The 72,089-nt window shown below is 39.2% G+C and overlaps 1 pseudogene; it reads left to right on the forward strand.

The window, feature by feature from the left end:
* The first annotated feature begins 32,428 nt into the window (after nucleotides 1-32,428).
* LOC111538975 lies at nucleotides 32,429-33,284 on the forward strand (annotated as a pseudogene).
* The last annotated feature ends 38,805 nt before the right edge of the window (nucleotides 33,285-72,089 follow it).

A 72,089-nucleotide genomic window follows, 5' to 3' on the forward strand; every position in this document is an offset into this window, starting at 1 on the left:
ACATGGCAGTAAAATTTATGTACAAAAGATGAAAAAAGCAGATTCAAAACTTTTGCTGTGAGACTGAGATTAAACTGCTTTGCAGTTTTTATTAGTTTGGGACTGCCATTGCTCTGAGTGCAACTCTGTGCAGCCTGGCCGTGGTTTGGTGGGTGGACAGGACCATAGTTCCCACTGGGAGCAGAATACCATCAGGCTCATGCTCCAGGCTAATAAACATCTCACATCTACCTTTGCTCAGGGCTGACTGTTCGGCACCAAACCAAAGGGATAAATCAATCCTAACTCTGAATGAAGGCTGGAAATGAAATTGTCTCTAGAAAGAGATGGCCTATTCATCTGACCACTCATAAATTTTGCCTTCATTTGAAATTGGAAGAAATCTTACAGATCCTTCTTCCTGATTAAGAATGTCATAAATCCCAGGGATCAGAGGGATACACAGACTTCCTCTGGCTTCTGAAGTCTAATACCTTCTGAAGCAGAATAGTATCTATCCCACTCAGAGAAGTTCCCTAATATTTTGTTCTGTGAACTCAGAAACTCATTGCAGAAAATCACAATTTGCTAACTCAGAAATATTTTCCAATTATTTCTGAAAACACATCTTTAACTTGAGACTCTACTTTCTGTATGTTCATTATCAGTGTGAATGGATATTCATAGAGACTCAAAACACTATGCATTGGTTGTCTAGCATTAAGAAAAAACATTTTCAATGATACTTGTGAAACATGGTGAGGAAGACTTTATTCAAGACCATCACAAATAGGCACAGCGACCATGGTAATGGGATTTTGCAGTACAGAGAGGTTGCACACAACTCCAAATACAGCCTGGGCAAGTGCGAATCTATAGCTAAGGAGCCCTGGGGAGAAGTGGGAGGGGAGCCAGTGGATGAAAAATTACTAAGAGGAGACATCAGGGGAAAGAAGGATTCTGGTTCAACTTTGACCTAAGAGGATTCTTGCTGAAGATGGGACAGGGTGATCAGACATCACAGGGGACACAACAGAGGATGAAGACTCTGATCAAATATCAAGCCTGATCAGGTATCGAGGATGGGGAATTCTTGCCAAAGTGACTCAGCAGTTATTTGCTAAAAGTGGGTTTTACTAGAAAGTGCATAGATGAGCCTAGGAGAAGGTTCAGGAGCCTGACTAAAGTTTGGCCAAGAAACACATCTTTTTCACCAGTTTCATAAGGAAAATGCCATTTCAGGAGTCTGTTACCCATATCAATGACTGAAGAACAAGTTAATGATTTAATGAATTAGCAGTTGTTATCTTAGCACTTACCCCCTGAAGATTTCTAAGCATAGTGGAAAAAGAATGGACCGAGGACATGCAGTTGCTTGAAGATAATGCCCTTTTTGCGTGGCAGCCAGCAGCAAACAGAAAGTAGAGTCATGTGGGATCAAAGTCCAAGACTTGGAAAGCTGCTCTGGTCCCCTGAAATCTCAAAAGCTGAGGGCTGCCCTTATAAGTAAGATCACATCAAACTTCTTAAAATCCTTCAATGGTTTCCTGAGTCTTTAGGGAAAAGTTCCACTCTTAGGGGCCAAGAAGGATGCTTATGCTCAGGTCCCTGTCCACCCCCACCCCAGCATCACCTCCATCCAGCTGCCCCATCCACTGCCCCCCACGTACATGGGAAATCTCAGACTAGTCAGTAAGGTCTAGTGAATAAAAAACAGTCCAGAAGCCACTCCTGGTACCATGTACGCTGCAAAACTTCCCCAGCTGATGTGTCTTTGTACATTTCATTCTACTGCTTGGAAGCCTCTCTCTGCAGCTCCAGATATTGAAGAAAATCCTCTCAAGTCCTCCCCTGGAAGACTTTCTTGACCACTCTAGGCAGCCATAAGCTCCCTCCACTACAAACCTCTGGAGCCATGCACACTCTTTGTCCATAGCACCTACTTCATTGCCCTAAAACTGTGTGTTTGTTGTCTTGTCTGTTAAGCAGAAAGGAATTTTCCAAATATCCACCAGGGATCACTAATATAAAGACAATCAGCACAGTGCAAATTGGTCCAAGTATTTGCATTAGCTCCTCTTGGTCATATGAGAGGTTACCAAGTACATGTGATAGACCTGGGATCCTCAGCAGGTAATCTGTATCTCTTCAGAGTTGAGGCCAGGTTGATTAATTCATTTATTCATCTATACGTATTTGTTGAGTAGTAGCTACCTGCCACCATATCAATTATCTGTTGCTCTATGCCAAATGACTTCAAAACTTAGACGCTTGAAGCATCCATAACCATTGTTTGGTCACCATTCTGCAATTCTGGCAAATCTTAGTGGGAACAGTGTGTGTTTTCTCCATGTGGTATTGGTGGGACCGCCCAACCCGAATTAGGGGACACAAGATCACGTCACAGCTACATGTGCCTAGTGCCCCAGCTCCAGTGACCAGAAAGCCCTCTGTGTGGCTGTGGATCTCTTCCCTCATGCTCTCTCGCCCTCCAGGCTTTGTCTCCCTATGTGGTCTCTACAGCAGGATAGCCTGGGCAGGGTATTTCCCTTTTTCAAGAGGAAAAAGGCAGAAATTGCAAGGCCTCTTGTGACTTAGGCTCTAAAACATGCACCCTCTCATTTCTGCCACATTCTATTGGTCAAAACAAGTCACAAAGCCAGCCCATATTCAAGGAGTGAAGAAGATGTTCTACAATCTTCTGAAGGGAGGTGCCAAGGGGTGAAGTCTAGGGGCCATCCTGAAAGGCCCAAGACGTCCAGGCAGTGTTTACAGTACTGGACATACCCAGTATCTATTTGGTACATTGCTTTTGCTGGTGAATGAGACACAGTTTCTGTCCTCCAGACAGGAAATGGATTAGTAGATAATTCGGTGCCACCGGCATCCACAGGTTGGGTAACATTTTCAGCCTTGGGAGTCAAGACAATGATTGCAAAGAATACTATAAATCTCTCTGCTAAAGAAGGTGTGATCATGATGGGGCAAAAAGAATACTTACATTGTCTTCCCAAAATACTTGCAGACTCCTCAGGAGCCTTAAGGCATATCCTCTCCATTCAGACTTCTCTCTCCACAGGAGATTGATGATTGATATTTGATATTTGGTCCTCTTGTTGTTTCCCAGAAGATTTGCATTCACCTTTCCATTCTCAGGCATCAGGTAAACATTTTTTAAAATGCCATCATAAACACCCCAGAGAAATTGTTGCTGCTGCTTGTGTCCAGCTGCTGTGAGATTTGGTCATCTTTGGCCCCCTTTGGCATTTCAGATGTTCACCTGCGCATCCCACTACCTCCCCACTGCGCTCTGATTGAATTAATAGATTGTATATTTTACCACAAGAGCCTTTATTTCCCAAGAACTAGCAGCTTCTAAACTTCTGAGAATCTGACCAGAGCAATACATCTTTTCTCTGGAAAAGCAGACACTTGGATTTCACTTGCCCTATCAGAGGATCCACAGACAGCTAAATCCCAACTAAGAATCCACTGTCCTGATTTTGCTATTGTGTCTCTGCACCTCGACTGCTTGGAACAATGCCTGACACATGAATGAATGAATCAGTGACTCAATGAACAAATCAATTAAAGGACTGATATTTGAGATTGCCAATATCACTTTCAGTTTTCTCTGGTTGAAGCAGAATCAGAGCCACCTCTCCCTCAAATCTACACTGTCATCTCAATGGTTAATCAAGAACAAGGAGGGGAGGATTCCAGAAGTATTCAAAGTCAAATCCTTCCAGTCTGCAGAGAGTCTGAGCATTTAGAAGAGGCTTCTCTAAGGTAACTCACCAATCCTTGTCTCAGCCTGGATCACCGCCTAAGCCTGTGTCAAGGATGGGAGCTTAGCTGTTGGTCACATTATCCCACCTCCTCTACCTCCACTTTTTCCTTCTGACAGAGGATTTCTTTTGAGTTTTGTGTAAAGATAAAATATAAGGGCTGCCAGAAAGAAGACACAGCTGTCAGCCACTTCCAAACTCTTTCCTGATGCAGAGAAAGAAGGGGGAGGCTCTGGACCCTTTTGTAACTAAGTGAACCGAAGCCTCAAACGCAACAGGCTGGATTCATGTTGCCCCAGTGTGGCCAGGCCTGATAATTCAATTTGATGATATCTTTTCACTTCTCTTTCCCTCATCCCCCTGTTCCCCAAAGAGCAAAGAAGGCTTTGTAGACTTGATTTCATTCGTCTTCAGGAAATCCTGGGGCAAGATGCTGCATCCTCGTGTGCCTGAAGAAACTATCTGCAGGGAGAAGAGGCTTGCCAAGGTCACAGGATGCTCATGCTCCAAATGCAGAGAGCTGCGCTCTACCTCTGATTCTACCACTTGGGGACAAAAGTGGAAAACAAGTGAGTGCCTTGGTAGAGGGAGCCCTAATCCACTTATGTTCTACATCAGTTATCCCAGACACAAGGATCTCCAAATAACCTATCATCTAACAAAAAACTCTATCTGACCTATATCGAATAAAACCTACATAATACCCTATATCTAACGAAAGCCTATAGTAACAATAATCTGTAATCTATAACATAATATGAATTATATGTAATATAATATAACCTATAATAAGAATAAGCTGTATCTAACAAAAGCCTAAATAATTTATATCTAATAAAACTTTGGCATTTAATTAGAGTTTGAGATCAGGCCCCTGGACCCTCTGCAACCAGATAAATGGCCCTAATCTCCTTTTGCGAAGACACCCTGGAGCTACCACTCTAAAAGGCAAGGAGAGGCTGAAGAAAAGGGGGGCCAAGGACCCTTCTCGAGTGGCTTCTCTCTTAGACATCTGTGCATTGCTTCATTTGAAGACAAGGTTCAAGTCCTGTTTTTTCAAAAATGTAGAAAACCTCTGCTTTCGACCTGACTGCCCAAAGAAGACCAAATTAGGCTATGAAGAGAATTTGGCCAGAATGACAAAATTCTTAAATCACAGTACCACTGAGAAAGAAAAATTTTTGATGATTCATAAATTGACTGGCAGGAGGTTTGGTAGCTCTTGCTTAAAGTCACCATTTTGGCATTGCCATTAGTTTTTAAGTTTGCAGATTGAAGAAGTATAAAATTTCCTTGCTTAAGTGTACAGCCTGTGTCAAGTATCTTGTATTTTTCTCTCAAATTTAATTTCACAGCATGAATGACCCTGGAAATGTTTACTGTCTCCAAGTCTCAGATTCTGCATTTGCAGAATGGAGATAGTGATACCTACTGAATAAATGCCCAAGGAATGGAGGAAAGCTGAGTGTACTACTTTGCATGCAGGAGGCTCACACTTGTTAAAATTTCTGTTAGGGAAGTGAAATTGGTTTTGTTCCATTCTCTGTTTTTCTGAATTAACACGGTATGCTCCTAATGTTTGTAGAAAGAATGAATATACTCTAAGATTATATAAAAATGACTTAAACACGGCACAGTGTTTTGAACAAATGTCAACCTTATGATTCAGTGATACCACATCAACAATCAAAACCAGTTATATTTTCAGTAGGCAAAATGTCACCAGAATGACAGAAGGTGCCAATTAAGTAATTTATTATGAAAACATGTTGAAAGCTTCTAAAACTATGTGCAAAGGGACCATTCTATTACTTAGATCTACATTTTACTGGTAAATTTATGTCAATAAAATAACACAAATTAATTCTCATTAGGCATAATGAGTTCATTCAACTCAACTAATAATGTGGAACATCTGGCAGGGTGGCCTTCCAACATGCTCTTTCCAGTGATGTCACAGAGCTTGTTGATTTGTGTCCCCTTAAGGGCACCAAGGGGTGAAGGTCAGCTGGCTGGTCACTGCACAATGGCTATGAGACCCACCTCTCATTTTCTACTTTGGGCTGAGTCATGTCACTAAAGCCATATTACCCAAAGTATACTCTAAATAAGTCTAGTCCTTTGAGATCTTAAGAAGTAGAAAGGAAGGAAGGAAGGAAGGAAGGAAGGAAGGAAGGAAGGAAGGAAGGAGGGAGGGAGGGAGGGAGGGAGGGAGGGAGGGAGGGGAAGGGAAGAGAAGGGTGGGGAAAGGAGGGGAGGGGAGGGGAGGGGAGGGGAAAGAAGGAAGGAAAGAGGGAGGGAGGGGTTGGGAGGGTGAGAAAAGAGAAATTCCCACCATCTTTTATGTTAGGCCAACATAGAATTATGATATTTATTAAAGGACTTCTCAGAACCTTTACAAATAACTCTGCATTATGACTTTCTAAGTGGAGGACTAGAAAGCCTGTGTTTAGTTCTCTACTTGCATGGCTTATTAAAAGGACTTAGGGTCCATGAAAATCACTCAGAAAGACACTGGGAAAAATATTGTAGCCCTGGTTCTTCTTTTTTCTGAGTAGGACTCAAGTCAATGTTCTTTGCGGAGGCTCCTGCAAAGCCCTCAACAGTTGTCTTAGTCTGTTTGGGCTGCTATAAAAAAGTCCCATAAACTGAATGGCTTATAAATGACATAAATTTACTTCTGTCAGTTCTGGAGACTGGTAAGTCTAAGAGCAAAGTACCAGCAGATTCAGTGTCTCGTGAATGCCCGTTTCCTTTTTTTTTTTTCTCCAAATTTTTTATTTGCCTAAAACCTTTTTTTTCCCCTCTCAAAAGCAATCTTATCAGATAACTAAGTAAGTATGAGAAAGAAGATCTGGATAGTGAGGGTAGAATTCTCAAGAACTTTACTTAGGCTTTCCCTTTCTCTGCCAAGCCCCTGACTTGGAATTCCCCCTTACTCCCAAAGCTCTGTAACCCATATGGTTTTTTTTCCTCTGTAACACTGATTTTTTTTTTTTTTTTTTTTTTTTTTTTTTTTTTGAGATGGAGTCTTGCTCTGTCACCCAGGCTAGAGTGCAGTGGCGCAATCTCGGCTAACTGCAACCTCCATCTCCGGGGTTCAAGCAATTCTCCTACATCAGTCTCCTGAACAGCTGGGATTACAGGTGCCTGCCACTACAGCCAGTTAATTTTGGCATTTTTATTTATTTATTTATTTTTTATTATACTTTAAGTTCTAGGGTACATGTGCACAGCGTGCTGGTTTGTTAATATGTATACATGTGCCGTGATGGTGTGCTGCACCCATTAACTCAGCATTTACATTAGGTATATCTCCTAATGCTATCCCTCCCCCTTCCCCCCACCCCACGACAGGCCCTGGTGTGTGATGTTCCCCTTCCTGTGTCCAAGTGTTCTCATTGTTCAATTCCCATCTATGAGTAAGAACATGCGGCGTTTGGTTTTCTGTCCTTGTGATAGTTGGCTGAGAATGATGGTTTCCAGCTGCATCCATGTCCCTACAAAGGACATGAACTCATCCTTCTTTATGGCTGCATAGTATTCCATGGTGTATATGTGCCACATTTTCTTAATCCAGTCTGTCATTGATGGATATTTGGGATGGTTCCAAGTTTTTGCTATTGTGAATAGTGCCACAATAAACATATGTGTGCATGTGTCTTTATAGCAGCATGATTTATAATCCTTTGGGTATACATCCGGTAATGGAAGGGCTAGGTCAAATGGTATTTCTAGTTCTAGATCCTTGAGGAATCGCCACACTGTCTTCCACAATGCTTGAACTAGTTTACAGTCCCACCAACAGTGTAAAAGTGTTCCTGTTTCTCCACATCCTCTCCAGCACCTGTTGTTTCCTGACTTTTTAATGATCGCCATTCTAATTGGTGTGAGATGGTATCTCATTGTGGTTTCAATTTGCATTTCCTTGTTCTGAGATGCCATGTCTTCGCCGTGTCCTCACATGACAAACGGGGCAAGGCAGCTCTCTGGGGCCTCTGTTATAAGGATGCCCTGCACTTGTGGCCTAAACACTTTCCAAAGGCCTCGTCTCCAAATGCCATCATCACATCAGGGATTAGGTTTCAATACATAAACTTTAGGTGGACACAAACATTCAGTCCATAGCAACTATCCTCACAGCAGTTACTCCAGGCATTGTAAGAAGAATGCTACTCTGTGTGGGTGTGTCGCCAACCTTTGACTTCCTCAGTGACCTTCAAAGCCAGCATGAAGTGACCCTTTAAGCACTGCAGTAGGTTGATGACGGCCTTTCCCAGGTGGAGCTCCCAGGCGGAAGAAGAACTGGAGTGAGACATTACCTAAGTCTCATCTTTAGGCAGGGCCAAGCTTAATAGGGTGTCTTACTCAGACATCAGATATGGAGTTCAAGGAACAGAAACAGTAGAAAATGCAAAGGCTCTAAGCCCATATATCCACTAAAGATGAGCAAAGATGAGCAAGGGGCAAGAACAAAAGGAATTCTGGAAACAAAAAATAAGATGGGTTCGTGGCATGGCTAAGACTGGGGAGATGCAGTGACTGAGGGGGTCAGTCTGATTTAAAAGCCCAGGGTGCATGCTGACAGTCAAGGTCCTAAACAAGTTCTAAAGAAGACAGACTGTCTGTTGGGAAACCCAGGCTCACAGGCTGGTGGTATCTGGAATTGCTTTTACTATAGACAAAGATTTTTTGCTTGGCTAAACTTTAGTTTTGCTCCTGAAAACTTCCCAGGCCCATCTGTGTACCTCCCTGTAAAATCCAGTTTTGACAAATAACTTTCCTGAGTCAATCTGTCAGGAAGTTCCTGACATCAATGACTGATCAATAGCTGATTAGGCTCCTCATCCTCCATCATCCTCTGGTGATATCTGATCACCCTAGCCTGTCTTCCGCAAGAGTCCTATTAGGTCAGTTTAGACAGAATCCTCCTTGCCCCTGCTGTTTCCTTTTAGACATTTTCTATCCACTGACCCCCACAATGCTCCCTGGCTATATGTTCCCATCTATCTATGCTGTCTACATTCAGCATTGAGCCCAATCTCTTTCCTTTAATGCAAAATCTCATTACAGCAGTCTCTATACCTCTCATGATGGTCTTGAGTAAACTCTTATCACCACACTTTAACAAGAATCACTGACTCACTTTTTCTTCAACACTATCATAGTCATGGAATTCAACAAGTCTGGGGTGAGCCTTTTGCCCCTACAAGACCTCTAGCCCCCTAATCACCACTGCATCTGCATCAGTTTCCAGTTTGGCTCCTGATAAGCACATTCGTTTCTCATTGAGATTGGAGGCTGACAACCTGCCTTCTCCCTGCCAGACTCTTTCTCTAACCATGATTTGCTTCTGAGCCCCAGCTGCCATAAAGAATCTGGTATCAAAACAGAAAGACCATGCAGAGCAAGTATATTGCTGCCATCATGGCTTCTGCTTCCACATGATTTGGAGACTCTTGAGGAGAGGAAGAGAACACCCATCAAGAAAGCACAGAACCACAATGCGCTGGGTCCTTGTGTTGAACTTTCAGCTGCCTTTCACTTATCTCACTTTTTATTTTATCCCTTGACACTAGTATTTCATCTTGGATTGAGACACTCTGGGTTTCTTTTCTTCTGAAAACAATCGTAAAATAGTCATATTAAAGAATAGCATCTATCTATATAGACATATGTATTGATGTTGTTACATTAGGTAACTAGTCAGACATGAGCAAGGCAGGAGAGGGCTCCCCACTACCAGGAATGTCAGGCAACCATTAGGAGATGGTCAGGCAGTTGTTAACTGTCTCTCTAAAATAATAATTGATCACAGCCAGCACCACAGAAAGGCAACCTCCCTATAGATAGAAAAAACCTGAAGCTGGTGATCAGCAGCTTCCCAGCACTGTCTCCGGAATTGAGTGAGTGGGCTCGAGCATGCAAACTAAGAGGCAAAATGGTGGAGTTTAACTGATAGATGATTTTCCAGGAACATTCCAACACTAAGGGAAGAACACCTCAAGTGAGCATGCGTACAACTACAGTAAACACACTGCGCATGCTCCCTTCCCAAATGCTAGCCGGTCACCATGCATAAAGTGCTCTAAAGCTTTTTAATAAACTTTCACTTCTCCTCTAAAACTTGCCTCAGTGTCTCCTTCTGCCTTAGGCCCTTCAGTCTAATTCTTTCCTCTGAGGAAGCAAGAACTGAGGTTGCCGCAGAATCACATGGATCCACCACCAATAAATACTTTGGTGCCGTGACTCGGATAACTTCTACCGCTGACATACTTTGGTGGTATGTGACTCTGATACATCCCCTAGTGTTAAGAGACCTCTATGCCTCGCCTTCTTTGGCTGGAGGCATTCAATTCCTGTATACGGTTTTCTTCTCCCCTTTCTCTCTGCTGCTTACTAACCAACCCCCAGAGCAATTTCTCTTGGCCATAAGTGACTCTGCTCCCCTCAGCTGATTTCTCAGCTCACCCTGATGGGTGGCTCATGGGGGTGGGAAGGACCTTAGGGTCTGCACTGAGTATAACTAAGGCACTAATGGCCCTCCTGGACAGGAGGCTTGCAAGAGTAGTAGGGCTAAAGCCTAAAACCATGCAATGTCTGGGGTTTCCTACACTTTTTCAACTACAGTTGACTCTTTTACAAAAACCTGCACTGCCCAATCTCCTGTTTTCTGTGTGTGTGTTCCGAAATGGCCTTAAGCACCCTGCCTCCTCATTGCTTTCACTTCGCATGCCACATAACTTCTTAAACACACACGCCCTGTTATTCATGCACCTGTGGCTTTTGCTGCATTTGTGTGGGAGCAAAGACACAGGCTCCCTTGTAACAAGTATAAATCTCTGGGGAGATTTATACTTCTTTTTACCCTAAGTCTCAGATGACCTTCAACCCTTCCGCTGTCTGCTGGCACATTGCCGGGACAGACACTAATTGGAATTCCAGTTCTGCCAGATCTTTATGACTTACCATATGTTTTTCATTCCTGTTATGCCCCAGGGCCGAGTTTCCCAGTGGCATTTGAAGCAGTTTGCTCACCTGCATAGGGTCTCACTCTGGCCCTTTAAGGGTTCCACCTACTTGCTTTTTTTGAGTTAGCACCCCTTCGAGTGGAGAGAAATTCTTCTTTTGCCATTTGTGAGTTCTTACCCCAAGTCCCAAGTCCTCCAGAGGTTCCTCCTTTATGTCGAGAGGGCACATAAAGCCCTCTTGAATCCAAGGGCTGCTATTTTTGCGAGCATGAGTATTCTTCTCACTTCCTTCCACTTCCTCCTGCAGCCTCCAATTCTCCAGTTACTTCCACACCCTTCTCAATATGCACCAAGACCTTCAAGGTTATATCTGAAGGGAGTGGAGAGGGAAGTTCAGCCCCATGTGGCAGTTATCTAAAAAACAGGCTTCTTGTCACTTAAAAGACCATGGGAAATAGGAATCTGAAAAAAGATAATCTTTTTTTAAAGTTTATTATTTATTTTATTTTATTTTTTGCTGGAATGCTCTGAATGACACTATAAGGTCATAGAGACAAGGATATAGGCTGGCCCAAGGCCTCGGGTGCAAGGAACCCAAAGGGGACAGAGTTGGAGGGTGGTCCCAGGCTAAGAGATTACCATTAGAACAGAGATGAAAGGTTAGGGGGTACATGATAAGACTGGTTATTTCAGAACCCCAAGGATGAAGAGGGGGCCCACTGTTCACTGCATATCTCCCCTACTCTCAAGTGGGCAATTGTGATGAGATGGGACCAAGGGTACACCGTAAGACTGGTTCACTCCAGGACCCAGAAGACGATAGGGGGCGCCCCATTCAGGAGAGTAGGAAAGTAGAGGGAACACTTTTTCCTTTTTTCTCCTTTATTCTCTCTTCACAGATGGGTAATCGTGTCTCCATACCACAGGACATGAACCTTGGATGCATCCCCCAAAATCGAGAAAAGTTTGATTGCCCTAAACTTTAAAACAAAAAAACTAGTTTGCCTTTGTAATACTGTTTGGCTTTAAAATGAACTGGGAGGAAATTATAAAAATCAGCCTGGGAACCCAGTGCCCCTGGGCAGGAGGTCCTCAGGTTAGCCTCTTCAGTCTTTTATAACTGACAGCAGAATAAGGAGGACAGTGGCTAAGCCCGTTAAGTGAACAGGGCAAATGGCATCCCCTCTCTCCAAAACAAAAGATTCACACTCCGCCTGACATTCCTGGTGGTGGGGAGCCCTCTCCTGCCCTGCTCATGTCTGACTAGCTACCTACTGTAACAACAGAATGCATACTTATAATTTAAAAATAAAAAGGATATAAAAAGCCCAGTATTCACCTTGCAGTTTAACAAACAGAACATTGTCAGCACAGGTGAAGCCCTCTGTGTATGTCTAATGGATTACATCACCGTCTTAACCTCTCTCATTAAAAAAAAAAAACTCACTATCATAAATTTTATGTTAATCATTCTCTATCTGTTCTGAGGATTTTGCCATGGTTATTCCCAAACAATATAACATTTAGTTTTGCCAGTTTTCGAACTTTGGATAAAATAAATCATATTGGATATATTCTTTTATAACTTGCTCTTCAAACTCAACTTGGGGAACCAAAAGGATAAATATAACTCTAATTTCTTGAATTCCAGTGCTGTATGGCATTTCATTGTTTGAATGCAGCGAACTTTTTTTCTCAACTCTTTGGAAAGTGACACTCAAATGTTTTCAGCATTTTTATTCTTGTATATGGACCCTATTGCATATGTGCAAAAAATTCTAGGGTGAAGCTCGTCAATTTTTTTCTTGGCCTGAGCATCTGCTACAAACTTTTTGAAAATTCCCTCAAATATTTTTAAATACTTCTAGGTGGACATCTAAAATTAATCAACCGAAGTTTATAGTGTTGCAAAGACTGTAATATTTGTCATGCTGTAAATATGGTAAAACTCGGTGATAAGGCAAATTCTAACATAAAAGCTTTAGTAATTGTCAACTTCTTCTACCAGTTTCTATTCTCAAATGCGCTTTAATCTTCTGTGGGCGTGGGGGCTGAGAGCTGAAGTAAAGGAGAGGATAGAGCTGGGTGAGAAAACAGCAGGCAACGCAGAAGGTGGAAAGTGGGTTCCTGTGTCTTCTGAAATATTGGGCTGTAAACCAAAAATAAAATTCTAAATCCCTCAACCCCCTAAAAAGATCCCTCCTCTCAGTCAACAAGATTCCAAAGAAACATGAAAAACTAACTCAGGCCATGATGAAAAGGAGGATCAGACATGACTCACTCTACCTTTCTCCCATTGGAACTCAGGCAAAACTGACCAGCATTAACATTAAAACAGAGATCTTAAGACTGACAAAACAGACTCTTTGCAGCAATAAGATGCCAAATTCCAATCTGACTCTAATATAGCATCACATGACAGATACCAGGCCTTGAAAGCATTTTACCCCAAAATATATTTCTTTGTCATATTCCAAAATGGCCCTGCAAAGCTGTCTATTGTGAGGGAAATTTACATTCTGTAGATAATATTCTTCTGTTTCCGGGTCCTTTTCTGATCCTGAAAGAGACTAGCTAAGAGTGTAGTACCTTTTAATGGTCTGCCATCTATTGCCTCTAAGGGAGGCTACCTATGAGACTTCATCTACATAATAACAACCTTGGTCTCCATAAACCCTTATCTTAACCTAGACATTCCTGTCTATTAATTCCAGGTCTTTTGATAATAATGTAACTCTTTCAACCAACTGCCAATCAGAAAATCCTTGAAGCCACCTAAGACTTGTGAGCCCCCACTTTGAGTTTGTTCTGCCTTTCTGGACCAAACCAATGTATATTTCACATGTATTGATTAATATCGTATGTGCCCTAAAACATATAAAACCAACTTCAACCCAATCATGTTAGGCACATATTCTTAGGACCTCCTGAGGCTGTGTCACAGGTTACAGTCCTCACATTTGATTCAGAATACATTTCTTCAATTATTTCAGAGTTTGGCTTTTTTGGCCAAGAGAGCCCAGGCTCCCTAGATCAGGCTGAGAAGATGGTCCTCACCTAACAGAGATGGCTGGAACAATGCTACAATTGTTCTGGGCATTCCAGAAAGTTGCAGGACTCAGAAACATTTCCTTTTCTATTAAACCTGGAAGTGAAAACAAAATTTGCAAAAGAAAAATTGCTCAATTCTGTGAATTCTCTCTGTTTTATGCAAAAATTTACTTAGCAATCTGGCATCTTAAAAATGTTCAAGGGCCCATCAGCTAACAATTTGATAAGGTCTTTTGTCAATTCGTTTGAAAGTAAAGAATTGGAAACTATTTGACTAGCAATAACTTTTTCAGTCATTTTAATTATTCCTTTTTTTCAGTTTCTAGGAAAGATAGCAAAGACACTTTATTATGTATCAATTTCAGGAAATTTAACAAATAACTATTCATTGTACCTGTAACTTTTTCACTTGGAGGCACCTTGCTTAACCTGATGCACTTGGAAAAAGTTGTGACAAGAAAATACTATTTATTTTCATCAAATTTTGCTGATATATTTTTGATAAAGTGCTTTTATCATATCATGTACTTATCATGTATTAAAGTATTTTCTTCCAAACCTAAGAAATAAAGATAATGCTAATTCAATCTGTGTAAAACACCTGCCAACCTGAAATAATCAAAAGAATTGGAATCCAGTTTTTTGGATTTTTTTTGAGACAGAATCTCTCTGTCGCCCAGGCTGGGGTGCAGTGGCATGATCCCAGGTCACTGCAACCTCTGCCTCCTGAGTTCAATAGGAAATCCAGTTTTAAATAGTTTATTGAGGCTAAAAGCTGGGAATGGCCATCCTGGGAAGATGGATTCCAGAGAACTGGGATCAGTACTTCAAAGGTAAATGTTAAGGTCTTGCTTTTATAGGCAGAAAGCAAAAATAAAAATAAGTAGAATTGTAATATTTTCTACACAAGGATGATTTGTGAATTACCACAATTTAATTGGTTAAGTTTGTTTTCTTTTTGGAGTAGCTTGTTTTCATTTCCTTTCCAGTTTAAAAGAGTGTATTTAGTATTCCATCCTAGACAATGTGATAATCACAAAAACTTTCATGTGTGAGAGATAAAAGAGGGAAGTTAATCTAAATTCCAGTTTGTGTCTTTAGTCCATTTATCCATTGGGAATAATTTGGCTTTTTTCTTGCTTATTATCAAGAGTTTAAAAAAAGAGATTACGCATAATAGTATTTTGTCAATTATAGGTATTAAAAATATATTCTTTTAAATAAAATAAAAATACAGTCTCCTGGTTTGTGGATTAACTTTTTACCATGTTTGTAATGGGTTCTGATAATCAAAAGTTGTCAATTTTAATGTAGTCAAATTTGTCAATTTTTTTTTATGGTTTGTGCTTTTTGTATTTCAAGAAATTCTATCTCAAAATCATAAAACCATCTCTTATATTCTCTATTAAAAGTTTGAAAGTTGTATTATTCACAATAACTACTTAATCCATCTGGAATTGATTTTTGTGCCTGAGATAGAGGACTCATTTTCATTTCTTACCATCTGGATTGATAATTGTCCAAGTATCACTTATAGAATTTCCCATCCTTTTTCATTGATTTTCAGGCCCAGCTCAATTATGTAGCAAGTGTCCATATATGTGTAGATCTGATGCTGGCTCCCTGTTTTGTCCCATTGCCCTGCCTAACTATGTATTTATCAAAATTATAATATCTTGATTACTTTAGCTTCATTATAATAAGTCTTAATACTCAGAAGTGCAAGTCTCTACTGCACCTGGGTAGGGACTTCATCATCAAAAGTGTCTTGGCTAATTTTGGCACTTTGCCCTTTGTAGCAGCCATAAAGTATACTACTTAGGTCTTCCCTCAAAGAGAGAACCCTCCAATGGGGAGTGCAGTAAGCTGGAGATGTCTTCAGAATTGGCCTCAGCTTTAAACCTGAGGCTATGCACTCACAGACAAGTCCCAGCACTGAGCACAATGGTGGCTGAGGGTGGGCTCACTGTGTTGGGCCAGATTGAGACTCCTATATAGGCAATTATTTTAACAACACTCACCAGTGTGGACCACTGGAAATTTCTCACACTTGCATTGCAGACTGAGGCTCTTCGTGCCTCCTTTCCTCCCTCTCTCCTTTTACAGGGATCAGATAAACATGGCAGTCTAAAGGTCTTCCCTGTCTACTTCTACTTCCTCTTTCTTTTTTCTTTCCAAGGCATTTCACCCAATAAACCCCTTGTACCTCTCACTCCATCATGGCATCTGGTTCCCACAGAACACAACCAATGCACAATCCCTGGAAAACTTTTGAACTTCTCAATCATGCTCCACAAGAAAATATGTTGAGATACAGGTTGAAAATGCATTGAATCTATTGCTCAATTTCTAGAGAATTAACCTCTGTACAATATGAATTATTTCTGTACATATACCTGCTATGTCTATATATTAAGTCTTCTTGATATCTTTCAATAAAGTTTTTATTACAAAAATAATGTGTAATGTCATTGTCAAAAATGTATCCCTTTGCACTTTGTGTTTTGGTTAAGATTATAACTGCATACTTAAATTTTTATTTTCTGGCTTAAATCAGCTTAAAGCTGATTTTTTTGTTTGATTTTTGTTTGTTTTATGTTGTGTTGTATTGTGTTGCTGATGTAAAGAAACACTTTAACTTTTGTATCTGATATACATAAGCCTTACTAAACAGTCTTATTATGCCTTTTGCTTTGCTTTTACCTTCATTTAGGTATCCTTTGTAAACAGAATCATCTGTGAATTATGGCAACTTTGCTTCCTACTTTCCAATCCTTGAAACTCATAATTCTCATCTAATTACATGAGCTATGACTTCCAATAGAAGATTACACAGAAGTTGCAACTGGGGTAGTGGAGAAGGGGTACATCCTGGTCTTGTTCTTGAACTTAAGAAAATTCCTTACATTTTTTTCCTTTGGATACACTGTTTGCTGTAGGGTTTTTATAGATTATTTTATTAGTTTAGGAAAGTTTCCATCTATTGCTAGTTTTTGAGATTTCTTTATAATAGTGAATGATATATTAGACTCCATTGTATCCTGACTCCTATTCTTCAATTCTGTCTTTTACTCCAGACATTGCTGCAGAAACCAGCTTGTGCAGTATAACTAGGCAACACCTGCATTAGTTGCACAGCGGTGTTTGATTACCAAGATTTTTAAATTCCTTCTGCTATTATGTTTTATACATGCTATTTATTCTCTTTTTCTGTTTTTTATTTCCTATACACTTATTGAATTGATTCAATTTATCTCTCTCTCTAACCCCCCCCCCCCCCCCCCCCCCTCTCCTATTCTTTCCGTTCTTCCTTCATTAGCTTGGAAATCATGTATGCTGCCGCTATTCTTTTTTTGGTTTTCCTAGAAATTTTAAAATGCATACTTAGCATTTAACTTTTTAACAAGTCCAGAGAAATATACTATCTTTATCTTTCTCCTGCACGGGATGATTTTTGAGTGCTATTAACTACAAATACCACTCAAAGTTTATACAGTACAAGTATTCAGAATTTTATTTCTACTTTGATTTCTTTCATCTCCACAAATTAAACATATCAATATTACCACTTAGAGTTAATGCTTGTTCAGATCTACCCACACGTTAACTATTTGAATCTTCTTCTGGAATTATTTTTCATCTCTATAAATTGCATTGTTTAAGAAACTTCTTTAGGCCGGGCACAGTGGCTCACATCTGTGATCCCAGCACTTTGGGAGGCCAAGGCGGGTGGATCACGAGGTCAGGAGATCAAGACCACGCTGGCTATCACGGTGAAACCCCATCTCTACTAAAAATACAAAAAATTAGCCGGGCGAGGTGGTGGGCGCCTGTAGTCCCAGCTATTCAGGAGGCTGAGGCAGGAGAATGGTGTGAACCCAGGAGGTGGAGCTCACAGTGAGCCGAGATCGTGCCACTGCACTCCAGCCTGGGTGACAGAGCAAGACTCCATCAGGAAGGAAGGGAGGCAGGGAGGGAGGAAGGAAAGAAACTTCTTTAATGAAAGCCTAATAAAAAAAAAAATTTAAAAATCCACATTTTGTTTGAAAATGTTTTCATTCCGAAGTTATTTTTGAAAACAATTCTGCTTGCATATGATTATAATTTGAGGGTTCTTTTTTCTCAATACATTGAAGAATTTTTCATCTTCCAGGTATTTTTGTTACTATTAAGAAATCAGTGGTCAATCTAATTTTAGTTTCTTGGTACATTTCTATCTTGTATCTCTGACTCACTCTAAGATCATCTCTTTGTCTTTATCAATCTTCAATTTCAATATATGTTTAGGTGTGACTTACATTTTAAGTGTTCTGCTTGGGATTTATTGGACCCTTGACTAAGAAATTGTATATTTTGTTAATACTGGAAACTCTCAGCCATTACCTTCGAAAATATTACTTCTTTCTCCTTTTTCTGTCATCTCTTTATCTATAAATTCCCCTAGATTTATGTTTCACTCCCTAAGTCTTTCATGTTCTTTTGTTCTTACCCATATTTTCCTTCTCTTTTTCTCCCAAGGTTCATTCTCTGTAATTTTCTCATGCCTTTCATCTTATTTATTCTCTCTTTTGCAATGTCTAATTTACATTAATCCTTACACTGAGTTGTTAATATTAGTTTTACTTTCCTTAATTTCCATATATCAAATATGCTTCTTTCCCACTGTGATGGGTCACTTATGGTAGTCTTTTGTACTGTTATCATTTTTAAAATATTCTTAGATTTTTAACATTTAAACATGTTTGTTTTGTATTTTATATCTGAAAATTCCAGAGTCCAGGGATATTATCCCACATTTTTTTTGTTTGTTGACTTATTCATGATCTATTTTTTTGCTGATGCTTTTGATGATTTTTGTGTTCGTGTGTGTGTGTGTGTGCATGCACAGCACACATATGTATGTGACCTCACCTTCTGTAGGATTTTATAGGTGATTAGTGTTTGAGGTCTGAGTTTAAAGTCTTTTCTTCTAGAAACAATTGGTATTTGCTTCTGCCACATTAATGGACACCCTACAAATCCAAAGTGAAACTGTGAACTAAAAGATAGTGAGAGAGGAGAAAGTTAGTGAACAGTCAAGCAGCCAGTTAGAGTAGGTCTTTGGTAAAACTCCTTAAAACAAAAAACAGCCTGGAAATCAAACTGCATGCCCCAGATAAGAGAAAGTTCATGTCCTTGAATGGAAATGCTTACTCTGTCAACCCATATGAACAAATTCCACCCCTTTTCAGAATTTTTCTCTTCTTGGCACAACTAAGTCTGTTACTTTTCACCAATTGGTCTCTTACTTTTAACCTATTTTACATATGCCTACCTTTCTCTAGTTGGCCATGGGTGAAGTCTTCATTTACATCACGTGAATCATAGCTTCAGCCATTGATTGGTCCTGAGCCAAGTTCCCTGGCCAAGCTTTCACTTCACTCCCTGATTGGTCCTGGGCCAAGGTCTGGGGCCAAACCTTCACCTCTGCCTCCAGTTGGTTCTTCACACTCTCATACCTCTTTCTAAGTGGCGCTTTCTCCAAAACGGCCTACAGACCAGTCAGCACATTTCTCTCCTTTCCAGTCCATAAAAACCCCAGACTCAGCCTCATAGCTGGCAATTCTCTTTCTGGCCCCTTCTCTGCTTCAGGGAGCTTTCCTCTTTTGCTTATTAAACTTTCACTCCAACCTCACCCTTGGTGTCCATGCTCCTTAATTTTCTTGGATGTGAGACAAAGAACTCCGGGTAATACCTCAGACAATGAAGCTGCTTCAATCGATATGAAGAAATTAGAAGTAATGTAATCAGGGAAACAAAAACATAGAAAATATAAACGAAAATTAAATGACACTTTAGCTAGGGATTTTCATGACTGTGAATACCCAGACAGTAAAAAATTTCTGTACATACCCAGATGAATTTGAATTTGTAATTAGTATTTTTAGGGTAGACATTGTTTTAGGCAGGTAAAACTATTGTATGATACTGTGAATATATCTGTCTCACTATGCATTTGTCAAAACTCATTCAACTTTACTGAACAGAGTATGTCTTAATGTATGCAAATTTAAAATATATATTATATATATTTAAGTGGTCAGGGGAATCCTAGGATGAAACACACAATGTGAAAAAACAATCTAAGTGTATTATAAATGTATGAAACAACTTCAGTGAAGAAGTTGGAGGGAAGGCAAAGGTACTCACTTAAGTACATTTGGAAATGATTAGAGTCTATAAAACTAAAAACAAAATTAATTATACATAAACACTATACTCTAGCTGATAAAGTTGTTCCTCCTGGTTGCACAAGTTAACAATTCTGGTATTACTACACATATATGCTAGAACTGAACAGTTAAGTAAATGAATGGCAGATGGTAACAGCAGGTTTCTCACTGTCATAGTAGGAGGTTACAGGCAATCCAAGGGAAAAGCTAGAATAATTCCTATGATTTTGGACTGCAGTTGGAGACATCAGTATAAACAGATACAGATTATATCATCTGTATCAATATCGTGCAAAAATAAGTACAATTAATACAATTAATATTATATCTATGTGTAGATATCATATTAATAAATTTTATGCATACTACTTACGTATACATGAATTAGTATACACACATTTATTTCCTTATTCTGTCAACTGAGAGACCTGGAACTAACAGCACCCCAATAGCAATGAACACACTTAGCCCAGATCTTGGTTTCTAATATCATTCTCCAATAAAAGAAACCAGGTATTCCTGAAGAAATGGCTGATTCTAGCACTGGGGCAAGGAATACACAAGATGAGACTGTAGCATCTTGCAGTGTCAGAAAGTAAGGAAATACTAAAACACACACAATGATGGAGACATATCAAAGAGAAATAGGAGCTCACAGAAAGAATTCCAAATAGCCAAAGCAGGTTAAACTTATTATAATCCAAGGCATAAAATATATGAACATGGGTCCACATTGATACAATAGATAATTGAATAAATAAAATAATTGTGGGAGAAGAGACAAAATCTCCTATACAGAAAAATTCTAAATAGTCTAGAAAGATACTAATAATTGGGGGATCATTCCAAGATGGCCAAATAGGAACAGCTATGGTCTGCAGCTCTCAGCATGACCGATGCAGAAGACAGGTGATTTCTGCATTTCCAACTGAGGTACCTGGTTCATTTCACTGGGACTGGTTGGACAGTGGGTGCAGCCCAAGGAGGGCAAGCTGAAGCAGGGCGGGGAGTCACCTCACCCGAGAAGCATGAAGGGTCAGGGGATTTCCCTTTCCTAGCCAAGGGAAGCTGCAGCAGACTGTACCTGGAAAAACAGGACACTCCCACCCAAATACTGCACTTTTCCCAAGGTCTTAGCAACTGGCAGAAAATGAGATTCTCTTCCATGCCTGGCTCAATGGGTCCCATGCCCACAGAGCCTTGCCCATTAATAGCACAGCAGTCTGAGACAGAACTGCGAGGCAGCAGCCTGGCTGGGGGAGGGGCGTCTGCCATTGCTGAGGCTTGAGTAGGTAAACAAAGTGGTCAGAAAGCTCAAACAGGGTGGAGCCCACTGCAGCTCAGCAAGGCCTACTGCCTCTAGACTCCACCTCTGTGGGCAAGGCTCAGCCGAACAAAAGGCAGCAGACAACTTCTGCAGACTTAAATGCCCCTGTCTGACAGTGCTGAAAAGAGCAGTGGTTCTCCCAACACAGCATTTGAGAACGGACAGACTGCCTCCTCAAGTGGGTCCCCGATCCCTGTGTAGCCTAACTGGGAGACACCTCCCAGTAGGGGCTGACAGACACCTCACATAGGAGGGTGCCCCTTTGGGACGAAGCTTCTGGAGGAAGGATCAGGAAGCAATATTTGCTGTTCTGCAATATTTGCTGTTCTGAGCCTCCGCTGGTGACACCCAGGCAAATAGGGTCTGGAGTAGACCTCCAGCAAATTCCAACAGTCCTGCAGCTGAGGAACCTGACTGTTAGAAGGAAAACTAACAAAGAGAAAGGAATAGCATCAATGTCAACAAAAAGGACATCTACACCAAAACCCCATCTGTAGGTCACCAACAGCAAAGACCAAAGGTGGATAAAACCACAAAGATGGGGAGAAACCAGAGCAGAAAAGCTGAAAATTCTAAAACTCAGAATGCCACTTCTCCTCCAAAGGACTGCAGCTCCTCACCAGCAATGGAACAAAGATGGATGGAGAATGACTTTGACGAGTTGACAGAACTAGGCTTCAGAAGGCTGGTAATAACAAATGTCGCCAAGCTAAAGAAGCATGCTCGAACCCATCACAAAGAAGCCAAAAACCTTGAAAAAAGATTAGATGAATGGCGAACTGGAATAAACAGTGTAGAGAAGAACTTAAATAACCTGATGGAGCTAAAAACCATGGCATGAGACCTTCATGACGCATGTACAAGCTTCAACAGCCAATTTAATCAAGTGGAAGAAAGGGTATCAGTGATTGAAGATCAAATTAATGAAATAAAGCGAGAAGACAAGGTTAGAGAAAAAAGAGCATAAAGAAATGAACAAAGCCTCCAAGAAATATGAGACTATGTGAAAAGACCAAATCTACATTTGATTGGTGTACCTGAAAGTGATAGGGAGAATGGAACCAAGTTGGAAAACACTCTTCAGGATATTATGCAGGAGAACTTCCCCAACCTAGCAAGGCAGGCCAACATTCAAATTCAGGAAATACAGAGACCACCACAAAGACACTCCCCAAGAAAAGCAACCCCAAAACACCTAATTGTCAGATTCACCAAGGTTGAAATGAAGGAAAAAAATGTTAAGGGCAGCCATAGAGAAAAGTCAGGTCACCCACAAGGGGAAGCCCATCAGACAAACAGTGGATCTCTTGGCAGAAACCCTACAAGCCAGAAGACAGCAGGAGCCAATATTCAACATTCTTAAAGAAAAGATTTTTCAACCCAAAATTTCATATCCAGCCAAACTAAGCTCTATAAGTGAAGGAGAAATAAAATCCTTTACAGACAAGCAAATGCTGAGAGATTTTGTCACCACCAGGTCTCCCTTACAAGAGTTCCTGAAGGAAGCACTAAACATGGAAAGAAACAACCTGTACCAGCCACTGCAAAAATATGCCAATTGTAAAGACCATCGATGCTATTAAGAAACTGCATCAATTAACAAGCAAAATAACCAGCTAACATCATAATGACAGGAGCAAATTCACACATAACAATATTAACCTTAAATGTAAATGGGCTAAATGCCCCAATTAAAAGACACAGACTGGCAAATTGGATAAAGATTCAAGACCCATCAGAGTGCTGTATTCAGGATACCCATCTCACGTGCAGAGACCCAAATAGGCTCAAAATAAACGGATGGAGGAAGATCTACCAAGCAAATGGAAACCAAAAAAGCAGGGGTTTCAATCCTAGTCTCTGATAAAACAGACTTTAAACCAACAAAGATCAAAAGAGACAAAGAAGGTCATTACATAATGACAAGGGATCAATTCAACAAGAAGAGCTAACTATCTTAAATATATATGCACCCAATACAGGAGCACCCAGATTCATAAAGCAAGTCCTTAGAGACCTACAAAGAGACTTAAACTCCCACATGATAATAATGTGAGGCTTTAACATCCCATGTCAATATTAGAAAGATAAAGGAGACAAAGGGTTAACAAGGATATCCAGGACTTGAACTCAGCTCTGTAACAAGCAGACCTAAGAGACATATACAGATCTCTCCATCCCAAATCAACAGAATATGTACATTTTTCTCAGCACCATATCGCACTTACTCTAAAATTGACCACATAAATGGAAGTAAAGCACTCCTCAGCAAATGTAAAAGAAAAGAAATCACAACAAACTGTCTCTCAGACCACAGTGCAATCAAATTAGAACTCAGGATTTAAAAACTCACTCAAAACCACACAACTACATGGAAACTTAACAACCTGCTCCTGAATGACTACTGGGTAAAATAATGAAACGAAAGCAGAAACAAAGATGTTCTTTGAAACCAATGAGAACAAAAACACAACATACCAGAATCTGTGGGACCCATTTAAAGCAATGTGTAGAGGGAAATTTATAGCACTAAATGCCCACAAGCGAAAGCAGGAGAGATCCAAAATCGATACCCTAACATTACAATTAGAAGCACTAGAGAAGTAAGAGCAAACACACTCAAAAGCTAGCAGAAGACAAGAAATAAGTAAGATCAGAGTAGAACTGAAGGAGATAAAGATACAAAAAACCCTTCAAAAAATCAATGAATGCAGGAGCTGGTTTTTTGAAAAGATCAACAAAATGGATAGACCGCTAGCAAGGCTAATAAAGAAGAAAAGAGAGAAGAATCAAATAGATGCAATAAAAAATGATAAAAGGGATATCACCACCAATCCTACAGAAATACAAACTACAATCACAGAATACTATAAACATCTCCATGCCAATAAACTAGAAAATCTAGAAGAAATGGATAAATTCCCGGACATATACAACCTCCCAAGACTAAACCAGAAAGAACTTGAATCTCTGAATAGACCAATAACAGACTCTGAAATTGAGGCAATAATTGGTAGCCTACCAACCAAAAAAAGTCTAGGCCCAGACAGAATTCACAGCCAAATTCTACCAGAGGTACAAAGAGGAGCTGGTACCATTCCATCTAAACTATTCCAATCAATAGAAAAAGAGGGAATCCTCCCTAACTCATATTATGAGGCCAACATCATCCTGATACCAAAGCCTGGCAGATACACAACAAAAAAACAGAGAAATTTAGACCAATATCCCTGATGAACATCGATGTGAAAATCCTCAATAAGAAATACTGGCAAACTGAATCCAACAGCACTTCAAAAAGCTTATCCACCACAATCAGATCAGCTTCATCCCTGGGATGCAAGCCTGGTTCAACATATGCAAATCAATAAACATAATCCATCACATGAACAGAACCAATGACAAAAACCATATGATTATCTCAATAGATGCAGAAAAGGCCTTTGACAAAATTCAACAGCCCTTCATGCTAAAAACTCTCAACAAACTAGGTATTGACGGAACGTATGTCAAAGTACTAAGAGCTATTTATGACAAATCCATAGCCAATATCATACTGAATGGGCAAAAACTGGTAGCATTCCCTTTGAAAACTGGCACAAGACAAGAATGTCCTCTCTCATCACTCCTATTCAACACAGTGTTGGAAGTTCTGGCCAGGGAAATCAGACAAGAGAAAGAAATAAAGGGTATTCAATTGGGAAACAGGAAACCAAATTGTCCCTGTTTGCAGATGACATGATTGTATATTTAGAAAACCCCATTGTCTCAGCCCAAATTTCCTTAAGCTGATAAGCAACTTCAGCAAAGTCTCAGGATACAAAATAAATGTGCAAAAATCACAAGCATTTCTATACACCAATAACAGACAAACAGAGAGTCAAATCATGAGTGAACTCCCATTCACAATTGCTTCAAAGAGAATAAAATACCTAGGAATCCAACTTACAAGGGATGTGAAGGACCTCTTCAAAGAGAACTACAAACCACTGCTCAACGAAATAAAAGAGGACACAAATGGAAGAACATTCCCATTCCATGCTCATGGATAGGAAGAATCAATATCGTGAAAATGACCATACTGTGCAAGGTAATTTATAGATTCAATGCCATCCCCATCAAGCTACCAATGACTTTCTTCACAGAATTGGAAAAAAATACTTTAAAGTTCTTATGGAACCAAAACAGAGGCCACATTGCAAAGATAATCCTAAGCAAAAAGAACAAAGCTGGAGGTATCATGCTGACTTCAAACTATACTACAAGGCTACAGTAACCAAAACAGCATTGTACTGATACCAAAAAAGATATATAGACCAATGGAACAGAACAGAGGCCTCAGAAATAACACCACATGTCTACAACCATCTGATCTTTGACATAACTGACAAAAACAAGAAATAGAGAAAGGATTCCCTGTTTAATAAATGGTGCTGAGAAAACTGCCTGGCCATATGTAAAAAGCTGAATCTGGATCCCTTCCTTACACCTTATACAACAATTAATTCAAGATGGATTAAAGACTTAAACGTTAGACCTAACACCATAAAAACCCTAGAAGAAAACCTAGGCAATACCATTCAGGACATGGGCATGGGCAAGCACTTCATGACTAAAACACCAAAAGCAATGGCAACAAAAGCCAAAACTGACAAATGGGATCTAATTAAACTAAAGAACTTCTGCTCAGCAAAACAAACTACCCTCAGAGTGAAAAGGCAACCTACAGAATGGGAGAACATTTTTGCGATCTACCCATCTGACAAAGATCCAGAATGTGCAAAGAACTCAAATTTATAAGAGAAAAACAAATGCCACCAAAAAGTGGGCAAAGGATATGAACAGACACTTCTCAAAAGAAGACATCTATGCAGCCAAGAGACACATGAATAAATGCTCATCATCACTGGTCATCAGAGAAATAAAAATCAAAAAACACAATGAGATACCATCTGATGCCAGTTAGAATGGCAATCATTAAAAAGTCAGGAAACAACAGATGCTGGAGAGGATGTGGAGAAATAGGAACGCTTTTACCCTGTTGGTGGGAGTGTAAATTAGTTCAACCATTGTGGAAGACAGTGTGGCAATCCCTCAAGGACCTAGAACTAGAAATACCATTTGATCCGGCCATCTCATTACCGGGTATAAAACCAAAGGATTATAAATCATTCTACTATAAAGACACATGGACACATATGTTTATTGCAGCACTGTTCACAACAGCAAAGACTTGCAACCAACCAAAATGCCCATCAATGATAGACCAGATTAAGAAAATGTGGCACATATACACCATGGAATACTATGCAGTCATAAAAAAGGATGAGTTCATGTCCTTTGCAGGGACATGGATGCAGCTGGAAATCATCTTTCTCAGCAAACTATTGCAAGAACAGTAAACCAAATACCACATGTTCTCACTAATAGGTGGGAATTGAACAATGAGATCACTTGGACACAGGGCGGGGAACATCAGACACCAGGGCCTGTCAAGGGATGAGGGGCTGGGGAAGGGATAGCATTAGGAGAAGTACCTAATGTAAATGACCAGTTGATAGGTGCAGCAAACCAACATGACACATGTATACATATGTAACAAACCTGCATGTTGTGCACATGTACCCTAGCACTTAAAGTATAATAATAAAACACACACACACAAAATAAATAAATAAATAAAAAGATAGTAATGATCAGGGAAATGTAAATCAACATCACAACGTGGTACCACCTTACTCTTGCAAGAATGGTCATAATCAAAAAACCAAAACATAATAGATGTTGGTGTGAATGTGGTGAAAAGGGAACACTTCTATACTGCTGGTGGGAATCCAAACTAGTACAACCACTATGAAAACCAGTGTGGAGATTCCTTTGAAAGCTAAAAGTAAAACTACCATTTGATCCAGGAATTCCACTGCTGAGTATCTACCCAGAGAAAAAGAAATCATTATATAAAAAAGATACTTGCACATACATGTTTATAGCAGCACAATTCACAATTGCAAAAATGTGGATCGAGCCCAAATGCCTACCTGCTCAATGCCCAAATGCCCATTTTGCCCACAAAAATATGGAGCCAGCCCAAATACCCAATCCAATGAGTGGACAAAGAAACTGTGAGATAGATAGATATATAATGACATACTACTCAGCCATAAAAAGGAATGAATTAATGACATTCACAGCAACTTGGATGGGATTGGAGACTATTATTCTAAGTGAAGCAACTCCGGAATGGAAAAGCAAACATTGTATGTTCTCACTTATAAGTGGGAGCTAAGCTATGAGGATGCAAAGACATAAGAAGGATACAATGGACTTCGGGGACTTCGGCAGAAAAGGTGGGAAGGTGATAAAAGGCTACGACTTGGGTTCAGTGTATACTGCTCAGGTGATGGGTGCACCAAAATCTCACAAATCACCTCTAAAGAACTTACTCATGTAACCGAATACCACCCTTTCCTCAAAAAACCTATGGAAATTAAATAAATAAAAATTCTAAATTGTCTATGAAGATACTCTGCCTTCAAAGAGGCAAAACATAACTCCTTATTTCTTAAATGTGAGCTACACAAAGTGGCTTCCTTCCAAAAAATACAGTATAGAAGAAGGGAGTAACTTTAGAGAAGAAATGTGACAAACATTAACCCCACCAAGTAATGAAGTCAACATGAGCAGGGATAAGTCATGTTGATAGTGTTTACCCTTGATACCAATGTACGACTTTACCTTTGTGGTCTTTCTTTCAAAAGCCCTGACCCCAATCTAAGCAAGAGAAAAGCATCAGACAAATGTTAATTAAGGAACATTCTACAAAATACCTGACTGGCAATTCTCAAAAGCATCAAAGTCATCAAAAAATAAGGAAAGTCTGAGAAATTATGATAGCCAAGAGAACCTCAGAAAATATAACATCCAAGTGGAATGTGGGATCCTGAAAGGAATTCTGGAACATAAGAAGATTAGGTAAAAATTAAGGAATGATGAATAAATTACATTCTTTAGTTAATAATAATATATCAATACTGGTTGTAACATTTCAATCATAACAAATATGCTATACTAATGTAAAAGTTTAATAATAAGGAAAACCAAGTGTGGCATAAATGGGAACTCTCTGTGCTGTCTCTGCAATTTTTCTGTAAACGTTAAACTGTTCTAAACAATAACAATAAAGTTTACTGGTAAAATTCTTTATCCTCTTCTACAAAATAAAGTTTACTAATACATCAGAAACACCCTCATGGACATACTCAGAAATAACGTTAGACTGAATGTCTGAGCACCCCATGACCCAGTCAAGTTGAAGCATAAATTAGACATCATAGTTGGAGTCAACAATAATCCAGACAGCAGACCTCCACCCTCTTTGCCTCCACCCCTGGCAACTGGGAGCCCATCTCCTTTTTGCACGGGGAACTCAGCTGCAGTGTCTACTCTGCTCCGTTACTCAGCTGCAGGGTCTACTCTGCTCTGTTAGTGGCCTTCCTTCCAGAGTGGAATGCTGTCCGGAACACAGCCCTACTGCAGTAATGAAGACACTTGGACATTTACTCCCTGAGCCTGTGTAAGGACCGAATGAGAGAGTGTGTGGGTGTGGGAACGCACTGTGTATGCTGCTGAGTTCTACAGAGGTGAAAGGTTGTCACTGTTCTACTATTTTCCTGTGGATTAGCAGCATTCACATTATCTTTATGTTTTCTGGGCAGAAATTTAAAAAAATAGCATATCTAAAAAGCTAAGCTCCTGTGAATTCAAAAGACAGGATGGCTGGGATTGCCTGCATCAAAGAAAAGAATAGCAGCTCGCATTTCTGTGCTGCTCTTGGCACACAAGCCACCTTCTAATGTATTATCTCATGTGATCTTTATAAAATCTTGTACAATGGAGTGTGCTGTTATTATTCTTTTGTAGATATGGAGAAAGACTGGAGAGGTTAAGTGACTGGCCCAAGATAACACAGCTACGGGGTAACTGAATTATATTTTAACACCAGTCCTCACATTCAAAATCCATATTCTTTTCACTGAAGCACAATCCTTCTTGTCACAGCAAACGGTAAACTCAACCCTTGGCAGCATAATGATCTGTAAAGAGAGACAAGGAAATTTTCATAACTGAATAATAGATGTTTAGGTTTTTCACATTGAAAAGAGTATATCCAGGTGAGGGGTAAGAGTAGCTGAGGAATCTAGTTTTATGTTACCCATTAACTCATATATTCACCCTTCATCCATCCATCTAATCAGCAAATTAAAAGTCTTTTCTCTGCAGAGCATTGTTAGGTGCAGAGAATTCACATGGCGACTCTCTCCATCATCACCATCACCAATCATCATCAACAGCAACAACACTTTTATCCCAATTACTTTGATTATGTACATGTAATGTGTGGCTAGGTGGTGCTAGGTGGCTAGGTGGTGCATCATAAGACTAAGGCTACAAAACATGGCACAGATAGTGTATTCATCACCAATATGGCGCACACTCACCAAGGCAGGCAGCCACTAGAAGGCAGAGTAAAGGTGATACAATCATCTGAACAAAAGTGAAGAAATGCACAATTAATACATGCAATCTACAAGGACAAATGTACTTTGCGAGGGTATGCTGAGAAGAAGGAATTGTGTTATTTAAATTAGCAAAACTGTAAGGAAGTGCCGGGAAGTGGATCCTGAGGATTTTGTTCCCTAGTAGGCAGCTTGACAAAGGCTTTTCAAGCCATAAAGGCAGGGTGATAGCTTGTATCTCTTGCTTTTCTGTTTTTTGTTTTGTTTTGTTTTTATTTCCAATAGGGATGAGCTCTACGTTCAGCATAAAGTATATCTTGAATAAATGCTGTTTCCCTCCATTCAGAAAGATATTTGTGAAATATTTTTCAGAGAAGCTGCTTTAATTTGGAAAATAATACAAATTCCTCAGAGGGGAAAAACTGCAAATGTATAAACTCTTCCCTTCCCCCTTTTCCATCTAAACAATGCTTCCTATTCTTAAGATGCAGATCAAATTTGATGTGTGTCAGGAAGACATCTCCCCATTATGGCAAGCACCACTCAGAGTTGATACTTCTGCTTTGTAACCTCATGGGACACCTACCTGGGACCTGAACACACTTCACTGTAGCCTCTGCCTTTGCTCCTCCTTCTCTGCTGTTTTTGCATATGAAACTCCATGCTCCTATCTTAGGTGAACCCATACATTGTTTAAATATCCACTTATCCATTTAGCTGCAGCAATTCTGTATCTCATTTTTATTTTCCTCTTAGTTTTAGTTTTCAACTTTGATGTAGTCTTTCTACTAGGTCATTCCCAACAGCAAACATTCTTTTTTTACATTCAGCTTAAAAAAATAAAAATAACTTACCTATACTTCTCTTAGGAGGCAGACCACAGCCAATGACTAACAATAGCTAGTCCACTGTCTTGAGGTGGGGTTAACTTTGTAGTACAAATTGTTTTCCAAAACTCACTTTGAGATCACACTGAAACTAGTTGTTCTCTGAAGCTACATCCCTGCTTAGCTTTTCTTCTCCTTTATCATTCTTTCCTCACTTCACTTGCTCTGAAAAGCATTTTCCCAACAAACCACTTGAGTACCAATACCCATCTTTGGATGGGTACTTTTGTTTTTAGGGACGCTGGCCTAAGACAACTGGTACCCAAAGTGGAGTAGTCCTAGGAGGCTCTAAGGATGGGATTTTTCAAGTTGTGTCACTTGCTGACTGAATGGCAAGAAGGATCCCACTACTAGTCTTAGCTGGATTATAGATTGTCCCTGGCATATTCAAGCATTGTAATTGCTAAGACTTCTACTTTTGCTGGACTAAGATGAGACACAATTGGAAGGAGATGTACTAGCTGATGCAGTATCTTTGACACTTGAGAAATGTAGAATAATAAGAACTGCAACTGGTAGCTGTTTCTAAGCAGCATTGTTTTATTAAAAAGAAAAAAAAATGACAGGCTTGGATCTATTATTCAACATCTTAAAGCAGAGAGTCATAGGGTATTCTTGGCAGCATTTAAAGACTTCTATCTCCTACAGCCAGCAGGCAGACATTGCTTAAGATTAGGCACGAGATCTCATTTTAAGAATCGCAGAATTTTTAAAGAATTGTAGAATTTAAGAGAATCTTGAATTTTCAGCCTATGCAAGTATACAGTGAAAAAGTCAGGGCCCTGATACAAAGTAGTAGAACCCTAAGATTTGGGATAGGGATATCCAGGTAGATGCATTTGAAGAGTGACATCCAGATTCCTTTGAACCCTCTGAACCTACAGAAGTGTCCCACTCTCTTTATGGAAGGTAGAGAACTTCATGCCTGAAAACTATGTAGAGACCTAAAATGAAGCAGGTGCTTTACAATTTAATAGTTGCCTTCACCAGAATCTCTTTCCTCCTTTCCTACTGGCCACCAGACCTGTAAGTAGAGACAAACTTCAGCCAGAAATGACAAGAGAAGTGGCAATCCTGCTAAGCAAAGAAAGGAATGATTTACCAAAGGAGCTGTAGGACCATATGCTAACACGTATTGTCAGGAACTCAGATTGGTGGATCCTGAGCATGCTGGACCATGTTTTCAACGTGAGGCATTCCTCTGTAACACAATGTTTAACATCTGGCAAGGACACCACGTGATTGTTCTAAAACATTACTGGAGTAACTCTTGAGAACTTGGGATATGTTGTGGCCCATCTTGTAGAAAGGAGAGACCACAGCAGCCATGGAAAACTCTGGAGGAAGGAATCCTGAGCCTCAGAGAAGCAGGGATGCTAGAATATGTCTATCATAGGAGACCAGAAAATGTACCAACTACACATGTTCTTAAGATGGCTCATCAGTTTAGACCACCACAGTGTTTCTTCCTCATCTGAAAACTCAGATGAACCTCTGAACTTGACTTCTTCAAGAAGTTTTCAAATTCCAATAATCTGGACAACAAGAGCACTAACCCAGCGTTCGGCATGAACCCTTTTAGTGCCAAATCTTTATACACAGCTCTTCCACCTCAAAGCGCATTTCCCCCTCCTACTTTCATGCCACCAATTTAGACCAGTATTCCTGGGCTACGACCATACCCAGCACTGGATTAAATGAGCTTGCTACCACATATAGCCTACACCTGCCCACCTGGAGCAACTACCTTTGCTGATGTGCAACAAAGGAGAAAGTACCAACGGAAACAAGGATTTCAGGGAGAACTGCTTGATGAAGCACAAGACTACATGTCAGGCCTCGAAGTTATGACACACTCCGACTCCTGTCTGTCTCGCAAGAAGACCAAGAAGACAGAGTGGCACGTATGCATGTGACTTATGTGCAAGAAATTCCAGAAAAGCAGTTCCCTTCTGCGACATAAATACGAACACACAGACCACATCAGTGTCAGATTTGTAAGAAAGCGTTTATACACAAGCACCGCCTTATCGCGCATTCAAGGCTTCCCTCGGGGGAGAAGCCCTATCAGTGTGATAAACGTGGCAAGCGCTTCTCACACTCGGGCACATACTCGCAGCACAGGAATCACAAGTATTCCTACCGCAAGCGGGAGGCGGGGGAGCGGCAAGCGGCGGGGCGCAAGGCGCGCGAGACAGGGCACTTGGAACCCACCGAGCTGCTCATGAACCGGACTTACTTGCAGAGCATTACCCCTCCAGAGTACTCGGACTCGGAGGAGCGGGCGAGTATCGCGAGGGATGGCGAGAGCGAGAAAGAGCGCAAGAAGGAAGGCGAGGATGGCTACGGGAAGCTGGGCAGACAAGATGGCGACGAGGGGTTCGAGGCGGAAGAGGAAGAAAATGAAAATGAAAGTCCATGGATACGGATCCCGAAACGACACAAGATGAAGAAGAAACTGGAGATTACTCCATGTACGGTAGTTCGGAGGATGGGAAAATGGAAACTAAATCAGACCACGAGGAGGACAATAGGGAAGATGACATGGAATAAACTACTGCATTTGAAGCTTCCTTTTTTGTTTTTCTCCAGTAGTATTGTTACCTGTTTGAAAACACTGCTGTGTTAAGCTGTTCATGCACGTGCCTGACGCTTCCAGGAAGCTGTGGAGAGGGACAGAAGGGGCAGTTCAGCCAAGACAGATGTAGACAGAGTTGGAGCTGGGTATTGTTAAAGACTGCATTATGCAAAAATTTTGTACAGTGTTAAGGCCTAAAAATTATGTGGTTCAGAGACTAATTCCTGTGTTTAATAGCATTTATACTTTAAGCACAACTAGAAAATTGTGAAAATTGCACCCTACTTAAGTATCACTACGAACTTTAAAAAACTATGTCTAATTTACATGAGTACATTTTTAAAAGGTGCCAGCACTACCATACATCATTATTGTTCCTTTTTAATTTGCTCGCACTACAATGCATCAGTATTATGATTTCTCTGTACTTTCCCTTTGCTATTCATCAATTTCCCCCCCCCCCCCCTTTTTTTTTTTCCAGCTTAAGTAACCATACAATTTTAGGCCTCAATTTTTTTTTTCTTTTTTTTCCGTTAAGGAACTTGAAGTGTTGCATGTGTGAATTTAAGATACCGAAGTCTTAAAGTGACCTGGATGTAAAGGAAAAAGTAAGATGAGAAATAAAGCCTTTGTAAGGTGGTTTTAAAAGCCTTATAGGCAAACCTTTTACTCTGTGTTTCTGCAAGTGCCATCCTTGTACAGTATTAAGAGGGTAACATAGGTTACCTTTGCACCAGCTTCAGTGTTAAGCTCACCCTGTTCTTTGAAGCACCCATGTCAGTATTAGAAGAATAGGCAGCAGTTCCTTAGTTTACATATGTTTGTGCAATTATTTTCTGTACTTTTTTGTTCATTAATTTTATCAGTATTACACCAAACTGTTTTGCAACAACAAAAAAATTTTTTGGCATTCATTTAATTTTAGGTCAAATAACATTTTATTTGTGTGGCTCATTTTATATTTCCTAGTTTTATTTATTTCATACTATAGTGCATAGTATTATAGTTCTTCAGTATACAGCTATATTTTAGTAAAAAAGGAACATGATATTGATCATTTGGGCAAATTTTATGTAAAGAGAAGAGCATTTATTGTGTTTTGGAACATTAATTGTGAGATGGGATTTTTCAATTTTATTATTTGTTTTTGTTTTTTTCCAATTACTGGAAGTTCCAAATTTGGGAACTTTTGATATGATCTTACGAAAACACTGTATTTTCGACTGAAAATTCCACTTTCTTTATCTTGTTTTTTAGCTAAAAAGAGGGACAGTTAAATACAATGTATGATACCATGCAAAAAATCTTTCTGAATTGTCTTTGCAAAAGTATTACTGAATTTTTAGTTTGTAATTTATTTTGAAAATGACCATGCTTGAATAAAAATGTAGCCAAATTAAAAACAAAAACAATAAGATGGCTAGAGGACATTTTATTAACAAAAATGATAGAGGGCTCTGGTGAGAGAGTCACAGGCAGTACAAAACTGAGCAGTAATTGTCCTCTGTAGGTCGGGAGTGATGATAGGAGAAGTTGTTACAGAAGTGGGCTCCCTAATAGCAGTGAGGATAAGACTCTGGAATAGAAGAGGCCAGGAGACAGCCCTTAACAGTCAGAAAAAGAATAATGTGAAACCAGTTACTGTGATAGAGAGCAAGACTGAAATGGCAGCCAGAGGCATCTGTCCCATAGGGATCATGGCAATGGCTCACAGAACATAGTATTTTTAGGTGCAAAATAGATGGGCAACCAGAAAGTGTACTGCTTAGAATACATGACCAAAAATGTTCAGAGAATGAGAGTCAGGTGCGGTGGCTCATGCCTGTAATCCTAGCACTTTGGGAGGCTGTGACGGGCAGATCACATGAGTCCAGGAGCTCCAGACCAGCCTGGGCAACATGGTGAAACCGTATCTCTATAAAAAATACAAAGATTCGTCAGGTGTAGTGGTATGCGCCTGTTGTCCCAGCTACCTAGGAGGCTGAAGCAGGAGGATCTTGAGCCCAGGAGTTTGAGGCTGAAGTGAGTCGTCATGATCACCCCATTGTACTCCAGCCTGGGTGACAGAGCAAGACCCTGTCTCCAAAAAAAAAAAAAAAAAAGTTCACAGAGAATGGATGATCAAGAGACTAAGGTCTGCTGCCTCTGTAAAAAGTCTCTTTTTATTTTTTTTGAAACACGATCTTGCTCTGTTTCCCACCTGGAGTGCAGTGGTCTAATCACAGCTCACTGCAGCCTTGAACCTCTAGGCTCAAGGGATCCTCTTGTCTCAGCTTCCCAAGTAGTCAGGACTGCAGGCTCGCAACACAACACCTGTCTGATTCCTTTTTTTAACTTTTAGTAGAGACAAGGTCTTTCTCTGTTGCCCAGGCTGGTCTCAAATGGTAGAAAGTCTTGACTGCCCAGTTTACGGCCCTGAGGAGTTCTCAGATCCAGAGCACATCAACTAAAGAAAGATTGTATTCCCACGGAAAACAAAAGAATCCTACAACACAACAGCCAGTGAGCATAGTAGTGCTTTCCCAGTTCTTCCCAACAAGCAAAAAACAGCAACAATGAAAAGAAAAGAATTATGGCTATGTATTCAAATAACTGTACACCGCAGAAAGGGGAATACCCAAATCCTTCAAAGGCTATAGGACACAGAACTGAGTAGGCACTAGTAGCCAGGAACCCAAAGTACCAATATTGCCCCTGAGAGTGCCTATGGGGGGTCAAACAATAAATGAAATCTTGGCCCAGGTCCATTTCACAGTGGATTCATTCTTATCCATTGCTATTTCCCTGATTCCTAAAGGCATAAACAACAATTTCATACGCAGCAGTTGACAGAACTCCCACACTGGCATGGAGAATAAGAGCTATGGTAGTAGGAAAGGCCCAGGGGAAGTCCCTGAAACTACTCCCTGCTCCAAGATAGTAAATCAAAACCAAGACCCCATCCTGGAGTATACGACAGATATTAATGCCACCTTCAAATACTCAAGTAATGCAGGAGTAATAGACTCTGTCATATCCCATTTATTCACTAAGGCAAAAACGGGATGCATTATGATAGATGTTAATAGACTATCATAAACTTAGCCAAGTGTAGTCTCATTTGTAGCTGCTGTGCCAGATATGGTGTCTTTACTAAAGGAGATTAACACAGCTTGAGATATATCATATGTGGCTATTGATCTAATGAATGTGTTCTTTTCCATACCCACATGAGAGGAAGATCAGAAGCAGTTTACATTCTCATGTTACAAATCATGGTACAAATTCAGAGTTGCTGTGGAACTTTGTTAATTTTTTCCGTTCTCTGTCATGCTAAAATCCAAAAGGACTGTGAATGTCTGGACATCCTGAAAATAGTAATGAGCACATAACTGTGGAATCCATCAGTCCTGCCATACAGCAAACCATCCAGAAGCTATTGGCCTGATAGAGTGATGAAACAACCTTTTGAACATACAGCTGAGGGGCAGACTAAAGATGACATCCTTCTGAAGATGGGGTGCTATAATTTATGATGGGGTATATACTGTAAACCAATGGTCATTATATGGTGACATGTACCCAACAGATAGAACATATGGGTGAGAGAGATAGGGATGGGAGTAGCATGAGCTGCTTAGGAAATTTGTGTGTCCTTTGTCTGTACCTTTATACACTATAGCTACAGAAATCCTAGTCTCCAAAGAAGGAGGTGTTTCCACCAAAGGATGCAGTTGAGAGTGCTACATGGTCATTGGGCATCCTAATGCAAATAGACCAGTAGTCACAGAAAGCAAACACTATGTAACAGCAGGGATAATAGACCATGATCCTCATGAGGATATAAAACTGCTGCTTCATAATGGGGCCAAAAAAAATGGTTGGCATGAAGGTGATCTGTCAGAATATCTTGATAGTTCTACATCCTATAAATGGGCAAGTACAACAACCATCATCCTGTGGAACTATATCCTATATCCTCTGGAGGAAAGACCTCAGCTAATACTGACTGACATGGGTGTACAAAAGACTAAGCACCCTTTGACTCAAGGTAGGACTAACTCTGCTATGTTATTTGTGCTTCACAGCTTCCCCATGGGAACAAACTAAGGCTAACCGCCAGATGCAGCCCCATTCTTACTTAGCTTTTATTCCCTCCCTATTCTGCTTCCTTCATTTCCCTCTCCTATGACCATTTCCTGGAAAAAATTACTTGAACAAAGAAACCTGTTTCAGCAACTTCTAGGGAATTTTACCTAAACCCCAGAGAGTTTTAGTGGTTTTCTTCACTGATATTTCAAAGCTTCTAGAAAACATGGCAGACAATGGGCCCCAGATAATGTTGTTGAATAAAAGTTTAAACCATATCATACTGAATTGTCATGCTGGGTTTACTTGCCATCATTTATTCATTTAGTAATTTCTTTTACTCACATAATGGGCTTCTAGTGCTTCCTGCGTTTTTAGGTTCTAGTGCTTACATCTAGTGCTTCCTGTGTTTTAGGCTTCATGCCAAGTGTTGGAGATACAAAAAAAATGTAAGTCTGTACTCCAGTTCTGATGGCACTGTCAGCCTTGTCATGTAGACATATCGATAAACTGACTCACTTGAGTACAATATAATGTATGCTAATGTTATGGACTTAACTGTATGCCCTCAAAATTCATAGGTTCTGTATTTTGAGATAGGACCTTTAGGGAGGTAATTAAGGTTAAATTAGGTTATTAGAGTAAGGCCTTAAATCAATAGAGTTGGTATCCATTTCAGAAGAGGAGGAGGCCCCAGAGCTCGCTTGCACGCTCTCTCTCTCGTTCTCTTTCTGCATGTGCACAGGGGTAAGACCATATGAGAACACAGTGAGACGGTTGCCATCAGCAACCCATGGAGAGAGGCCAACCTTTGTTGGCACCTTGATCTAAAAATCAACCTTGTTGGTACCTTGATCTTGGGCTTCCAGCCTCCAGAACTGTAAGAAAATTAACTTCTTTTGTTTAAGCCGTTCAGCCAGACAACCAGAAAAACCCAAGACCAGAGAATCATTGGGGCAGCCCAAGAAGACTGATACAGCTACTATACAGCGAGGGCCTGCATCTTCCATGTCTTTGCCCTGAAAGAGAAACAGAGATGCTGGTACACAGTGGGCACTCAATAAATAAATAAATCACTTGAAAAAATTTCTCACAACCTTATGCAGTGTGAGACCTGATTAAATCTTGTCAAGCACAACATCTCTTGCCTTCCATACCTCCCTCTCGCTAGCACTGTTTCAATTCTCCAACTCATGCTGGGAAAGCCATTCCATTCCTCTTTGGCTGATAAATTCCTGTTCACCCCTGGACCATTCTCTGATCCTATTCCACCCTGAGATCAGATAGGTGCCTTCTCCAACCCGCTGGGTCTGCCTCTTCCATTGCACTGAGAATTTTGTATCATGATTTTGTGTCCATCTGTCTATCTTTTCTATAACTTAATAATCATATCAGGAACTGTGTACCCAGAACTTATCAACTGTTTTTTTTAATGTCCAAAGGAGGATTGGTATATAGAAAAAAGCAAAATTGACCATGACTTGGATTTTTATTGATAGTAATTTACTTACTTTTTTTAAATTTTAAAATGTGTCATTCCTTTAGCCTTTAAATTCAACTTTCAAGTCCAGTACATTTGCTTATAAATTTAACAATTGGGAGTGAAAATTAAAAACATTCTCATTCTTTAATTTCTGCTCATTTATATCACAAATTTCACAGATTAATTTTTCCTAAGCATTGTTTTTAAACTTCAACAAATTTTTTCAGACATATCAAAGTCATAAAAGCTTATAAACAGCAAATTAAAATCTCTCATACTATGTAAAACTTAATTAAATTTCTTTAAACATGTCAAACTATGATCATAAATTGAATAAACTTTATTTTCTCAAGCTAACTCTTCCAACTTTAATAAATATGAATTTATCAAATTAGTAGATCAGATACAGGTAAGCATTTCAATATCTTCAAAAGCAATATATAAATTTAGTAACTTCAATTCTCTTAAGCTTTAAGCAAATGTAATTAAATAAAACCATCTTACAATTTAAATTAAAATCTTGAGCCAGATTCTCTAGAATGTCATTATATCTTAAATGTTTCAAACATCCTACCAAGTTTATCCAAACACCACAATGAATACAAAAGTTTTAATTACACTTGTATAATCACAATTTACATGAAGGTTTAAACACCAAATTTATTTTTTATCATCTCTATGCTTATATTTTATCCTTTCTTGTAGTTACAAAGTCATTTATCCAACCAAAGAGAATAGAATTACCATCTCAGGCCTACTTTAGCAAATGAAATTACAGATTCATTGTTGTCAGGGATTTGAGACACAGGTTGCAAATTCAAGGGATTTGTCAAAGACTTGGGAACAACATAACCTAAATCAAACCGAGAGGAAACAGCCAGAAAAACCCAAATTAACAGACATTCTACAAAACAACAGACTGTACCCTTCAAAAATGTCAATATCCTTTAAAAAAAAAAAAGAGAAAGAGGAAGAAGGCCAAATAGACATAATGACGACATGCAATGCATGATCCTGAATTGGATTCTGGATTAGGGAGAAAAATGATAGCTGAAAAGGCAGCATTGGGACAATTAACAACATTTGAATGCAGACTATATATTGGATATCAGTTTTAATAAATGTAAACTTCCTGAGTTCAATAATTGCATTGTGATTATATTGGAAAATGTCACTTTCTTTAGGGTAGTGACACTGAAATATTTGGAGTGAAATGTCAGATCTCCACAAATGGTTCAGCAAAAGATAAAAATAAGAATAGTGAAAGGAATAAGAATGTGAGCACGTTTGTGGTAGAGAGGAAGAAAAAGCAAAAATGTGGCACAAATGTTAACAGTAGGTAAATCTAGATGAAGGGTAGGTTCTTGCAACTTTGGTACAGTTGTTTTTACAAAATAAAAAGTTAATTAAAAACAAAATTAAAGATTAAAAGTAAGATTTTGAATGGGATTATGCAAACTTGGATGTGGCTTCAAGAGAGTAAATTTGGGCAATAGATTATTTCATGCAACAGAAAACCACTGGCAAATTTAAACCATAAACTGGTCTACCATTGGGATACTGGATTCTTTAGAGCTGAAGGAATGTTGCGAAACCAGTTTCAGAGGCTGTGCTTATAGGGAAAATGGCAAAATTCAACTTCCTTGCAGAAGAACAACACTGTGTCATTGCTGAGATGAGGCATGGCAGGGTGTACCACTGGTACTGCCTGATAGACACAGACAGTGAAACCATCACCATGGCCACTGCTCCTCTAGAAGCTGGATGCTGCTGTTGTAGCTGTTGCCACTTGCTACCAGAATGAATTATCTGCTTTTCTTCACATCAGTAGCTCACATTCACAGCCTAAGGCACCTGTATCTGATTACCTGAGTCCAAGGCACATACCAAAGCATTAGTTGCGTGAAAGCTAGGAAAGTCAGAATCTGACTTCCAGGGTCTGCAATGTCATCAAGTCTCTGCTCACTGTCATCAAGTCTCCTAAGGGATGGCCTTCCTAAGGGAAATGGATTCCAATGATGGGGAGAAATAAAGAAAAAGGATACACATATAAGATTCACAGAGGACCTCTCTAAAATGGGCCCGCTATATCCAAGGGGCCACCATAGCCAAGCCTTTCATCTGGGATTTGACTTTGCAATCGCAGTTTCACCTCACCCCTTTCCTAAGACAACCTCTTTCAACTCTCATCACTGAGGGAGTACACAAAAGCCTGCTCATCTCATCCTCACTGCTTTCAACAAAATATTTTGTTAGCTAATTGAATTATTTGACCCTTTACACCCCTTTACCCTTTCACCACCCTAGTCAGGATTGTGACTGATGTCTCCTGGTTACGAATTGTGGGACATTCCCCAGCCTTGTTCCAACTTTCTTATTCATCTCTTGCTCATCATTCAGTAAGCATCTACTGTCAGGACCCAGTGCAGGACCCAGTGCAGGACCCAGAAGGTGGTGAGCACTCCGGCATGAGGACAGGTAAATGAACGCATGAAGGAAGGGCTAAGCAGTGAGTGGATAAATAAATTGATGGATACTATAAAAAAATTACCTCCCTGGCTACACAAATGACATATAAAGCACATAAATCCTGACCTATAACCACAGACACAATTGCAATCTATTCTTTGGAAAATCTTGGCTTTTGAAACGTAAGAGTTGATTTCCTAAGGCTGCTGTGTCCACTGGGTAGTGGGGGGCTGCAGAAGGGGTGGACTCTGTTCCTACCTATGTGTAGGAGGAGAAAAGTCTCTTCTGTGTCATAGGAGATGGCAGGGCAAGCTAAAGATCCCATTCCTACAGCAGCATAGAGTAGCTTCTTTCCATCTTGGGACCACCACATCCACTCCTTAGAAGGGATAACAAGCGACTAACTTTGTTCATGGCTCTGAAACCCCAGCCAGACACTAAACTAAGAAAACAAACTGGTTCATTCTCATTTTTTAAGAGAGATGAGTAGGACACAGTGAGTTAATCATCAGTGTTCAGAATCTACACAGAGAAACCAGTCCCAGGGCAAGTTCCCCAGCCATCCCACATTTTTCTCTCTTTTTTCTTGGCCTTCCTTCTGCAGCCAGGGACCTTGAAGCCTAAAGGCTGAAAAGCCTATTATCACCAGATAGAAATGTAGGTAAACGAGGTATCACAATAATGAATTCTAAAGCATAAGGCAAGAATGGGGGAAGGACCTCTTTGCTGCAAAGGATTGGGCAGGAACTGGGCCATTTTCCAACTACCATAATAATAAAGGGCTTTTGTTGGTTTCTAGACATGTAAGTCAAAAAGGATACTTCTAGACAAAAATGGAAGGAGGAAGCAGTTTCTTCACCATTGACCCTCAACCTACATTCCAAAATTGGCTTCAAGGCTAAGAAGCTCTAATCCCTCAACCAAACAGAGGGAGCTAAAAAGAATGGATTTGAAAAGACTACAGGAAATGAGAGTGGCTATAGCACTCGGGACACAGCACTAGTCAAAGGATTTGGGGACGTTAAAAGAAGATGAAAAGGAAAAGTCAAAAAATTATCCGCAGAATATGTATAAAACACAAGGCTGAGACCAACTGAATTACTGCCTTTATTTCTCTCCCTCTCTGTGGATGTTTTAGACACCAAATCCGGGGTTCCAGAGGCTGCAGCTGATACGATTGGAAATGCCGTGCTTCTGTTTGTGAACTTCGAGTCTAAATTGTATTAGCGTTAAGTGATAGGGACCCCGTTTGCAATTTGATACGCAGGAGCGGACTGTTTCTGATGTTTTACTAACAATTTGGGTAAATATGCTGAAACCAATATGTTCAGCCAGGTGCCGAACGCATTTAGCCCAGCGTGGAACGGGCCTGCACAAATCTGTATCCCCAGATGGAGGAAGCCGAGTTACAAATTAGTGCAATTCAAACAGAAGAGGTTTGACCAAGGGAGAGCTTAAAGAGATCAAAGGAAAAGCAGAGGGAAATTGGATACAGTTGCATGCCAGTTCATTTGGAGGCAAAGGGGACTTAATTATTTTATTCCAGTTTTTTCTTTTTTTTCCTCAAAGAATTGGGTTAATATGCTTACTGTTTCAGTTTGGCCTTAAACTTCCCAAAATTATAAGGAAGCGCTGTGTCACAGTAATGTGTTAAATACTAAAGAATTTTATTATATCATTATTAATCTGGAACCAGGCATGAAATTCCAAGTGTATTCAAAATCAGAACCCAATTTTTAAAGAGTATTTACATTTAAGTGTCATCAAAAAGATCTATTTACATAGCGTGCCATAATTTCTTAGATTTCTCCATTTATTTATTTTTATTTCCTACTAAGAATAAGTTATTTTAAAATTATAATTAACCAACACAATAGCTTTTTAATTATTCTTCTATTATATCATTTTATCTCTCTCTGTAGACATGTAAAATCATAATGATTTAGTTGTTTACCTCCCTGGTTGGGAGTCTTGCCCAGAAATAGATTAATAATTATTTTTTAAAAAGAAGAACTGGAATCATGGACTGTATCAGTGGTGAGTTGTCAAACATAATCTGTGTATAAAGGACAAGGAGACAAGAATATCCAGGCAGTGTGTTAACATTATTTACAATGTCCCTAAAATTCAATTTGTAACCAAAGAGCATGATGCTGTTCAACTCCCTTGAAGTGGGATTCTAGAATGGAGGAGAGAGGCTAGCAGACAGGAACTGTGTAACAGACATGGACTCAAAGAGGAAGTTGTAACATCCAGAAGAGTGAAATCCATAGCAAAAGACCTAAGATGGGTGCTGGCTGCAAATTCAGAAAAATTAGGAGTAATATTAGGTCTTCTGAGGAAAGTCTGAGAACTTTATTTGCAAGGTGCTCAAAAGAATCCTGTGGGAAGAAACTCACGCTAAGGAAGAAGCCTCATGAGGAAAGAGAAGGGAGGTTAGAGATGGGGTCAGAAAGACAGAGAGGAGACAATATCCTCCTTGTAGGATGGAGCTGGGAGTCTGGATTTTATTCCAAGGTCAGTAGCACGCCTGTGTGTGTGTTACCAATTGAAGTGTTACCAGGTGATAGACCTGTTCCAGATGCTGAATATACAGCAGGAACACACCTTCTGATCTCTCGAGCTCAATTCTCGGAGGAGGAAGCAACACAGAAATGAACAAACAAGATAATGCTATCGATTTTACAAAAAACTAAAAACAGACTGATGTGATAGAGAGAGAGACTTGGGGCTACTCTTTTACACTGAGTGATCGAAGAAGTCTCTCTGAAGAGTTATATTTAAGTTAAGAAAATTATAATGAGCCACATTTGCATATGATTTACCACGGACAAGCCCCCTCCTAAGTACTTACAAACTTTAAAGTTGTTGAGGGAAATTGAGACAAAGGCAATTTAAGAAACTTATCTAATGTCCCTTGCTGATAATTGTAAATTTTAATCCAGGAAATCTGACTCCAAATCCCTTATTGCTTACCAGTATATTCTGAGTGACATTGTGTGAATGAGAAGAGATGAGGATTATCAGGTGGAGCAAGTCATGGGAGTCACTGGGGGAAAAGTAGTCCAGGCAGACAGGAGAGCAAGAAACAGCAAGAAGGCAAAGAGATCTGGAGCAGTGAATCAGGGGAGGGAGGAACAGGAGCAAAGTCTGAGAGACAAAGGGCAGAACATATAGGGCCTTGGAAACCAAGAGAAGGGTTTCTTCTAAGGGAGATGGGGGATTTTTTTTTTTTTTTTTTTTTCTGAAATGGAGTCTCACTCTGTTGCCCAGGCTGGAGTGCAGTGGTGTGATCTTGGCTCACTGCAACCTCCGCCTTCTAGGTTCAAGTGATTCTTCTGCCTCAGCCTCCTGAGTAGCTGGGACGACAGGTGCACACCACCACGCCCTGCTAATTTTTGTATTTTTAGTAGAGACAGGGTGTCACCATATTGGCCAGGCTGGTCTCAAACTCTTGACCTCATGATCCACCTGCCTTGGACTCCCAAACTGCTGGGATTACAGGCATGAGCAGCTGCACCTGGACATAGATGGGGGATTTTAAGCAGGGGAAAGGTGTGATCTGTTTGGATTTGCAAAATATTACCTTAGCAGCTGGGTGAAGAATGGAATGCAAAGAGAAAGAGCCAAAGTGTTCACAGAAGGAAGAATTTTAAGGAAGTGCAAGAAAGAAATGCTGCTGGCTTGTATGATCATGACCAAGACTGACTGGAAAGGAGGTAGTGACAGGGTAACTTGGAGATGGAGCTGGCAAGGCATACTGCTGGAATGAATAAAAGGCATGTTGGAAAGAAAGGAAGTAAGAATGACCACTATGTTCTTAGCTTGAGCAACTGGGTGAATGAATAATGAATGGTAGTGCCCTTTGCTGAGATTGGCTAGGTGGGGAAGTGATGAGAGGAAGAGGGGATCAAGGTTGTGATAAGGAAAGTGGAAATACAGCAGGGTAATGTAAGCTGGCATGGGGATCAGAGAATGAAATGACTTTTAAGGTAACACCTTAGGTCATTCGCACATTCCTAAAGGTCATTTAGAAAACATAAGCCATTGTCTCTTGCTTGAATGACCTTCTTCATGGCCTCTCTAGCCAACCCTACTCATCTTTCAAGCTCCAGATAATACATCCCTTCCACTGTCACAGCCAAATATGTTCAAAGAAAAGCTTCATGCCAGCCACAATGCACTTTGAGAATACAAAGACAGTAAAACATTGATCTTCTCTCAAGGAGGTTGTTGTTTAGGGAGGGAAAACAAACATACAACAAACAAATACGATAGCTACTGGAAAGGAAGTGTGTGCAACTGGAAAGGAAGTGTGTGCAAATTAGAGTGGAAGCTGAAGCAGACTCAGGAAAGTCTTCACAGAGGAACAGATACTCTGGTTTTCTTGCGGGATAAGGGTATATTTTCCAGGAAGATGAGAACATGTTAGCTAGGAAGACACAGCACAGAGGATTGCCAGACAGATGCAACAACATAGAGAAAGGCACAAATGCATAAGGCAACAATAGCCTCTTGGAAAATTACATATAACAGAGACCCAGGTTGGATGGATTAGGATTGAGATTGGTGTGTGGATTGACAGTGACAATAGTGAGAAATGAGCTTGAAGAGGTAAGCAAAAGCCAGATCAGGCAGGGATGCTGTGGCAAACCCTGCCAGTGGCTCACCCAATGTCATTCACCATGTCTTCCCTGCTAACAGAACCTTGATTCAGGTCATGTATAGAAATCCCTTGATCTCTGAGAAGGCAATCCTCTTCTCAGTCAAGGGACTAAATCATGACTGGTCTTAACCAATTAGATAATATCATTCCCCTTCTTCAATGACTGGCCAACAAGCAGACATGTGATCCAGTCATGGCCAATAAGATGTAAAGAGAAATATTTTGTCTCTTCCCCTTCTTCCTGCCTTCAACATGAATATGGTGCCTGCAGCAGTAGCAAGCATCATGTGACCATGAGGTAGCATGCATGAGAGTTGCCAACATGTTAACAGTGGCAAAGTAGAAAGGTAGAAAGACCCTGGATCCTTCCCTGAGGCTCTGAACAAATGCCAGCCATCACCTGTTTGCAGACATTTTATCATGTGAGAAAAATAGGCCCCTATGTATTTACTAGGGACTCATGTCACAAGTTAGGTACATTTAATTTACAATGGACAAAAGCATACTAACTGATGCATATATCACGTGAAAGGGTTTGGATTTAATCCTGCGGGTGAAAATGTTTTGAACAGAAAGCAATCAAATTTGTGTTCTAGAAAAATCACTCTGGACGCTTTGTAAATGATAGAAGAAAGAGGTGAGATAAAAGAGGTAGGTAGCCCAGTTAGTAAACTACTAAACATTCAAAGTTAATGATGATAAAAGAATGGAAAAGGGACATGAAAAGAAATGAAAAGAAGGGAAGAGAAAAGTTATATGTTAGTGAGATCGAATTAACAGGACTTGTCTGAGAGATGTGAAGGATGGGGAAGGGAAGGGTAGGAGAGCACCTAGACTCACACAGGTAACTTGAGCAGAACGCTAACATTTCATGAGGGAACACAGGAGAAAGGAAGAAGATAGTCAGGGAGAAGAAAATATCTTATTTATTCTCAGATAAACTGATTTTTTATAGTCTAACCAAAATGCAGTAAGCTTTGTTATGTCTAAAATTTACCTTAGTCACGGAAACGATCACACTTTGTTTACTTGTCTGAATCCACAACTAAACCGTGAGCTCCTTGAGGGCTGAAAATGAAAGTGATGTTAATGGCAAACACTTACTTTGATGTTTGATATCTCAGGCACTAGTTCAAGCCTCTTGCTAAGATAAGGAAACTGAGGCATAGAAAGATAAGTAACTATCCCAAGATCAGAGAGCTTATAAGTAGTGTTGCTGCTGAGGCAATGAATTCAACTCCAGGCAATTAAATTCTAGAATCTGTGAGCTTAGCCACAGGCTCCACTGCCTCTCAGAGATGGTTCCATTTTAACAACTCCCATTAGAGTACCCAAAATAAAGATTAGTGTTCAAAACATTTTCACAATGAATGAAAAAATTAGTGAATGAATATGTAATTGTGTCTCATGAAATTTTAAAGACACATCCTTAATTTGTTTTAAAAATATTAATTTAAAACTATTTATTAAAAGATATTCATGGCTGGGCACAGTGACTCACGCCTGTAATCCTAGCACTTTGGGAGGCCAAGGTGGGTGGATTGCTTGAGCTCAGGAGTTCGAGACCAGCCTGGGCAACATGGTGAAACCCCATCTCTACTAAAACACAAAAAATTAGCTGGGCGTGGTGACATGGGCCTGTAACCCCTACTACTTGGGAGGCTGAGACAGGAGAATTGCTTGAACCTGGGAGGTGGGGGTTGCAGTGAGCCGAGATCGCACCACTTCACTCCAGCCTGGGTGACAGAATGAGACTCCATCTCAAAAAAAAAAAAGATATTCACAGAAATCTATAAAAAGCATGTCATGGGGCAGATAGATGTCCCCATAAAGATATGCATCCTATGACTCAGTGACAATTAAAAAAAAAAAAAGATATGCATCCCTAGAATATGTTCTATTACATGGCAAGGGGAAACTGGGGTTGCTCATTAGTTGACCTTAAAACAATGGGATTATCCTAGATTATCTGGGCTCAGTGTAATTACATAGGTCCTTAACTGCGGAGGTAGGAGGCAAAATGAGCAGGACTTGACTGGCCATTACTGTCTTTGAAAATGGAAGAAGGGGACAAGAGCCAAGAAGTGTGAGTGACTTTTAAAAGCTGGAAAAGTCAAGAAAATTAATTCTCCTCCAGAAGATCCAGAAGGAACACAGCCCTGCCAATGTCTTTATTTCAGCCCAGTAAGACCTGTTTTAGACTTCTAACCTTCGTAATGGTAAGATAATCAATTTTTGTTGTTTTAAATCACAAAGTTTATGGTAATTTGTTATAAGAGAAATAGGGAGCTAATTTAAATTTTGATATCTATAAATGTGGTGTTATTGAGATAAATTCCTGCAAATATAAAATTAACTTTAGAATTGGGCAATGGGCAGAGGCTGGAAGAATTTTGAAGTGCATGAGAGAAGAAAACCTAGATTGCCTCACAAACACTCTTAGCAGAGATATTTCTGTTAATGACTGTGTGTGAGGACACAGAAGAAAGTGAGGATCATGACAGGGAAAACTTACCACATTTTAGAGAATGCTTAAATCATTATAAGCCGATCGTTGGTGGAAATATGGACATTAAGGCAGCACTGCCAGTGAGGGCACGGATGGAAATAAGGAATATATTATTGAAAACCAGAGGAAAAGAAATCCTTTTTATATAGTGACAGAAAGTTTAGCTGAATTGTGTACAGGTATGTGGAAAGCAAATTTGTAAACAATGTGCTTGGATATTTAGCTGAAAAGATTTCAACCGAAGTATTGAAGGTGAAGTCGAGTTTCTTCTCTCCGCTATAGTAACATGCAAGAGGAAATAGATAGACTGTTGAACTGTTAAGCAAAAAGAAACTAGAATTTGATAATTCAGAAAATTCTTGGCTTATCCATATTATAAAAGATATTAAAATTAGGATATTCGCTTTCAGGGAAGCATGCTCTGGAGAGAAAATCAAGGGTGTGGTGGACAGCCTTATGCTAGTGCTTTGGAAGGATCAGAAGATCAGAGTATTCAGTTGCACAGATGGGGTTTTTAAGAAACTAGAAGTGTTACTCATGGATCATTTCAGTTATCTAAGCAGAAGCCAAGAACAGAGTTGGGATTATCCAGGAAAGATCTGTGGAGGAGCCTCTTGTCTAATGGCATGAATCCCCGTGACATACATGGGTGATCGACAAAGTTATTGAAATCTCATATCAGCAGAAATACTACCATCTTGGACTGAAAGGTGCAGGGAAAGGATGAAATGAAAGTCTGTCAACCCCTCCCCCAGATTCTACAGGCAAAAAACAGGCTGGTAAAACTACTCATCTGTAAATGTGTGCTATCTTTTAAGAAAAAGGAGTTATGATTGTGAGAATAAATCCATGAGTCTAAAGGTTGAATCCTACAGTGCAGAGGGAGGTGCCTCAAATCATAGAAAATTATTCCCAGATCTTAGAATCAAATGGAGTTTTCCTGGCTGGATTTCAAAACTGCTTGGAACCACTGACTCAGGTTTTGTTTGTTTGCTTGTTTCCTTCAATTTTCTCCCTTTTTGAATGGGAATATCTGTAACTGATATCTTATATCTGTCCTACTACTATATATTTTGATAGCAGACAACTTCTTGAGTTTTGCAGGTTTCAGATGGAGAATTATGCCTTAGAATGGATTATACACAGAGCCACATTCATACCTGATTTAAATGATTTAGATGGTGAGACTTAAGACTTTTTAAGCTGACGAAATTTAGATGACTTTTTTTTTTTTTTTTTTTTTTTTACTGTGTATTCTGTAATTACTTGACACATTTGTGGCTGTTAGGAGGAATTAGACAATTGTGAATGTTTTCATATCCAACTTATGTTTTGCATGTAAGTTGGATATGAAACTTTGAGGCCAAACAGCACACTGTAGGAAGCAGAATAATTTCTTCCACTCCAAAGATGTCTATGTTCTAATTTGCAGAAGCTGTGAAATATCATGTTACATGGCAAGGGGGAATTAAGATTACAAGTGGAATTAAGATTCCTAATTAAATTTGAGGCCCTGCCTCACACCATACATAAATCCATCCCAGTTTAAACAAAGATTTAAATGTTAAAGGCATAACTGAAAAATCTTTTAGAAGACACCACTAAAAAGTATTTTATAAGATTGAGGTAGAAATTAACTTGGTAAACAAGAGAACAAAATGAAATGAAACTCACAAATTCTAATAGAAGAGACTAACACATTCAAATACACTCATTAAGACTTCCCATTTATGCAAAGGGAATGAACAGACACTTCTCAAAAGAAGACATACATGTGGCCACAAACTTGGAAAAAAGCTCAACATCACTGATCATTAGAGAAATGCAAATCAAAACCACAATAAGGTATCATCTCATGCCAGTCAGAATGGCAATTATTCAAAAGTCCAACCAGGCACAGTGGCTCACGCCTGTAAACCCAGCAGTTTTGGAGGTGAAGATGGGCGGATCACCTAAGTTCAGAAGTATGAGGCCAGACTGACCAACATGGTGAAACCCCATCTGTACTAAAAATACAAAACAATTAGCCGGGCCTGGTGGTGAGTGCCTGTAATCCTGGCTACTCAGGAAACTGAGGCAGGAGAATCGCTTGAAATACAGAAAAAGACCAGCAATCCAATAGATAAATGGACAATATATATGAACAAGCATTTCACAGGAGAAAAATCACAAATGGTGAGCAAACATTTAAAAAATTAACCTTATTAAAAAGCAGGGAAATGTGGGCTATGTACCCTCATTCTTTCCCCAGCCACCACAACAGAACTTGAACAATGTTTGACTGACAGGAGTACAAAAAGCCCCCTTCCTTCAAGGAGGACTAACTCTATGGTGCAATTTGTGCTCCAGAGATTCCCCTTAGATTATATTGAACCTAGTCTACAGCAGAAAGCCACTCTTGCTTGACTTTCTTCCCTGACCTATTCTACTTTCTTTACTCTTCTCCTCCTGAGAGCACCCCTGCAGTAAATAACTTGAACTCGGATCCTCATCTCAGGCTGTATTTCTTGGGAAACCAGACTAGAAAAAAGTAAAAGTAACAAACAAATAGTAGAAGAAATTGAAATAATTTTAAAAATCTAAAAGAAGGCAAGAAATTAGGGAAACCAAACACGAAAAAAGTGAAACAAATTTTTAAAAGGGAGTAAGATGATAGATTTAAAGCCAAATATATTTGTAACTACATAAAATGTCAACAAAGTAAGTGCTCTAATTAAAAGCCAAAGATTGCCAGATTGGAAAAAATAAAAATACCAACTCTATGCTACTTTCAAGATATATTCCTTATATAGAAGAATATAGAAAAGTAAAAGAATGGAAAATGTATAACATGCAACCAATATGAAACAAAATAGAATTTAACGCAAGGAATATTATTAGAGATCAAAAGGGAAGTCCGGGTGCAGTGGCTCACACCTGTAATCACAGCATGTTGGGAGGCCAAGGCAGAAGGATTGCTTGAGTCCAGGACTTGAGACAACCCTGGGCAACATAATGAGAGCCAATATCTAAAAATAAAAAGTAAAAACAAATTTTGATAAAAGGGATGTTGTAATTATAAGAAAGTCAATATACAAGAAAATATTTTTAATATAAATTTTTATGCAGAAAATAACACAGTTTCACAATGTATAAAGTGAAAAATGATCCAAATTCAAAGGAGAAACATATGAAGTCACAATTATAGTGGGAAATTTTAAGATTCTTCTATCAGTAATCAGTGGAATATGGCATCATAAACAAAACTAAGGAAATGTAAGACTTGAACATGTATGCAATAGTGAATCTAATTAACTTATATAGGAAAATGCATTCATAACCTGCAGAAAACATATTATTTTGGGGTAGGTAGCACATATAGGAGTTGCCAAAACCAACCATATATTGTACCATAAAGTAAGTCTCAACAAATTCTAAATGATTTAAATGAGAATATATCCTTTGATTACAATGAAATTAAGCAAGAACAACATTAATGGCATAAGCTAACTGGAAAATCTCCAAATATCTTCAATTTAAGCTTTACACTGTCGAATAACCCATAAGTGAAAGAAAAAGGTCAAAATGGAAATTAAATAATAATTTGAAGTGAATAATAAAAATGCAAGCTGTCAAAACATATGGGATGTAGTTAAAATCATGCTCAGAGTAAAACGTATAGCCTCAATTAAACCTAGCAGACAGGAAGACAGGCTTGAAGTCATGATATAAGATGATAGGAAAAACATGTCAAGAAGACAATAATGAAGACAAAATTCTAAATTACTGAAATACAACACAAATGTACAGTAAAAAGAATCAATAAATCTAAAAGTTGATACTTGAAAAGTTAATAAAATTGATAAATCCATTATAAAACACATCAAGAAAAAGAGAAGTTGCAAAAAAGTAATACCATCAGTGAAAAATAGGACATGACTACAAATTCTATAGACACTAAAATTAACAAAATATTACGATCAGTTTATACCCATAAATTTTTATGGAAAATGTATAACATGCAACCAATATGAAGGTGTGCACTTCATATGGGCGTCAGGGTAGACCAGGACTTCTTAAAGAGGACATGAGAGGCATTCGTCATAAAGGGAAAGATTGATAATTGGGCTACATTCAAAATAAAAAGTGTATATTCATCCAAAACACAATTAGAAGAGTGAAAACGCAAGGCACAGAGTAGGGAAAGATATAACTGACAAGCTTCATGAAGGTGTGCACTTTGGTATGCACACTTTACTGAACAAGTTAGACTACTTTCAAATAAATTTGAAAATGTAGGTTATATAGGTGATTTATTACAAAACAACTTACCAAAGCTAAACAAGAAAAAGTAATTTGAATATGTATTTAGGTATTAAAGATATTGAAGTAAATAAAATTTTCCATAAAGAAAATTCCATACCAAGATACATCACTGGTGAACTCTTCCAAACACTTTAAGGAAGAAATAACACCAATATTACACAAACTTTTCCAGAGTATGAACAAAGCCAGTTGCCTTTTCAAGTCATATTACACATAAGGCCAGTACATCTTTGAAATCAAAACTTGACAGTAATATTGCGAGAAAAATACTAGAGACCAATAATTCACATGAGCATAAATAAATAAAATACCAAACAAAATATTTGCAAAAACAATTAAGCAACACATGAAAAGAATTATTATGACCACATTGTGCTTATTTCAGGAACATACGGTTAATTTAATGCTCAAACGTCAATAGATTATAATCCACCATATAATAGAATAACAAAAAATTACACAAACATGTTAAAAATGCAAAAAAAATCGATAAAATGTACTATTAAAAACTTTGAGCAAACTAAGACTAGAAAGAACCAGGTTAAACTTGATTAAGGGCACCTACAGGAAGAACTTCAGAAAATATTTTATTTCAACATGTAATAATATATTCAAAGTAATAATGCGGCCAGGCGCGGTGGCTCAAGCCTGTAATCCCAGCACTTTGGGAGGCCGAGACGGGCGGATCACGAGGTCAGGAGATCGAGACCATCCTGGCTAACATGGTGAAACCTCGTCTCTACTAAAAAATACAAAAACCTAGCCAGGCGAGGTGGCAGGCGCCTGTAGTCCCAGCTACTCGGGAGGCTGAGGCAGGAGAATGGCGTGAACCCGGGAGGCGGAGCTTGCAGTGAGCTGAGATCCGGCCACTGCAGTCCAGCCTGGGCCACAGAGCGAGACTCCGTCTCAAAAAAAAAAAAAAAAAAAAAAGTAATGCAAGATAAAGAACTAAAAGATAGAAGAATTGGAAAAAAGAAACAAAGTTGTCATTATTTGCAGGTAACATTATTGTGTATATAAAAATCTGAAAAAATACAAATAAGATAGAATTTGTTAGTAAATTCGGGCAAGTCACTAGATAGAAACAACATAAAATTAATTTTATTTCTACATACTGACAAAAAAATACTAGAAAATGAAATTTTAAAAGACATCTTTACTGTAGCTCAAAAACTTGTAACTATAAATATACATATATATTTATATATACCTCTCTATATATATATAATAAAATAAATAAAAATTAAAAGCCCAGTATATATAGATATATGTATCTATATATATAGATAGATATACATATATATAGAGAGAGGTGCAAGACCTCTACACAGAAATCTATTGAGTAAAACATTTTAAATACTTTAAAAAATGGAGGAATATTTCATGCTTGTATACTGAAAGAAGTTGTAATAATCGATTCTCCACAAGTTAATCATTATAATTTTAATCAATATCCCAGAAGGATTGCTGTGAAAATTGACAAGTGGGTTTAAACATTTTTAATGAAAATATAGGGTCAAGAAAAGTGAAAACAATCTTGAAGAAGAACAAAGCTAGAGGGTTCATGGTCTCAATTGTCAAGATGTATCATGAAGCTACAGCAATTAAGAGAGTGTAATATTGACATAAAGACAGACAAATAGGTCAACAGAATGTAAAAAAGAGTTCAGGGATGGATAACACATAATGGTAATTTCCTATGAGAGTGTCCCAGCACTGCAGTAGGGAAAAGATGATCTTTCAATAAGTGGTACTGGGTCAATTAGACATCCATATGAATCTGAATCATTACCTTATAAAATACATAAAAACCAATTCCAGAGAGATTGCATATCTAAATATGTAAAGAACAATAAAGCTTTTGAAGGAAAACATGAGAAAATATCTTCATGACTTCAGGGTAGACCAGGACTTCTTAAAGAGGACATAAAAGGCATTCATCATAAAGGGAAAGATTGATAATTGGGCTATATTCAAAATAAAAAGTGTATATTCATCCAAAACACAATTAGAAGAGTGAAAACGCAAGGCACAGAGTGGGAAAAGATATAACTGACAAAGAATTCCTAGTCAGAATATATTCCATGAATCAATAAGGCAAAGATTGGCAACCTAATTTTTTAAATGGGTAAAAATCTTGGGCAAGCAATTTAGAAAAGGCAATAAACATATGAAAAGGTACTCAACCTTATTAATCATTAGGTAGCTATAAGTTAAAACCATGGTATTGAATGACTATCTTTAAAAAGACTGAAAATGCCAAATGTTGAAGTTGTGGAGTAACGGGAATTTTAAGAACCACTGCTGGCAGCGTAAATTGGCACACTTTAAAAAACTATCCGGCCAATTTAATTACTGATGTGAATTTCCTCATTTCTCTGTGATAGAATTATATATTCACACACTCACAAAGACCGCATGGTGAGTGGCATGATTTTTCCCCATCCCTTGGGTTTGACTTGCATTGTACTGAGGATATTGGTGGACGGACAAAGGCTTGAAATATGCTTTTGCAGTTAGGCAAGCCATCTTGGTTCCAGCCTCTTGCTGGGAAAAGAATGTACCCAGAGAAGCCAGTGGTCCGAGAACGATGAGAGACACCCAAGCAAAGCCTGAGTAAGCCCAACTTAAATCAGCAGCATCCCAGCCAGCCCACAGATGGGTGAGTAATAAATGCTCATTGTTATATGTTGCTCATTTTGATGTGATTAACTTCATGCTGTTATTGTGACAATGGTTGATTAATATGTGCTCTACTCTACCTGGTAAAGCTCAATATATATCCAATCTATGACTCAGCAAATCCACTGTTTATATATGTAATTATACTTATATTTATAATACATATTTATAATTATATATAAATATATTTTATATATAAACATATTTTACATATATATTTAAATGGATATACATGTATATATCCAATTAAAATGTGTGTATGTATATATATGTGTGTATATGTATATACACACACACACGTACACCCCAAATGTATGAGCCTTATTGGAGTACTATTCATAATACCATACAACAAAAATAACTCAAATATTCATCAACTCTAGAATGGATACATAAGCAATTATATGCTCAAACAATAAATACTACATAACAAAAACAAAAAGAAAATGGAAAGAACCACACTACACCTACCAACACAGATACATCTCACAAATACTATGTTACACAAAAGAAATCCAAATTCAAAATAATTTCCATTGTATGATTCCCTATATATAAAATTAGAAAAACAAGCAGACTAATCTGTAGATTTAGAAGTCAGGACAGGCGTTATGTGGAGGAAGATGGAAGTACACAACCACAGTGGGTGCTGGGAAGGTTCTATTTCTTGATCTTTATGATGGTCATGGGGTGGATTCAGTTTAGGAAGCTTCATGAAGGTGTGCACTTTGGTATGCACATTTTTCTGAACAAATTAGACTACAGTGAAATAAAATTTTTTTGTATTTACTTAATTATATTTTCTGAGGAAAAAACATTTGCTGAAATCAATAGACTCTAGTCCTTCCACTTCCAGCAATTCAGTGTCCTTCAGTGTCAGGTGAGCATGGCCATTTGGGGGACAGTGAAAAGAAAATATTAAGAAAAACTATTTATTCATCCTTGAGAAATAATAAGAGCTTTGCTAATGTTTTATATACATATTGATACTCTCACCCACCTTTGATCACTATGTGAGAGGGTCACACGCCACATAATGTGCGAAGAGTGCTCTCAAGGAAAAGTTCCATGAAGGGAAGGGACAGCTACAGCTCCCTCACACGTCTGTTCCCTGTCAGTATATTAACATGCACCTGGTTAAGTGGATATGCATTTTATTGTCCAGTTCTAATCGGACTAATCAGCATGAAATGGAGAAGTGGCTGAAAATATCCCTGCAAAGAAATAGTGAGTTGAGCATAATACAGGAGAAAAACAAGAAAACGGCAGAGTTCGATGCTTGTCCTCCTGGTATAAGTTCTCGGTCAGCCCCATCACAAGATAGAAATAATGTAGTCAGTTAAAAATCTCTTCAATATCTTTTCAAAAAGTGTTTGACTGTGAAATTATATATTAATGTTGATAATAAGCTTCATCCAAGCATACAGTGTTGGATGCTGAGAGACCAATATGCATGCCTCAAGCACAGTAGGAAGCCACTAAAACCAGTGATACAATAAATATTGTTCATATTATCTCATTCTTTTTTATTTCTATTATATATAGTAATGTATGTAACATGGTTTTTTTGGTCTTTTGTTTGTTTGTTTTTGTTTTTGTTTTGAGACGGAGTTTTGCTCTTGTTGCCTAGGCACTATCTCAGCTCACTGCAACCTCCACCTCCAGGGTTCAAGAGATTCTCCTGCCTCAGCCTCCCGAGTAGTGGGGATTACAGGCATGCACCAACATGCCCAGCTGATTTTGTATTTTTAGTAGAGACAGAGGTTCTCCATGTTGGTCAGGCTGGTCTCGAACTCCCAACCTCAGGTGATCTGCCAGCCTCAGCCTCCAAAAAGGGCTGGGATTACAGGAGTGAGGACTGCGCCCAGACTATAATATGTTAATGTATCTATCCATGATTTCAAATATATATATATTAGAAGTGCATGCTTAAAATTTTTTTATTGATAGGTACACAACCAAAATGCTTTAGGAACTGTTGCATACTGCGAGACTTTAGTTGCTAATTCTCTCTGGAATGAAATTTATCTATACGATATGGAACATTAAGTTAAAGCTGAATTTTCCTTTTTTAGTATTTATTTATTTATTTATTTATTTATTTCGAGACATGGTCTCGCTTTGTCACACAGGCTGGAGTGCAGTGGCACGATCTCAGCTCACTGTAACCTCTGCCCCCGGGCTCAAGCAATCCTCCCACCTCAGCTCCCTAGTAGCTGGGACCACAGGTGCACACCACCATGCCTGGCTATTTTTTGTATTTTTAGTAGAGACAGGGTCTCGCCATGTTGCCCAGGCTGAAAGCTGAATATTTCTTTTCTACTCTGGTGTTCTATGAGTGTATTATTTCATGTAGTAAAGGGGAAATATTACTTTAAGATGTAATTTCCCCAAATCCATAAAAAATGCTATTTAGAAAACAGAAGGAGAATTAACATATAACACCAACTATGAGCCAAGCCCTGAGCTAACAGCTTTGTGTATACAACTTTTTCAATCGCTACAGACTCATGAGGGAGATATTATTACTCCCATTTTCCAGATGAGACAAAGTTTGGTATGTAAGTCATTGTTAAATAAGAAAACAGTCTCAGGTTACATTGTGGAGCAGTTGGGAATTTTAAATCAAGAGCTGGCTGACTGCAAACTTTTTTTTATTCCTTCACATTAGTATTCTGAAGCAGAACATGAAATTTATGTTTTCATGTGATTTTTATGTGTATTTACATGAAATGTCCTGTTTTACATTCCTTTAGAGGTACTAGGGGTCTTACCAGTTGTCACTGTTAACTTCTATATTCCAAGTGTCTGTATAGTGCCAAGTACATGGTGGCATTCCATACATATTTACAGAAAGAAAGATGGGTGAATGAATGAATGAATGAATGACATGATAGAACTTATTTCATACCAACTCTAAAGGTACTCAGTTAACAGAGAAGCTCTTCCACTCTGAATTTTGATTTTGCCATAAAAAATAAATCCAATATGAGCCTTCCTTCAGATGTATATTGCACTGACTACAAAACCAAAGCATGCATTTAAATCACTTATATCGAACTTTTTATGATGCCACTGGGAATGGTGTTCTTTTTGCATTGCAGTAAAAGGGTAGAACAGATGGTGGAAGTTTAGTTTCAAGTGATGGGCCCATTAAAATAACTTATGCTGTTGAGCGATTGTTCACGCTAAAGGCTCCATTCATTATATCTGCGTTTGCAAGCTTCAAAATACTTGGAAGGAAATAAGACTTCAGGAAATGTTTGCTGTATCAAGAGATTTGCTAGAATAGGACTGCAGACCCACACATTCTATCTCTTAGAAAAAAGAGTATGAGCTTGCCTGAGGCTTAGCTAAATAGGAAGCTTGTTTCATAGAGCACCCACCCTGGAAGAACCTTTGCAGGAAGAGACGTGGAGTCAGAAAATAATGTTCTGGAGAGCAAATGTGGAACCCCCTTGAACAACTTTTTTTTCAACCGTTCTATCTTCTATGAGTGTGTTTAAATATAAACATTGTAGCTACAAATATAGCGACAGAATGAAAGAGAAGAAAACATAAATGTCAAAATATGGTCTGGAAGAGTCAGCTGGGAGCCAGCTGCAAGAGCTCCTTCATCTCTTATCACTGGTTTAGCAGCATGGACGTACAGGCCAGGAGTAGGGCCACATGAAGTCCTTTCTATATACGAATTGGTCCAAGCACTAGGGTTACGAGAAATAATAGATCAGCCCAGAAAGTTGACAGGTAAAACACAGGCATTTAGAATACAGGATGAAAACTGCAATAGGCATAGTTCTGGAAGGTATGAGAACTGATCTGGAAAGAAAACATCCTGGGGAAGGATGCAAACACCTTGAGTCTTGAAGGACAAAGAAGATAGTGTGGCTTGAAAGGAGGGAAAAGTCCTCAAACCAAGAGAGCAAATGTGCAAAGACCTGAAGAAGACAAACGGCATGGTTCCAGAGCCTGTGGAATCTCAGAGGGCAGATATACTCAATAAATAGCTGTAGCTGGAGTTGGAGATAGAAATGTAACATCATCCAGGAGAATGAGAAAGATCACCAAGGAGAATGCAGAAAGAAAAAAGAAAGATGTTTACAGCTACAGACTAAGGGCCCTGAGATATGCAGAAGAAGTCAACATTGTAATTCCTGGAATCTGTGATTATGTTACCTCACGTGGCAAAAGGGACTAAGCAGTTGATTAAATTAAGGCTCTTGACATGAGAGGTTATCCTGGATTATACAGGTGGGATCAATGTAATCTCAAGGATCTTTATCCATGAAAAGGGGAAACAGAAATGTTAGAATCAGAGAGAGATTTGAAGATGCTACACTGATGTCTTTGAAGATGGAAGAAAGGTCTATGGCCAAGGAATGCAAGTGGCCTCTGAAAGCTACAAAAGGCAAGGAAAGAGATTCTTTTCTGTCACTTTTCTCTTTCTACACTTTCTCCAGAAGGAGTGCACCCCTGCCCATACCTTAATTTTATCCTAGTGAAACCCATTTTGGCTTCTGACCTCCGAACCATAAATTTTAAACCCCCATGACATTAGTTTGCCTGCGTAACAAACCTTAACATGTACACCTGAACCTGAAATAAATATTTTAAAATAAATAAATAAATAAATTTGTGTTTCTTTACACCACTAAGTTTGTGGTAATTTGTTATGGCAGCAATAGGAAGCTAATACAGTACCCATAGAACGCTTTGTTGTATGTTAAAAGAATGTGATTGGCCCATTAGTAGTAACAAGGAAAGATTTTTCAAGACACATTGTCATTGTTTTAAAGACAATTTGCAAAAATGAGTTATGTAAGTTTTTTAAAACCTCCATGAAGCCAAACTAAATACTCATGGATTTATACAGGTCTATAAATGCATGGGAAAAGATCTGATACCATTTCTATCAAACCAAAACAGTGGTGACCTCTGGGGTAGAGGAAGGCCCTAAAGATTGAGGATACTAGAGGACTTCAAAAAGTTTATGGAAAGTGGAACTAAAAGGTAAAAATAAAATATGTAAATTTTATTTCACATCAAAGTCAAGACACTTTTGTCAGCTATGATTTCAGCCATTTAGTTAATCCCTAAAGAACTGAGGGTCCTGAGAATTTAGCCATGTCAATGCAATCTTTTTTAGATGATTAACTGAAGAAATGTGGGTGTCCCTTACTGAATTTTTTAAGATTAGGCAGCAAAAAGAAGTCAGAAGACATCAAATAACAACTGTAAAGTGAATGCCTAATAATTTCCCATTGAAACGCTCCCTAAATTCCCCTTGTTTGCTGAAAGGAGTGAGCAGGAGCATTGTCATGGTGGAACAGGACTCTCTAGTAATGCCTTCCCAGACTTTTTTGTTTTTTCTGCTCAAGCTTTAGCTAACGTTCTCAACACTTTCAGAATAAGCAGATGTTATCATTTGTTGGCCTTCCAGAAAATCAACAAGCAAAATGCCTTGAACATCCCCCAAATTGTTACCATGACCTCTGCTCTTGGCTGGTTCACTTTTGCTTTGGCTGGACCACTTCCACCTCTTAGTAACCTTTGCTCTGATTATGTCTTATCTTCAGGATAATATTGGTAAGCCATGTTTCATTTCCTGTTATAATTCTTCTTTAAAAATGCTTCAGGATCTTTATTCCACTTGTTTAAATTTTTCATCGAAAACTTTTTTTTGTCTGCAGATGATTTGGTGGACACAATGGTTTTGGAACCCAACAAGTGGAAAGTTTGTTAAACTTTAATTTTTCATTCAGAATTGTGTAAGACGAACCATTTGAGATGTCTATGATGTTGGCTCTTGTTTCTGCTGTTAATCATCAGTCCTCTTCAATTAAAACACAAACAAGGTGAATGTTTTCCTTGCAAGTTGATGTGGATGACCTGCCACGGTGGGCTTCATCTTCAACATTGGATTTATTCCTTGTTAAGACAAATTATTCATTTGTAAACTGCTGAATAATTTGGGGCATTATCCTCATAAATTTTCATAAAGCATCAATGATTTTTATCAATTTTCCACCCTAGTTTCACCATAAATTTGATGTTTGCTCTTGCTTCAATTTTAGCAGAATTCATGTTTCTCTGATAAGGATTCTTTTCAAACTGATACGTTATCCTTCTGAGTGCCTCAAACTAGATCCTGTTCAGACATGGCATAACACATTAGTATCAGCTTATTTTGGTGCAAAAAAGTGTGAAAACCATGCATAGTTTGTTCATAATATGCATTTTCTATGAACATTTTGAAGACCTCTCATAGGTGTGTACGTAAAGACTGAGAAAACAAACTCAGGAGTGAACCTCACCAAAAGATAAACACAGTTACCTCTGCAATATAGGAAGGGATGAAGGGTGGCATTTTAGAGGAACTTTGGCTTTATCCAAAAACAATGAATGGTTTATAAAGAGATATATTCACACATTTATTATATAAAAATATAGAAAGCCAAATATTGGTTAAAATCCTTTAAGTAGAAAATAAAATGACCTGAATATAAAACTGCAGGTAATATGAATTTATTACATTCCAACAAAGGGAGAGGAATAGGCAAAAGGGCATGGAAGGAAGAGTGAGGGGAAGAAATAATTTGAAGAATGTGTCCAGTGGTTTCAGTCATGTTAAATGCTGCTGAAATAAGAAAAGTAATCTCAAAGCTAAAAGGAAATGCACTAGGTTTAGCCCATAGGTGGCCTCTGAAGGCTGAAGAATCAATGGGAAAGTCAGAAGTGGTGAGAGAAAGGGTGGCTAGGTCTTAGGCAAACTGAACAGAAAAGAAAGAGCCATGCAAGCCAGAAAGACTCAAGGGAGGGTTTTCCAAGGTGGCAGAAGTTTGGGAACATTTAGATGTTGGCGGGAAGGAGACAGAAGAGTAGGGGAAGTGCAGAGGGAGGAGATAATTGATGGAGCCCCAAAGCCAAGTGACTGAAGAAATGAAAAGGGAGGTGATCTAGTGCAGAGGCAGAGAAATTATGCTTATAGTGCAATAGGGCACATTTTTCTCTGCATGTCAAGGGAAAGCTGTAAAGATAAGTTAGCATATAGGGGGTGAGAGGGTAACAAGCATCAGTTGGTTTGGTTGGCTTTAATTGTTTTTAGTGAAATAGAAAGCAAGTCTGTGGACTGAAAAGGGAATGATGAGTGATTGGATGGGAGTTTTAAGGAGGGTGGGAGGTTTGAAGCACTATGGAGAAGTAGAATGAAAGCTGACTCAAAAAATGCACAGTCATTGCCAGGTAACATTGGGGACTGAGGTGAGCTCCAAGAATGTGAATTCAAACAGACACTAGCCCATACAGGGACTGGGGGACTTTACAAGTAGTAGCCAGCAGTCAGGTGGGCATTCAGGAAAGAAAGCTCGTTAGAGTGACTCAGGGATGGGGACTTACAGTTGCTCAAGCCAAAAATGACCTAAGCCTTCTCGTTCTTTCATAGGCCCTATCATTAACCAAGGGCATTTTGTTGAATTGAGCTCTTACATTTCTCTTGAAAGTATCCATTTATCTCCATAGTGGCAGCCTTTGCCTCATGCCATTTAACATTCACCTCACTGGGATTATTGCATCTGCCCTCTCTTCAACTCTGACATCTTATTCTGAGTCAACTTTTTTAAAGTAAATGTGATAACATTATAAATTCCTTCCATTCCTTTTTTTTCCCTTGAGACAATATCCAAATCAAGCCTCACCAGCCTTCTCTCTCACCAAGACCAGTCCTCAAGCTTTCTAACCATGCTGAATTGCTTGCAGTTTCTGAAATATGCCTTGCCTTTTCTTGGCTCTGGGCCTTTGCTTGACCCATGTTCCAACTCTTCACTGGATAAGCTCCTGCTCATATTTCGAGGTTCATAAAAGACCTCATTTCCTCCAAAACTTCTCTAGCTTCCAAATCTAAATACCATGGTGTATGCTTTCATTAATACTCAGTTCTTTCCCATCATAACCATATCATACTGTATCATAATTGCACATTTCCTCATCTGTCTCTTGCCATTGAATTTTGAGCATTATAAAGACAGGTGCTGTGTCTTGTCACTGAGTCACTGGCACCTCACAGCATGCCTAGAACACATTCAAAATTGATTGAACAATATGGAAAACCAGGCCTCAAAATCCTGGGCTTTTCCCATTAGACTCTTTTATTTATAGCACAAGAGGTTAAAAACATGGCATGCATGTGTTTGGGAAAGGGAGGTAGACATGACAAGCTAATAAGCCAACCACTCAGTATCATTAAACGGTAGCACTTATCCTCTATGGCTTGAAAAGAATCTATTTTGATGAAGGACATGTCAGGTGTCTCAACATCAATGCCAGGTGACTTCTTAATTAACTCACAGGTACTGTCAATAGGAAAGTCCAGTGTTGATTATAAATGATAATTAAGAGCACTGCTTCCTTCAGAACTTTAAAAATACTTTGTAGCTATTCCATAATCAAAGTAATGTTTGAGTAAGATTTGTGCAATGTCTAATGGGCTTTAATCCTATTCGGTGTACTTTTCATCTTAGATGTAATTTTCATCTCTAGAATTTTGATTGGGGTCTTCTTTAAATCTCTTCTATGTCTCTACCTAACGTGTTCAGTCTTTCCTCTGACTTGTTAAATATATATAGAATACAGATGTAATAATTTTTAATGTTTTGTCTATTAATTCTATCACCTCTGTTATTTCTGGGTCAGTTTCAATTGATAGATGTTTTTCCTAATTAAGGCAATTTCTTCTTGCTTTTTTGTATGCGTGATAATTTTTGATTGGGTGCCAGGTAGCTTTAGTTGTTCTCCACTACTGAGGCAAGACCATTATTCATGAATGTCTTGTGAATTACAAGGTTTTCCACTTCAGCTGTTGGATACAGGCACTATTCCCAGCCCTGCATGCGTTCTGAATACTGTTCCCTCTAATCCTTTGGGGTGGTTCTTCCTCTGATCTTTAATAGTTTCCTCATAGGCATGCATTGTATTACAGATATGCATCAATACTCAACTATATACTTGAGAAAGATCCCCTGTGAATCTCTGGAGTTCTCTCCACAACACTTTTCTCTTTGGTACTCTATACCCTGTGAATTTTATTAGCTCCTTGGCTTCTCCAGCCTCCCAGCTCTGTTTCTTCAGCTCTTACAATCTACTGAGCTCTGCCTGGCTTCCCACTTCCCATGCTTTGGGTGAAAATGTGAACATAGACTGGATGACTCTCTAGGACTGCTCCATGGTTGCAATCTGGAACTTTCCTTCACTGCCTCTCTGTTAGCTTTCCTGTTCCCTGGATTCTGGATTTTTCTACTTCTATGTCTTAGCTTATTCCCTTGTTTTACTGAAATACATTTTCCAAAAGCTTCCTAAAAATGAATATGTAGGAGATAAAAATGTTAAGTTCTTTTCTATCTGAAAATGGCTTTATTTTACACTCAGGCTTCATTGAAAAGTGACTCATTAGAGAATTATATGTTGAAAATAATTTTCCCTCAAAATTTGAAAAATATTTTTCTTTGTTTTCTGGCATATAGCATATTTATTCTATTTTCTAATGCCATCCTTAATCTAGTTTCTTTGTACTGACTTGTATTTTTACGTGAAATTTTTGGTTCTTCTCATTCTCACTGGTAGTCTAAAATTTCTATAAATCTATTTTTATTCACTGTGTTGGGGATTGGGTAGGCCCTCTCAACCTGAAAAGTAATGTCCTACTGTTCTGAGAAATTTCTCTGTATTATTTCTTTGATCATTTTCTCTCAATATTATTCTATTCTTTCCAAAATCCCTATTAGCTAGATATTAGACTCCTTAGATTAGTTTTCTAATTTTCCTTATTTCTTCTATCCTAATGTTCATCTATTTGATTTTTACTCTAGTTTGTGAAAGATTTTCTTGATATTTCTACCACTCTTTCTCATTAATTTTTCATTTCATTTATTATATTTTTAAAATTGAAAAGTGGTTTTTTCCTTATTACTCCTTGTTATGTAATCTTAATCTATTTTGTAGACTCAAGATCTTGCCTTATATAGCTAAAGGTATTAATAGAAAAAGTTTAATTTTTTTTTTTTTTTTGCTTTCTCTATTGCCTTTGTTTCTTCTGAGTTCCTTTTTATCTGTTGTTTTTCACACATTTCTCAAGTATCTAATGATACTTCATATTTGAGAATGGGTCACTAAAACAAGAGTAGAAAGCCTCACTGCAGGGTAGTTTGCAGGCAAACTGGGTTTTTCTATTTATTTATTTATTTATTTATTTATTTATTTATTTATTTAGAGACAGAGTCTCACTCTGTTTCCCAGAATGGAGTGCAATGGCCAATCTCAGCTCACTGCAACCTCCACCTCCCAGGTTCAAGTGATTCTCCTGCCTCAGTCTCCCAAGTAGCTGGGATTACAGGCATGTGCCACCACCGCTGGCTAATTTTTGTATATTTAGTAGGGACAGGGTTTCACTATGTTGACCAGGCTGGTCTCCAACTCCTGACCTCAGGTGATCCGCCTGCCTCAGCCTCCCAAAGTGTTGGGGTTACAGGCATGAGCCACCGTGCCTGGCCAAATTGGATTTTTAATTGGGGAGGCCCATACACGGTCAGGATGCCAATATCTGTAGCAGTTTTCTGCAATTCCATTTCTCCATGGAATAATTTTCTGATCTCCTGTGTGTGTTAGTGGACAGAGAATGGAATACCCCTGGCTGCTGAAGTTCTAGACACAAGTCAGGAACTGAAGCAGGTAGGCAGTGTCTCACTATTCAGTCTAGACTCTCTCCTAAACCCTCTGATTTCAACCTGATGCCTCACTCCTCCACTTCCTTCTCACTGGTGCCCTCAGGGTTGGAGACTAAACCTCCGCTCTCTGTGGAGGAGAGGAAAGGAGCTGTCTTTGGGCAGCAAGAGGTGGAGACATCCAGAAGTCTTACTGCTCTAGTTCAGACTTTCAGTTAATTCTTTTGATTTTCATCTGGATCCTCACCTCTGGCCCAGCAGTTCATGATGTTTCCAAGTTTCAAGCCTTTCTAGGGTTCGACAGGGTAAATTGTACAGACTTGCTCTGTACCCTCATTCCTCTCTGCTTCTGCTTTTTCTGCTCTGCTGTGTCACCGACCCCTACTCCATGCACTTTCCAGCTTCTGATATATGTTGCTATTTCTCATAGGCTGTTTTTCCTCTCCTAACCTCTCCTCTTTCATTCTTTTACTTTCATTTTAGTGATGATCTAGTGGGGAGCTGAATAGACATAAGAATTCAATACTATAAATCATAAGCAAGTTTTACACATTCTGTCATTTAATTCTCACAATAATCCTATGAACTGAATGATAATTATCCCTATTATATAGATAGGGAAACTGAGACTCAAAGATGTTAAGGCATTTGCCTAAGTTACATGGCCAGTAGGTGGCAGAACCAGTATTTTGTATGTGTGGATTTTCAAATTAATTGATCCCATTAGTCACTGGCATCTGGGTCTCCAAAGCTCCCTCATCTAACTGCCCTTGGATCCCCAAAGTCTTCTGGTCCATGTGCATAAGATCTGAGGATATCTAACTTTGACCTCTGGTGTCCTACATTCCTTGGATACACACGACTACTCAGACACACTCCAAAAACCTTTCAGTCTTCCTGTTGCATTTCTTTCATTCAGTACTTAACCCTGGGCAACTTCAAGTGCTAAACACTTATTGGAAAAATGTGTCCATGAAGCAAACACAGGCTGCCTTCAGAGTGATCATGTCTAGTCAGAGAGAGGGATCCTGAGAGCAAGACAAAGAAGAGAAGGCCAAACTGAGGTAATGTGCCCTTATAGAAAAGAACCTACTATAGCTTGGATTTCTTGGAAAACCTTGCTAAAGAGATGATGTTTAAGCTGATACCTGCAGAGTCCATTCATTCATTCTTTCAAAGTACATTTGATGGGCATCTATCACAGGCCAATAAAAAGAATCATTCAAACCTATGTGAGAACTTTCAAGTGTTTGGCACTATTCTAAGTGTTTGGTGTATGTTAGCTCATTTAATCTACCCAAACGTAGAAGTGATTTTTCCTATTTTACAAAGAATAAGAAGGGGGTACAGAGATTTGACATATCTCTTTCAAAACATCCAGAAAGTTTTAGGCTAAGATTCTGCCAGGCTATTTGGTGTAGTGTTGGTGCTCTTGAACACTATGTTAGGAGGGGAGGGGATATGGAGGTAAATGTGTCAGATGGGTTCCTGCCCCCTTGGAGCTGATTTTCTAGTGATGAGAATGAGATGAATTTAGTGATTTGGCAAAAGGGGCAGAAAGACACTGAAACTATGCCTTGCAGTATATATGAAATGGGCTTCAGAGGGGGAAGCTTATATGTCTTGAAGTAGCACAGAGTACACAATCTTCTAGCACTCATTATCCCCCTGACAAAGCTGGGCTGCACCCACTACAGGAGCTGTTCCAGGAGAGTGGATAGCAGACCCACTGCACCAGCTACTTGCTAAACCTCTAAAAGGGGGAAGGAATGGGATTTAAAGATGGTTTAGATTTGTCTCTTTTCACCAATCCAGCAAAGACCAGGTGGAGGGGGGAGGCCAAGTTCTTTGGACAAAGTAACCACATCTGTTGGGGGTATGATAAGGGACAGGTCATTGGAGGTCAAGGTTAGTCACCTGAGTTGTATGCACATGAACCATAAGGCTTGAGGGACATAAGTGAGCCTTTGGGGCCCTGCTACCCACAGAATAATAGAAGATGCATGGCTGGGGGAAAACCTGAATAAAGGCCAGTGTCTAGAGTGTGGTGGATGAACAGTAGAATGGTAAGAAAAGGATCTGGAGCAGAAGGCATGGGCCACATAATGCAGAGCTGGCTAAGTCATTTTGGGAGGGTTGGTTTTTCAAGCCACTGAAGATCTGATCCATTTGAAGAACTCCTTCTGGCTCCTATTAAGAGATTGAGTATGAAAAGGGCAATAGGGGAAGCAGAGAGACCAATTAGAATGTAAAAGATATCGAAGGCTTGGACTAGTGGTTTGAAAGTAGAGGAGGAACGGGTTCAGATTAGAGACATATTTAGGAGGTGGAATTGAGAGCACTTGTTGATGGACTGGATGAGGGAGTTGAGAGGAAAGCACTGAAGGACAGCTCCTAGGAATTGCGGAGCTATTTGCTGAGCAGGTCATGATAAGCTGAGTGGTGGAGAGGAGATAGTGAAGGTAAACTGGGGCTTCAATTTATACTGATCTACTGCACAACTAGGGTGGAGAAATACTGGGTCAGAAGCACAGGAACCTTTCCATAGATTGCCACAATGCCAGTGGAGCCAGCTCAGCCCCACCCTTGCCTAGTGCAGACTGAGCCCAGCGAAGCTCAAGTCTCTGAACTCTTATAGGCTGGAAACCGGAGAACTTTAAATGAATAATATAGCCCAGACTCCTCTAGGTCATAGAGCAATCACCCCTCCTAAAATATGACTGTTTTCCTCACCATTTTAATGCCATTTCAGAGATACCTTATATTTCCGTTCAGATCTGCCGTTTTATCCAGCTGGATTTCTTTTCAATTCAACCCAATTTTAACCCCAATGTTCAAGTTATTTTTTCCCATTATGCCCATGAATAGAAGCAAATCATACCATCTTATATAAATGCAGCTGTTTTCTCTCTTCTCTTTTCTCATTTTAGATGAAAATCTTCTTTCTTCTTTTTTTATTAACAACAGCACCCCCTCCCTGCACCCTACTGAGGGCCTCACCATTGGCTGTGTTTGTTCCTCATCTCCTGTGCTCTTTCCTGTTTCTTCAGGGAGTCCCTGCTGAGATGTTTTCTTATGTAATCAAATTATAGGTCAAATTCATCAAAAGAATAACACACAGGTACATTTCTTACGAACATTAATGAATGCAGTAAGTAACACATTCTTTTTTTAAGTGGAGGAATTGGTAAATAAAGATGCTCTTTGGTAAAGAAAAATGAAGCAAGGAACACAACTTAATAATATGCTAAAGTTCCTTGTTAAACTGTAAAGTCGTGCAAATGTTCATTGCCATCACCACCATTGTTATGACCATGTGTGGGTATTATATATCATAGAAAATATTTAAAAATATTTTATAGTTGGTTTCAGTAAATATCTTTTGGGCACCTAGTACAAGATACACTCTGTGCTGAGCATAGGAATGCAGACACTGCAGAAGCTAGTTCCCTCATGACAAAGGGAAAAAGCAGACACACAGAGCACATAAACAAATAATTTTGATGTAAAAAATAGAAATGCTGTAATAATGACAGCAGCAGAGACATACCTGCAATAATACCTGCAGTGGTAGGCAACTCCAGCCAAGGCAGACATTGTCAATCATGCTTCAGATACACAACCCCATTTAATCCACATGGTAATCATGCAAAACAAGATTATGATCCTTATTTCATAGAAGAGAAAGCAAAGTTACAGCAAGGTTAAGTAGTTGTCTGAAGGACACCAAGGTACAGAGAAGCAGAGGGAATGAGAGGGAAAAATCTCTCCCTGACACCAAAATCTTGATTTTTCCTCACTTCTCCCAAGGACATTGATATGGTTTTGCTGTGTCCCCACCCAAATCTCATCTTGAATTTTAGCTCCCATAATTCCCACATGTTGTGGGAGGGACCTGGTGGAGATAATGGAATCATGCGGGCAGTTTCACCCATGCTGTTCTTGTGGTAGTGAGTAAGTCTCATGAGATCTGATGGTTTTGTAAGGGATTTCCCCTTTTGCTTGGGTCTCATTCTCTCTTGCCTGCCACCATGTAAGATGTGACTTTGCTCCTCATTCCCCTTCCACCATGATTGTAAGGCCTCCTCAGCCACATGAAACTGTGAGTCAATTAAGCCTCTTTCCTTTATGAATTACCCAGTCTTGGGTACGTCTTTATTAGCAGCATGAGAAAAGAGTAATGTGGATGTATACAGTGTGGTTTAGAAGGATAGAAGGGGGCACTGAAATCAGCCTAGGGTGGAGGTAGAAATGAGTGGGTCTTTGAGGAAGACTGAGTAAGCTATGTCTTAAATGTTAAGTCATGAGTCAAGAAGGAAGGGGAGGTGGAGATGGGGCATCCTAGGCAGGAGAAAAGCAGGGAGGCATGAAATAGCATAAGGCTTTGCAGCCAGACTCAAATAGTTGCGTAGCTGGAGGACTAAGTTCAGAGAAATAAAGCTGGGGAAGACAAGGCCAGGACCAGATTACAAAAGGCCTTATATGTCACACTAAGGAAACTGGACTTGATTCTGAGAACAGTAGAGCAGTAGGTGGAGGCTGCTTTAGGAACCACAATGTCAGTCAAATGGAGGATGGATTAGATGAGGCAGGGCTAGAAACCAGGCTGTTGTTATCATCCAAGCATCCGAGGGAAGTGTTAGAGTTGTGAGGCTAACTCAGTTTGTGCAAACCTCTCCCTGGCTGCTTCAGCTGTATTCCCGATGGCCCAAAGCAATGGCTCTGCCATGGCGAGGCTGGTGTCATTCACCTGATATCCTTGGGAGATACTCAAGCATGGTCACCCATCTTGTTCCCATGACTTGGAATTCAGCCTTACCTGACTCATCTCTTGCCATTCCATTCCAGTTCACCTGAAATTCTGCACACATTGTACTTCTTACTGAGCATCAAATGTCACTCATGTCAGCCTCTTTCAAGCCTTTGCATATTTTTCCGACCTGGCGTGTCCCTTTCCTTCCTCTTTGTCTGGAGAATCCCCCTCCACATAAAGACTTATCTCTTGCTTTTATCAAGCCCTACAAAGAGTCACTCTTTCCTCTAGGCCCTTGTGGGGGCCTTGTACTTTTCCTTGTAATGTCACATTTCACATGGTAACAGAATCATTCCTCGTCTGTGTCCTTACTTATGCAGTAAGTTCCTACTTCCATAGATGTTTCATGCATATACAAGTGTGATGGTTAATTTTGTGTCAACTTGATGCGTCTAAGAAGTTCCCAGATAGCTGGGCAAAACATTATTTCTTTGTGTGTCTCTAAGGGTGTTTCCAGAAGACATTAGCATTTGAATCAGTAGGTTGAGTAACGATGATCACCCTCACCAATGTGAGTGGCCATTACCCCTGCTGAGGTCTCAATTAGAACAAAAAGACAAATGTAGGGCAAATTTACTCTCTTCTTACACTGGGAAATACACATTTTCTTGCCCTTGGACATTACTTTTCCTGGTTCTCTGATATTTGGACTCAGACAGGGACTTAGACCATTGGCTCTCCTGGTTCTCAAGCCTTCAGGCTTGGACTGGAACTATACCACTATTTTCCCAGGGCCTCCAGTTTGCAGACAAGCAGATCATGAGACTTCTCAGACTCCACAACCATGTGAGCCAATCTCTCGTAACAAATCCTTTCTATATTAGTCTATTTATACCTATCAAGATACATATAGATATAGCTATCAGTTCTGTTTCTCTGGAGAATCTTGACTAACACACCAAGCAAATACCTATCTATCTACACACAATGCACACATACAAGTTTTTATTCTTTTTCTTTGCACAATGATGGCATACTTATACTTCCTGAACTTTGCTTTTTCAGGACTTGAGACTACACCTTAGTAATCTTCCCATAAATATACATGAAGAACTTCTTTATTGTGTAGATGA

The sequence above is a fragment of the Piliocolobus tephrosceles genome, chromosome 3 (genome assembly GCF_002776525.5).
Source record: "Piliocolobus tephrosceles isolate RC106 chromosome 3, ASM277652v3, whole genome shotgun sequence".
In the NCBI taxonomy this organism is placed as follows: domain Eukaryota; kingdom Metazoa; phylum Chordata; class Mammalia; order Primates; family Cercopithecidae; genus Piliocolobus; species Piliocolobus tephrosceles.